At 38.1% G+C, this 72089-nt stretch overlaps 4 protein-coding genes, 1 non-coding gene and 1 pseudogene across 5 annotated transcripts; 2 read left to right on the top strand and 4 right to left on the bottom strand.

The window, feature by feature from the left end:
• Positions 1 to 5020: 5020 nt before the first annotated feature.
• LOC140858714 (uncharacterized) lies at positions 5021 to 6917 on the top strand. Its single transcript, XM_073260027.1, has 7 exons — positions 5021 to 5204; positions 5287 to 5531; positions 5611 to 5814; positions 5917 to 6009; positions 6170 to 6271; positions 6365 to 6724; positions 6825 to 6917. The coding sequence occupies exons 1-7, from the start codon at positions 5021 to 5023 to the stop codon at positions 6900 to 6902; spliced, it is 1266 nt and encodes a 421-aa protein (XP_073116128.1). The 3' UTR covers positions 6903 to 6917.
• An 11775-nt stretch (positions 6918 to 18692) lies between these two features.
• LOC105047322 (uncharacterized) lies at positions 18693 to 24958 on the bottom strand. The gene is made up of 3 exons (XR_012142010.1): positions 24199 to 24958; positions 22893 to 23067; positions 18693 to 19047 (listed from the first exon to the last, which is right to left on the bottom strand). It is a non-coding gene; the product is annotated as an uncharacterized protein (transcript).
• Positions 24959 to 33362: 8404 nt separating this feature from the next.
• Positions 33363 to 38583, top strand: LOC105047407 (pentatricopeptide repeat-containing protein At3g49240, mitochondrial; the record flags this gene model as incomplete). The annotated part of the gene is made up of 2 exons (XM_010926324.4): positions 33363 to 35387; positions 38153 to 38583. A coding segment is annotated over one exon (2025 nt), but the record flags the coding sequence as incomplete, so codon positions are not given.
• Positions 38584 to 40137: 1554 nt separating this feature from the next.
• Positions 40138 to 46320, bottom strand: LOC105047321 (E3 ubiquitin-protein ligase SINAT3). The gene is given in 4 exon segments (XM_010926202.4): positions 40138 to 40726; positions 41210 to 41596; positions 46028 to 46135; positions 46138 to 46320. Coding segments are annotated over 4 exon segments (951 nt in total). The 5' UTR covers positions 46231 to 46320; the 3' UTR covers positions 40138 to 40363.
• A 10783-nt stretch (positions 46321 to 57103) lies between these two features.
• On the bottom strand, positions 57104 to 63325 carry LOC140858713 (uncharacterized; annotated as a pseudogene).
• A 6053-nt stretch (positions 63326 to 69378) lies between these two features.
• LOC105047320 (aspartyl protease family protein 2) lies at positions 69379 to 71664 on the bottom strand. The gene has a single exon (XM_010926201.3). It carries the CDS (start codon positions 71113 to 71115, stop codon positions 69589 to 69591), a length of 1527 nt encoding a protein of 508 aa, XP_010924503.1. The 5' UTR covers positions 71116 to 71664; the 3' UTR covers positions 69379 to 69588.
• Positions 71665 to 72089: the final 425 nt, after the last annotated feature.

Raw genomic sequence — 72089 nt, 5'->3', positions numbered from 1 at the left:
CACTCATCACAGGCCTAAAAGTGTTTGGTTGACCAAGTCAAAGTGAGGCATTCTAAAACTTTTTCCATCGGACTTGTTAGAGATTGTTGGTCTGCAGTGATGGGCAGGCCACCATTAGAAGTAAGCTTTTGTTTAGAGCCACAAGCTTCATGTATAAATTTCAGCTGCCACAGGGCAAACACCTCTGTTATCTTTTTCCCCTGTTGCTGTGCCAGAGCCAGTCAACCAGCAAGAGAGGTACCACTCACCACCAAGGTGGTACTCCACTGTATCCAACCATTTTACCTCAGCGTCTTGCTTTTGAGTGCATGGAGAAGAGGGATGTCATTGGGATTAAACAAGTCCATCTCATCCGCAGCCATCTGATCAAAGATCATTTTGTTGTGATTGAAAAGTTAAATATCTTTTATGTTATATGGAGATTATGAGCACATGGTGCATAGTTTTCTATATCATTGTGAAATATTCAAGTTGGTTGATAATCTCTCATTAAATTATAGTATTAGTTGCAACTTTTTATCACAGAAATGGCTAGATTTTCAAATGCATGCTAAGTAGATTTTCATGGGTGTTTTTGTGATGGTTGTGAATTTAATGCCAGGCAATGTTAATTATGAATTAATTTTAAAAAAAAATTACATTGCATCGAAACATAGACCCGTCTTTTGATTAATGTACATATTCTATTATATCCGTACATTTATTTATTTTTGTACGGATAAAAGAATTATGTACATTGATCAATTGATTATCCAGTATGGACAGTTTGGAAAATGTGAGTAATTCTATAGGTCATTACCATAATCAAATGGTATGCTGAGAGGTTTGGAAAAAATTTTGGATGGTATTTTCCTTTTGTTCTTCCTATACGGAAGAACTAAGGGGAAATGCTGCCGAAATTTTTTTCGACTCTTGTTGCATATCATTTGATTTTTGTAATTGACCTATAGAATTAATACATTTTCTGAATGGGATAGGACCTTCTTTACCTATTAGTTGATGATAGCAAGCATTTACTATGTAAACTTTATCTAGCTGTTATTTTTTTAGATTTTATGAAATGACTGATATTTTTTACTCATTGCATTAATATAGATTGTATAATTTTTTTTTATTTTTAGATAAATTGCAAGTTCGGTCAGTTTTATCCTACAATGGACAAAAGTTGGATAAATAAACCAAGGAATAGTAAAGAATATTTAGATGGAGTTCATGACTTCATTAAATTTGGTATGGAGAAAAGTAGTTTGAATGGAAAGATTTTATGTCCATGTCGGAAATGTGTAAATAGTTCTTCTTTAGATCCACAAAATGTTGAAGAACATTTGGTATGGAATGGTTTTTTAAGAGGTTATACCGACTGAATTTTTTATGGAGAATCTATGTTGCCATCATCATGTAACCAACCCCTGACTCATTGCGGATCCACTAGCCTAGAAGACAATTCTGCAAGAGATGATGATATAAGGGGTTTGATCACAGATGCTTTTGGATTTGATGTTCAAAATTTAGGAGAATCCAGTAGTATACAAGAAACAGTTGGGATGTTTGATGGATGTACGCATACGGAACGTATGCATGTTGAGGAGCCCATACATACATCTAATGATGAGACAGCTCGTTATCACACCTTAATGAAAGATGCAGACGAAGAATTATATCCGGGTTGTACAAAATTTTCTAAGATTTCTTTTCTTGTACATTTATTTCATATAAAATATTTGAATGGATGGTCTGGAAAGAGTTTTACCATGCTGCTCAAGTTATTAAAGGATGCATTTCCAGAAAGCACTCGTTTACCACCATCGTATTATGAAGCCAAGAAAGTAGTAAAGAAATTGGATCTTGGATACGAAAAGATTCATAGTTGTCCGAAAGATTGTATGTTATATCGGGGTGAAAATGCTAATCAAGAGTCATGCAATGTATGTGGATCTTCAAGATGGATAACACAAAAAGAAGATCGAGATGATGTACTGAATGAATTGGATGCAACGCGGAGTAAAAAGAAACCGGCCAAGGTATTGCGTTACTTTCCTCTTATACCTAGATTGAAAAGGATTTATGCATCATCAAAAACAGCTTCATCAATGAGATGGCATCATGAAGGACGTACAAAGGATGGAATGTTGAGACATCCTGCAGATAGTCTTCAATGGAAAGCATTTGATGATAGGCATCCTGATTTTGCCTCTGATGTTCGCAGTGTTAGGTTTGGCTTAGCTTCTGATGGCTTCAATCCATTTCGGACCCTGAGTTCTACCTACAGCACTGGGCCAGTCGTTTTGATACCTTACAATTTGCCACCGTGGATGTGCATGAAACAATCATCACTTATCTTGTCAATGGTTATTCCAGGAGATAAGGGTCCAGGCAATGATATTGATATTTTTCTACAGCCTTTGATAGAGGAATTGAAACAGTTGTGGGAGGGTGTTGATGCATTTGATGCTTCCAACGGCCAAACATTTAAACTACGGGCAGCTTTGTTATGGACTATTAATGATTTTCCAGCATATGCCAATTTATCTGGCTGGAGTACAAAGGGACGGGTCGCATGTCCTTGTTGTGGAGATTCAACACATTCAATTTGGTTAAAACATGGAGGTAAATTTTGTTACATGGGACATCGTCGATGGTTGGAAGCAAATCATCCGTTTCGATTTCAGAAAGATTTGTTTGATGGTACTATAGAATTGGGATGTGCCCCTATTCCACCTTCTGGAACTGATGTTCATAGACAAATGGATGGCATGAATTACAGCTATGGTAAGCACTCAAAGTCCTCTAAAAAAAGAGGAAGGGATGATGTTGAAAGCTCAGTGCACGAAGGGTTACCAGAGGAAGTCAGTATCAGTACTATAGATGCAGAGTTGTTTCAAGATCCAGACAATTATTTCGAGGATGAAAATGATGAAGACACACAGATAGCATCTACACAACAGCCAAGTAAACATTTATGGAAAAAACGAAGTATCTTTTTTGACTTACCTTATTGGAAACATAATCTTATTCGGCACAATCTTGATGTCATGCATATAGAGAAGAATGTTTGCGATAATTTACTTGGAACATTTTTAAACCTTGATGGAAAGAGCAAAGATAACATGAAGGCACGTCTTGATTTAAAAGAAATGGATATCCGACAGGAACTTCATCCTAAAATGCTTGCTAATGATAGAATTTATGTGCCTCCTGCATGTTACACAATGTCTGCTCGAGAAAAGGATAATTTTTTGGGAGTTTTGAAAAGTATCAAAGTACCCGATGGATATGCATCGAATATTTCACGATGTGTGCATCTAAAGGATCGAAAACTTTCAAATCTTAAAAGTCATGATGGTCACATATTGATGCAAGATATTTTTCCAATAGCTTTAAGATCGTCATTGCCGAAACAAGTTGTTACAATTGTACTTCGATTATCGTCATTCTTCAAGGCATTATGTTCCAAAGTTATTGATCCTCGGGAACTTGATCAGTTAGAATCGGATATTGCAATTACACTTTGCCAGATGGAAAAGATTTTTCCTCCTGAATTTTTCACTATTATGGTACATCTGCTCGTTCACCTAGCTTCAGAAGTTAAAGTTGGTGGACTGGTACATTATAGATGGATGTATCCTATTGAGAGGTATTATTACAAACCTTAAATCTTTTGATAATTTTATTAGAAACAACAGCATACTGATATTTTAATAAATATTTAATTCTTGAAGGTATCTTGTGCGTCTTAAAGATTATGTGCGAAATAGAGCCTATCCTGAAGGCTCGATTGCTGAAGCATATATTGCGGATGAATGTTTGACATTTTGTTCAAGATATCTTCAAGGTGTAGAGACTATTTTTAGTCGACCTCAACGGCATAATGACTTTGTGGAGAATGCAGAACTGTATAAGTTCTTAACTGCTGGAAAATTCTTGGGAAGAGGTGAAGGTATTGTACTTGATCAAAAATCCTTAGCACAAGCACATCGTTATGTGTTACTTCATAGTGACATAATATCTGACCATCGCAGGTTAGTATATTTAAGGAATGACATCAAAATTTAAATTTTATATTAGATATAATGTTCTAAATGATATATTTATATTTTATGCAGTGAATTTTTAATTTATCAGAGACGAGCCAATCATAACATTCGTCCTAATGCAAGGATTGAACAGCGATGGTTGGTCGAGTTATTCCCTATGTGGCTTTCGAATCAGGTATGATTTATATTTAATTATTGGATATATTAATTTTTGATACATATTTAATATCAGATAACTCAACTGCACTTCGTCATATCATTTTTTGTTAGGTATCAAAGATGATGGAGACAAATAAGTCAGATGAACTAATAGCTCTTGCTCGAGGACCTAACAAGATTGTGAATAGATATAATGGTTTCATAATTAATGGCTTTAAATTTCATACTAGAGAACGGGAGAAATTTAGAAAAACACAGAATAGCGGTGTTATGGTGGAAGCGGATGGAAAATCCTATTATGGTGCACTTAAAGATATCTATGAGTTGGATTATTATGGAAAATTTAAAGTAGTACTGTTTAGATGTGATTGGATAGACATAAACTCACCAAGGGGTTTGAAACAAGATGCAAATGGATTTACACTTATAAATTTTTCAAGGTTGATACACACTGGTGTGTTATTGAAGGATGACCCATTCATTTTTTCATCTCAAGCTCGTCAAGTATTTTATGTACAAGACGCAAAAGATAAAGATTGGTTTACTGTCATCAAAACAAAACCTAGAGACTTATATGATATGGGAAACCAAGTGGAGGATGATGACGTGACACTTATACACAATGTATGCCCTACAATTTTGTGCCAGCTGATGATTTAAATGCTACGACGACGTTGGTTAGAACAGAATTCGAAGAAAACACTACTGCTTGATTGTTACTGGTAATAATTATTTATGATGTATATATTTTGCATTAATTATTGTGTTATTTTACTCCATATATTAACTGATTCTACCTTTTATTTATATAAATGCTAGGTGACATCATGCGTCGCAGGGGACGATATGCTGGTGTGCAGTTCCAGTTTTCACAGACAGAGGCCGGTACGTCTTCTTCAGCACAGCAGCCTGAGGCCAGTTCAACTGCACAGCATTCTGAGCCCTGTCCTTCATCATCAGCACAGCACGATCCTCCTGTTCATCAGCCAGATGATGAGATACACGTGCAGGGTATATATTGTCTTTCATGTAATTTTTTTTTATTTATTTTATGTATATTTATGATATAGTTACTTTTATGTATTTTTTGCAGACGGATCCGGGAGAGTACGCCCCAGACGCGGACCCACAGTAGTACGAGATGTGTGGCAGATGCGTGAGGGCGAGAGGATTGTTGTGGAGTGCAATCAGCTAGGTCAGCCAATTAAGAAAGCTGCCTGCTTATTGACTTCATTTTTGGGGACTGTTGCTCGGAGGCCTCAGCTATGTCCGTTGGGCTATGCAAAATGGAATGACATGCTTCCAACGTACAAAGTTGAGCTCCTCCGAGTTATAGAGGTAATGAATTGATGTTCATACTGTATATTAATTGTTAATCATTTATATAATTTATTTCATTTAACTTTTTTTTTTATAGAGCAAGTTTGTTCTCCCTCCATCCACTCATGATTTTGTAATGAAGTCTCTCAACCGCAAATGGAAAGAATATAAAGCACAATTGAAGAAGGACTATATGAGACAGGGTATGACAGAGGAGGAGGTTGCTAGGAATTGTCCTCCTGATGTACCCCCTCATCAGTGGATGGAGTTGGTTCATTACTGGTTCTCCGAGAGGGCACAGGTATATTATCTGTTTATTATCTTTTTTTCTTAAATATTTTATAAAAATATTGATTTTTATTATATATTGTATATATAACAAGTTCTTTACTTTATTTTACAGACTTATTCTGCTATTGGTAGAGCTGCACGAGCAGCTCAGTCTGTTCCTCATACATCGGGGTCGAAGAGTTATGCACGACTCCGACAGGAGTTTGTATGTTCCTTAAACTTTCATAATTAACTTTTAATTTTTATGTTCAAATATTTATATAACTAATATCATTATGTATCGTGGACCATGTCTGTATCATGATACTCATATATTTTTTTAAATTATCATAACTGTTTGCTTAAAATTGAAATTATTTGTGTAGGAGGATGAGCATGGGAGGGAACCCGGACAAGTGGAGTTTTACCGGATGACTCATACTCATCAGGATGATACTTTTGTTCGAGATGAGTTGAGAGATTTATATGTACGGCATTGTTAATATTATATTTTTTGCAATGATTTAAATTTAATTTTGTTAGCTATTAATGTATAACTCTTGTTTTCAAAAAAAATACAGGAGAGGGCTACATCTCTCATTGCGGAGCGTGACGACGAGTCCGCAGCATCTACGCAGCAGAGCCGTATCGAGGCCGAGGTATTCACAGAGTTGATGGGACCAGAGCGCTACGGCCGAGTGAGGGGTTATGGAGTAGGAGTCACCCCCACTCAGTTATCTGAGGTTAGTAGATATACGCAGCATGCTGCAACAGATGCTCAGGATTCACGCGTTCGCAGACTCGAGGCGGAGATACAGGAGATTAGACAGAGTCGTGCCGCTGAGATGGAGGAGATGCGACAGAGCCGTGCCGAGATGCAGGCCATGAGGGGACAGATTGATCGCCTTACATCTTTATTAGAGATGTATGGTTCATCTCAGGTAAACACATAATATTAAATATATATTTTTGTATTAATTTAATAATTTATATATTTTATTTATAGATATGCAAATCATGCTTTTGATATATTTTTTGTAGGCTCCTGGCATATCAGGCACCCATCGAGATAGCGGCACGTCACGTGGAGACAATGACGACCATCCGCCTGCAGATTGATGTTATTTTATTTTTGTTGTATTTTTATATTTATTTATATTACTCTTGATTGTAATGGACGATTAGTACTTTATTTTTATTTATATAAAATATTGTCTTTTGGTTTGATTAAATTTTCTATTTCAGCTTGCTTTTGATGTGAATGATGGTGATTGTACAGGTGTGAATGTGAATGTGGTGATTGTACATGTTTATTGTATTGTACAGGTGATGTGAATGATGGTGATTGTACAGGTGTGAATGTGAATGTGGTGATTGTACATGTTTATTGTATTGTACAGGTGTGATATGATTTCGTACAGGAATGTATTGTATTATTTTTTTTTTAAATAATATTTATATTTTTTTTTCCTCTTAAAACCTTTAACGACGCTTATAAGCGTCGTTAAATTTGTCTTTTGCGACGCTTTAAAGCGTCGTAAATTTTTACATTAACGACGCTTATAAGCGTCGTTAAATTTGTCTTTTGCGACGCTTTAAAGCGTCGTAAAGATTTACATTAACGACGCTTTAAAGCGTCGTTAAGACAAATTTAATGACGCTTTAAAGCGTCGTTAATGTAAATATTTACGACGCTTTAAAGCGTCGTTAAAAAATAACGACGCTTTTACAAAGCGTCGGCGATATTCGTCCCCACTCTTGCATAGTCGACGCTTTGCCGACGCTTTTCGAAGCATCGTAAAGCCGAATAGCGACGCTTTAAAGCATCGTTAATGACCATTAATAGCGTCGTTAATGGACAGTTTTCCTGTAGTGGGTCTTGCAACCACGACTCCACCTCCACATGGCCATAGTTCGGTAGACCTTGCCATAATGCATGAGATGGTGCGTCTCATGTACTACACATGGCCATACAGTCCTCGTATGGTGTAATATATGGATGGCTATGATTGTTGTAGTGGACCTCTCCGGTCCAAGCCCAAGTTGGAGACCATGGTTTCAATTATAATACTTCTATTGATTGCATGAGAAAAGAAAACCTAAGCATCTAGCTAAAATAATTATTTCTATAGATAACTGTTGCGGCTAATCTCCTATTGCATCTAGCTCCGACGAAAAGCAATCTGTAAAAAAAGTCCACATATCGAAATTGTATTCGATAGGGACCTTCCGATGTTTAAATCAGTAGAGAGTGATAAACAGCAGATAGAATATTCAAAATGATAGAGTGTTAGTGCAGAAGTGTCTTACTCTTTACCTGTTCCCTTACCTCCCCTTTATAGGTGACTTAGGTGTAACCATCGAGCACGTGGTTTCACTTTTTATGGCACTAAGGAATAGTTACCCTAATTATTGGGCCATAATCATGGAGTTAGTGGGCAATTTATGCCCACTAACGATCGTGGCATGTAGTTATTACTCATGATTGTAATATTGTAATTATATATTTGACAGTCAGCCATTATGATGCTGGTTTGGTCATAAAGATGGTCAATTGACTATGAAGATAGTCAGTCGATCATGACATGAAGATGGTCAGTCGACCATGGCATGAAGATGGTCAGTCGGTCATGATATGAAATTGGTCAGTTGGCCATGAAGATATTGCTTCAGTCATGATGACTCAAGTTTAACCATGATGACTCTGCTTAGGCCATAATGACTCTGGTTTGGTCATAATGACTCTGCTTCGGCCAGATGACTCTCATGAAAGCTAAATTTTGGAAGTTTCTTTCCTTCCAGAGCCTCTCCTCTTGAGATCTCTTGGTTTTTCTTATATAGATATAGAACAAAGGATCAATCTCGAATATAGGAGCTGACGTAGAATCAGGGAGAGCAAATCCGATTGTCCCAATGGTTGCCCCTACTCCCAAGTTCAATGGCTTGACGTGTTGGATGATGGAAGTCAGCATATCTTTTACCATGACTTCGAGTTTCGATTTTGTAGTTATTTTAGTTGATAATGAAAGAAAAATTTTCTTTTATTATCGGACTTTAGTCCGATTTTGTAGCCTTCAGTTTGCAGTGAAAGAAATTTTTTTTTATGTTGTTTTTTTGAATTTGATTGTCATTCGTCATAAATAATTGTTGAATATTTTCTAACTAATCGGAGTCAAGTTGGTATACTTTTTCAATCGATCGTAATCGAGTTGGCATATTATTCCATCCGATCGTAGTCGAGTCGGTATATTGTTTCCTCCGACTGCAGTCAAATCGATTGACATATTGTTCCGTCCGACCGCAGTTGAGTCGGCATATTGTTCCATCCGATCGTAGTCGAGTTGGTATGTTGTTCAACTTGACCATAGCCGAATTGGCATGTTGTTCCATCGATCGTAGCCGAATCGACATATTTTCCATCCTATCGGAGCTGAGTCAGCATGTTATTCCATTCAATTGTAGTTGAGTCGACATGTTGTTCCGTCTGAGTGGAGTTGAGTCAGTATGTTATTTCGTCTGATCGTAGTCGAGTCGGCATGTTGGTCCTCTTGGGACTCATTTCGATTCGGAGATCGATATTTTTCTGCTTTGACCCTTCGAGGCTTGAGTTTCGATTCGGAGATTGGTATTTTTCTGCTTTGACCCTTCGAGGCTTGAGCCAGAGCTGGTATTTATCATCGAATCATCTTTGAGCTGGAGCTCATATTTGTCGTCGAATCATCTTGAGTCGAAGCTCATTATATCATATTTTAGTTGAAAGTATGTTGAAAATCAAACATGTCGTTCGAATATATTATATCGAAAAGACAACTTTATTGAAAATACAATCATAGATTGTTGGCATTCTATGTCTGAAGGGCAATCGTTCCGCTATAGAGAAATATTATTGTAGATTGCTCCGTTGATCGGAACATGATCGTAAGTTGTTCCATTGTAGAGGAGCATAGTCATTATTTGGAAGAACTTTTTGAATTGTCGATCAGGATCGATTCATCATTTGGAGAAAATTTTTTGTATCGTCGATCACAATCGATTCGTCGTTTGGAGAAGCTTTCCGAATCATCGATCATGATATATTCATCATTTGGAGAAGCTTTCAGAATCATCGATCACAATCGATTTGTCATTTGAAGAAGCTTTCAGAATCATTGATCACGATCGATTTATTGTTTGGAGAAGCTTTCTAAATATACATCATCATTTCCTCTTATCGCTTTATGGAGGGCAATAGGTGACGGTCGACGCGTTGAAAGTGATGGACTGAGTGGTGTGGCCAATCCCATCAATGAGACTGTCTTCAAGATTATGCTACTATCGATTGTTGGCGGTGTTGAAATGAGGGAGCCAATGATTGGCGGCATCAATTTGAAGGAGTAATCAAGGATGGTGGGATTTCCTTGATTGTTGCTGTGGAGTATGGGGCTTTACGTTCTGGCTCAGACAGCCTCTTCCCATGGAAAGATCGGTTGACGGATGTCTTTTGGGCTTTTTCTCTTGCCATTGCTCTTTCAGGATTTGTTTGCCCCCTATCCGGTGTGTCAATCTGTTGCGGCCAATCTCTTGTTGTGCCAAGCTCTGACGAAGAGCAACCTGCAAAGGAAGTCCATAGTTCGAAATTGTATCCGGCAGAGATCCTCCGATGCTTAAGTCAGTAGAGAGTGGTGAACAACAGATAGAATATTCAAAGTGGTAGAGTGTTAGCTCAGAAATATCTTATCTCTTGTCTGTTCTCTTATCTTCTCTTTATAGATAACTCAGGTGCAACCATCGGACATGTGGTCCCTCCTTTTATGGCACTAAGAGGCAGTTACCCATATTATCGAGCCATAATCATTGAGTTAGTGGGCAATTTATGTCCACTAACAATCGTGGCATGTAGTTATTACCTATGATTGTAATATCGTAATTATATATTTGACAGTCGGCCGTTATGATGCTAGTTTGGTCATGAAGATGGTCAGTCGGCTATGACATGAAGATGGTCAGTCGGCTATGACATAAAGATGGTCAGTCGATCATGAAGATGGTCGGTCGGCCATAAAGATATTGTTTCAGCCATGATGACTCAAGTTCAGCCATGATGACTCTGGTTCGATCATAATGATTCTACTTCGGCCATAATGACTCTACTTCGATCAGATGTCTCTCACGAAAGCTGAATTCTGAAAGTTTCTTCCCTTCCAGAGCCTTCTCCTCTTGGGATCTCCTGGCTCTTCTTATATAGATATGGAACAAAGGCTGATCTCGAATATAAGAGTCAATGTAGAATCGGAGGGAGCAAATTCGATTGTCCCAACAATAACCATGATTGGAGCTTGAGGGTACACATCGATCGAGTTCGTAATATCTATTTTATTTGTACATGAAACTAAACCCTGATCTTGATTCTTGCCCTTATACAATAACAAAAGATTGGTTTCTATTCTCTTACTCTCCCATCAAAATAATTATAATAATATAATTTATCCTATACATTAAAGCACGTCCCTCCACTCTCCTTACGTGTCATATGGCATATAACATGTCAGAATTGACTGTGCACACAAGTCAGATGCGACTAAATACTTTTTCCTTTTTTTTTCCTTGGCACACTTTGGATCTCTCCCGTAGGTGCTTTTCTTCTCACAAATCCCTCGTCGTGGCCTGCTATCGATCTCCACTATCATCTTCCTCCCCGTCGTCACCGATGTTGGCCATCTCTTCTGATCTCCCTCACGATCTCCTTAAGGTGGTGGTTTCCTTTCCACATATTTCCAAAAAAGAGAAGCCGACGTCCTCCCTGCTCTCCCGTCGGTCTCTACTGTCACTCTCCTCCCGATCCTCACCGACATCGAGCTCCCTCCTCCAATCTCTCGTAGGTGCTCTCCTTCCCACAGATTTCTATTTTTTTTCCTTGGAACCCTTCTAGATCCCATGCGTAGCAGGTGAGGATTTTTTTATTTCTTGCAACCCTTCCAGATCCCTCGCGCAGTAAATGAGGTAGGAGTGGGGGTAAGGCGCAAGCCGTGGGGGTTCTTTTTTTTTTTTTTCATGGATCACGTGGGAGGCGGGGGGGAGCACGGCCGATAGAGACTGTGTAGTCCACAGGGAAAAAAAACCCCGCCCCCTCCCTCTGTGGCTTCGTCGGTGGTGGCTCCCCCTACCCCCCATCTCCCTCCCTCCCCTATGGCTCTGTCGGTAACCGCCCCTGCCCCTGCAGCTCCACCAACCGTACCTTCCCTCCTTCGTAGCTTTGTCGACCGCCGCACCTCATCCCTGTCTCTGCGGCTCTGTCAGCCATGCCTCATCCACTGCAAAGCACAGGTGATATCGTAGTTAAACAAGAAAGCTAGCAGATATATTTTTTTTCTTTTTTTTTTTTGATCAAAAATATTATAAGACATAAGCCAGTAAACACCCCCCCCCCCCCGCCCCCCTACCCCCCCCCCCCCCCCCCTCCCCCAAAAAAAAGAAAAGGATATGTTGGCCCTTGGAATCACTCTTCGAGATGAGATCGTACTTGCATGCTTTTATTTTCTCAAATTTGTTACTTAGTAGCCGAAAACGTTGAAAAATTTTGTTTGATGGAAAAATTTCTTGAGGTACAAGTTTGATTGGACAATTCCTTGCTAGATACAAGTTTGATTGGACAATTCCTTGCTAGATACAATCACCAATTAGCCATATGAAAAATAATGTGATCATATAAATATATTGAAGTCAATGCAAGACATGAAATGAGCCCGTGCGATTCAAGGGATACGGTGATTCTTTGTTAATCCCATACAAAATGTAATTGAGCTCATAATATATACAGATATTTAATTATTGATCCCCGATTGATGCTACTCTAACGAAAACTCCATATTGATCAAAATTATAACTTCCTATCCCTATTTAGCGTAACACATCAGTTTTGATGTGAGATGATTTAAAAAAATACCAAAAGTGCCGTTTCAGTTCTATTTTACAAAACGGTCCCCATTCTATACTTTGCAACACGTTTTCTCTGTTGTTTTGGAAGAAACAGCAGAAGGCCATTCTTTGAAAGATTTTTTTGTTCGTCCTCATCCTTTCAAATTCGGCAAAACTCAAGTTTGAATATTCTAATGTGGACAATCACTTTTTGAGGGATTTTCTACCTATTATGGTCTTCTCAAATTGCTTCGAATGCAGGTCAGATTTTGAGAATTTTTTTGCACCCAAATTTCATTATTCTTAGGTCAGAATATTCTGATATAAATATTATGTTTTAAGAAATTTCATTCAAAATTTTCAAAGATTTTGTTCTTCATTATTGTCAAAGAGATTTAAAGGAACTCATCTAACATTTTAAATGATCTCATCTAGCTTTCTAATAGTCATGGATTCTAAGAATATCAAAAATTTAGTTTTCATGACTGTATACTTTTGTGGCAGTGAGGGACACATTATTTTAATTTTACAAGATTCAACCCTCGATTACATTATTAATGAAATAGCAGAGAGATAGAAGTATTTATCCCTTGCAATGATAAAGAAATCAAATTCTATATTTCTAACAATTTAAGAATGCTTGTTAAGCTCGTGATAGATAAAGATGTTAGGAATATGTATGAAGTATATTTGAAGTTAAAAGCTGTGATAATTGAGATGGTTGTATCTAATTATATATCCTTGACTGAATCTCTTAAAGTGGTAATCAATATGAGATAATGCAAAATTTAATTGCAAATTATATGTCCATTTTTATTTTTAATTAGTTGTTTTGTGTATTTATATGTAGTTGCAGCATGAATATAATACTTATGATATATGTAATAGTTAAAAATTGATTGGTAATATAATGAAAGATAATCCTTTTATATTGTAGGGATAGTGGTTTAATCCATAATGCAGAACATACAAATTGTTGCAAAAATGGTCAAATAGTTAATTCATCTCACTTTTCGTCATTTGCTAGCTTGAGTAATTTCATTAGATTTGTCAAAGAAATAGAAGCTGCAATTAAAGATGAACCAAGTCAAAGAAATAAGTTAGATATTTGGAAGAGCTATATAGAGGGTATAGATCAAGAATTTAAGGATGTTGAAACCCTTTGTGCTACAATTCGCAAGTTCTGCATTGCAAATTACAGGAATTTTATGTTTGTCAAGAATGATTGTGTGCGTGTGATCGTGGAGTGTGCATATAATAGATGTGGATGGCGTATTCATACTTCTCATCTTAGGAATCAAGATGGCACATTGCACACACAGTTAAATGAACATTGCATACGGTTAAATTAATACTGCACATAATTAAATTAATATAGTACATAATTAATTTAACATGATATATAGTTAACTAAATATGATACACAGTTAAATTAATTCTGTATATAGTTAAATTAACATCGTACACAGTTAATTTAATACTGCACACAGTTAAATAAACTCTGCATATAGTTAAATTAATATAGTATATAGTTAATTTAACATATTATCTAGTTAGTTAAATATCGTATACAGTTAAATTAATATCGTACATAGTTAATTTAATACTACATATAGTTAAATAAACTCTGCATACAGTTAAATTAATACTACATACAGTTAAATTAATATAATATACAGTTAATTTAATACGATACGTAGTTAACTAAACATAATATACAGTTAAATTAATCCTATATATAGTTAAATTAATATCATATACAGTTAATTTAATACTACACATCGTTAAAAAATTTTGCACATAGTTAAATTGATACTGCATACAGTTAAATTAACATTGTACACGGTTAATTGAATACTGCGTACAGTTAAATAAACTCTGCACACAGTTAAATTAATACTGCATATTGTTAGGATTTGACGCCTCGAGATTCAGCCCACAGCGAGGTTCGCGGTGAAAAACGGAGTCCAACGAGACCAAGAACACCTGAAACGGAGCTCGGATGGAGGAGATACGAGCTTTCGAAGTTGGCACGAAAATCGAGGCGGCGGAGGATCGCCGGCGACCGGTGGCGGCGCGGCCGCAGGCGGCGGCGTGCGCGACGCGCGACCCAGGCCCGCGCGCGGGGGGGCCTGCGGCCCAGGCGGGCGTGCGGCCCAGCGGGGCGCGCGGCCCAGGCGCGCGCAGGCCCGCGCGCAGGCGCGGCCCAGGCGCCCGCGCGCGCGGGCCGGCCCAGGCCAGCGGGCCTACTGGCCCTTGCCCCGGTCCACCATGGATCGGGTGGTCCACGGGCCGGTCTGTGGACCGCGTGGGCGTTTCCCACGCGTTTCTCGCGGTCCACGGCCCTATTTCGTGGACCGGAGCGCGATCTAAGGGACGAGGACGCTCCCGGTCTTGATCCGACGGTCCGGAGGGGTTTTTGGCTTTGTTTAGGATTCCTAATCCTTCTCTAATCGTGTTTTAACCTTTGTTTAAGCCTTTAAAAGGCCCTGAGACGAACAGAGAAGAGAGGGGCTCGGGTTTTCATCGTACGGAGCCGTACGAACCAGCGTGAAGAGAGAGAGAGGCGCGGGTGTGCTGTGAGAGAAGGAGCAGGAGGCTCCTGGACAGCGGTCGCCAGGCTCTTCAGGGGTTCAGGGGGGTCTCCAAGAGAGAGAGAGCTTTTGTGAGGGGAACTTCATGTGAGAGAGAATTGGGTGTACAAGGGTTGAGGGTGAGGTCTCCTCTTGTAAAATTTTCTTTTCATAGTGAAGTTTGCATGCCCCGTGGAGGCGAGCCCTTTTGTGGCTGATCCACGTATTTTGATTGTTTTTCCTTTTGTTTTGTTTCTTCTTTCTTCCTGCTGCATCGCGTGGTACTGAAAGGGTCTTGGGAGGTGGTGTCCTGGCCAGACATCCACCCAACACATATAATTAAATTAACATGATATATAGTTAATTTAATATGCTATGCAATTAACTAAATATGATATATAGTTAAACTAACCCCACACACAGTTAAATTAATATCATACACAGTTAATTTAATATTGCATACAGTTAAATTAATACTACATACAGTTAAATTAACATGGTATATAGTTAAATTAATATAGTACACAATTAAATAAACTATGCATACAGTTAAATTAATACTGTAAATAGTTAAATTAATATGGTATACAGTTAATTTAACATGATATGTAGTTAATTAAACATGATATACAGTTAAATTAACTATATACACAGTTAAATTAACATCGTATATAGTTAATTTAACATTATACATAGTTAAATGAATACTGCACATAGTTAAATTGATATGGTGCACAGTTAATTTAATATGATATATAGTTAAATAAATTCTACACACAATTAAATTAATATTGTACATAGTTAAATTAATATGGTACACAATTAATTTAACATGGTACGCAATTAACTAAACATAGTACACAGTTAAATTAACCCTGCACACAGTTAAATTAACATTGTATACAATTAATTTAATACTGCACACAGTTAAATGAACTCTACATACAGTTAAATTAATACTATACACAGTTAAATTAATATAGTATATAGTTAAATTAATATGATATATAGTTAATTTAACATGATATACAGTTAAATTAATCTTACATACAGTTAAATTAACATCATACACAATTAATTTAACATTGCACACAGTTAAATGAACTTTACACATAGTTAAATTAATACTACACACGGTTAAATTAATATGATAGTGGAGACGGTAGATTTAGAGATTTTGAAAAAGATAAAAATATCAAAAAGAAAAATCTAGAGTTAAACATTTGAAGCTGTGGACCAAAAAATTAAAAAAAAATCAACAGGATTTAGTCGTTAAATGGAGGCCAATATGCGGACCGGAAATCAAAAACCCTTAACACATAATCTCCAGGGAGGAAAAAAATTAGTCTAGCTACAGGTGGGTGTCAGATGATGACCTGCAAAACGTGACATGTGAATCACTCCCTAGCAAGGACACATTCTTATATTGAGCTACAGGTTGGTGAAAACATAGACTTGATCTAATTAATCTATCAAGTGACGTCCTTGTGCTATGTCGAGCAAGCTATGTCAACGAAAATAAAATTAAAAAATACATGAAAAAAATGAAAAATTTCTACGGTTGCTTTCATGCTATGACAACATAGAAGCACCTCCTATCTGCAGTTCTGGCCTGCTAATCATTTTCTAGGTCACCAAAACAAGGCTAAGGCTGTCCAAGACACTGTTATAAAAAGTATAAATTTATAATGATACTATTAAGCAATAGTGGTGTTTGAGAGACAACCATTATAAACTTATAATGATACTATTAAGCAATAGAATGACATTCTATTTTGGGGATCAGTACGGTAGAATCTTATGGACAGACCATGCTACTGCACGTTACTTTGTCCGACATTGTTTGTTTTCTGATATGAGTGGCTGTACTTAAATTAAATGGATCTAAATCATATGTATTAGCAAATATATATATATAGATTTGAGAAAGGGTGAGTTGTTCATTAGTTCAATGGCAACAAAGGCATTATGTGGCCAACTGGTGAAGGCTTCAGTCTTATTTGAGGAGCTGGCACTTTTGAATTCCAGCGTGCGTCCATTTTGTTCATCAGCCCGGTTGGGCCCGGGCGTGTCGGTGAGTCGCTAATTGACGGTGCTGAAGCCGAAGTTGCCAAGGAATTTTCCACGTAGCTCAATATTAAAAAAAAAAAAAAAAAACTATTTCAAGAATGAATTCCACCAAAAACAAAAAAAAAAACAAAAAAACTTGAAGAAAGCAACAGAAACATGAACAACATTGGTAAGAAGGAACAAATAGGAAGCCCTGGTAGCCAATTTTCCACAAGCTTTAATACATTTTCTTTTCTCAGCAGCGACGTGGTACTTACATTGTGGATAATTTTTACGGCCGGTCAAAACAATTTGCCTCCGTCAAGGCAGGAACATGGATCCCCAACCCCGTGGCCAAGCCGGATTCCAGCTTCACAATTAAATAAAGAACTAATATGGAATAAAATTGAATACCAATTTTTTTTTTTTTTTTGCCAAGACGGATGATTCTCATCATTTCAGTATGAATATATCAAAAAAGATCAGAAATAAAATATTCCAAAATATTTCTCAGAACTGAGGTGAAGATGATACAGAGCTTCTCGCTAGAATGCTCAACAATGAAGAAGGTTATTCAGTCTGCAGCCCCATTAGTCTTATGATATATACGTCTCGCACAAAAAGATATATCTTTTCACACTCTATAGAGGGTGCATATCTGTCTCTAGATCCATCCGATCACCGAGACAACCCCAACGGATGAAATCGCCTTTCAAGATACGCTGTGCGAAGCTCACACACGCCCAGGCCAACCTCAGTTCACTCAAAGCGTGTTAAGGAGTACAACCACAACTGAAACAATCAATAGCCTGTGAAGATAACCCAGTTGTACAATACGGATGGGACGGATGAATCAATAGACGGGGACTCGGATCAGTTAAATGACAGACAAAAAATAGAGGATTCTCATACGACGTTAGACCACACTCACTCAAATAGGAAGGCGTAAATGGTTGCCTACTTGTCGTTTAAACGCACGCCATCCGCTAATGGCTACGGACTCATCCCGCTACCATACTTCCTTCGGTGCGCTTCCATACAGCAGCACAGGGGAAAAGGATGATGAATAATAACTTTAATACTAATATTATTTAGAGTTATCCTACACAACAGGGACCAGCAGGGAGATCTCGTGCGGTCATTAGATGTGCAATCATCAATAGAAACGATCATTATGCCTAATCGGTCATTTGTTGGAACACAAGCTCAGCAACTATTTGCAATTCAAATTCTTCATGGTATCTCTTTTTTCTTCATGAGATCTTCAAAGTTCTCTTTGTTCAACTCTCCTGTTGTTATTTTTTCCGCCCTTATCAACTACACTTTTTTGGTTTCTAGGAGAGGGTCTCGAAAAAGGATCGTCTCGATCATGATAAATCTAGCATCCCCCAAGTGAAAACCTCATCCGTAATAGCATTCTTGGTTATAACATGATCAAAATCCCAACATGATGTGCACTACTCGACAGCCAACAATCTATATCAGTGGTACATCCAATTTGGTGCAGGGAAGCTGAGATTGCATTACTACATGGAAAGATCCAACTAAGATCTAGTGATCAATGAGTCATGATATAAAAATTGATAGGCAGAGACTAGATATGATACCAAAGAGTAATCATTTTGGCGCCACAGTTGAACTCCAAGGAAGAAGCCACACTCTGAAACGAATTGTTGGTAACTAAACTCCAAGTTATCTGTACAGGTATATGTTCTGCATCCTCATTCTGCTTAAGTATAAAATTCACCCTGGTTGTTCAGCAAAAAGAAATTTACTACATGAAATAAAAGTAAGAAAGAGAAGCAAAACACTGACCTAAACTACCGGCCACTAAAAAATGTATGCTGAAGGAAAGAAAATCTGAACATTCCGTGGAAGCGAGAAGATGTAAAAACTAGCAGCCTGATACAATTAATCAAGTGCATTATGAGTAATGGTTATGTATTCTCGAGCAAATCATGGAAATGGCTCACTTCTAGTGTTTGGAAGTGTGCAAGTCTCATGTAACACCACACATATTTGCCTCCTACTTATGCAGCTGATTTCAAACAAACAAGTTCCAAAATGCAAGATCTCTTCCCATAGTCAAAAGGTGGCCATATTTAGACCTGTTGTCACTATCTTGACCATAATGATGCGCTTGATCATAATCATACACAGTTAACCATGGTAAACCATGTAACTTGTCACTTAAGACTGTTCAGTTCAATCAGGTCAGATACATGGATTTCACTTCCACACCTTAACTTTTATCTTGCCAAACATTCAGAATTGAAACTCACCTCTTAGTTGCAGTCCTTTAAATACGTTGCCTAAGATTCTCACCTCAGTCTTTATTTCTCCCTCACCCTCTCTCTTATATTTGTTCTTTTCTATTTTCACTCTTTACTCCTCTCCTAAATCCTATTTCTTTCAACTCTGAAAATATCCATATCAAGTCTGGTTTCTCAGTAATGTTATTACTGATCTATACTACTGATCTATAGAAAACTAATTATAGATCCTACCAGCAACTCAGCCACAAAGAACAATGTATCCCCTCACCTTTCATTCATTTTTTTTGGTTAAACCAGACATCAGGACCGAACTGATTGTCTACAATGAAACAACAATTTAGATCATTTGGATCTTTTTCACCCCATCAATAAAGTACACGGTTCTGTTTCACACACTGGTTTTCATTTCTGATGAAAATCCAATTTCTGGAGACCAAACTTACCTCATGCAAGTTAAGGGTATTGCTTCTTGCTCCATTCTTGTAAACCATAAACAAGGTTTACACATTATTGTTGAAGCAAAGACAACTCAACTCTATTCATGTAAAAATTAAAGTATCATGTGTCACACATGTACTGGTCATGGGCTTTGTCAAACACATGCTTGGCCACATGCCTAATAAAAGAATGAAAATATGCCAATTCATATTGATTTGTCAATAGATGTGTCTTAGTCCAAAAATCGGCACGATGAGCAGTAGCACTAGGACGATGAGCAGTAGCACTAGGACATAGGGCCCTGACACGGAGTGAAGCTGCACCAATTTAACACATGCTGGTGCATGCATGGTTGGTGAGCCACATCTCACACCCTGCATAGCCTATTGCGCATCCTCAGATTAAGTGAACCACATCATTTCAACCTCCAACATGAACAGACCAGCAACTACATGTGACCATTCATGCTTGCCCCTGTAACGTGGCAAGGCACGTAAAATCTAATGCAGTGTGATCTCTTATCAATTTAATGCACAACCAGTGCATGTGTGATGAGTGAATGGCACGTCAGCAATGTCCTGTGAGGAATAATGGGCATGCTTGGTGAAGTGATTCGCATTTCTTCATCTTCTAACATAGGCTAATAGAAAAGCTACACACGGCTATCATGTGATGATAGATGAGACCGCTACTAGGCTAAGCAACTAAGAAATGACCCAAGCATTATAATGGTGGAAATTGTAAATTTGATGAAGATCTTTAAAAGGGCATATAAAAGGCAAGAGTTGGAGGAAAGAAGAGGCTCTGAATACTTTGACAACTACAGTATCTTCATCGGACATTCTTTTCTTCTAACAGACTCAGTCCAAAAACTGGGGAATGGAGATATGACTTGCTCTCCAGTACCCTGCACTATCGCACCATCAACCAAGCATCCCTTCAAAGTGGAGATTCAACTTGCTGTCATACACCATTGCCACACTCTGCATGCAACCCTCGAAGTGGAAGTTCAACCACATTGATTTTATTTTATTTTTTTTAATCTAGAAAGTGGATTGTGTTTCCTTTATCCTCCTTCATGTCCCTTGTCATGTACCTGCATTGTGAAAAGCTATTAAAGTTGTCTATCGATTTCTTCATGCTTCTCCTCTAAACACTTCAATGGAAATTTATGAGGTCCTCTTAGCGGAAGTACCAAGCCTGTAATCTTTGATTGATGAACCTCTACATCGGCTTGAATCCCCTTCAACCTCTATCTACCAAGCTGCACACACATGGACTATTGGTGTTTCCCCAGAGAAATGCTTTGTTAATGAGCATGAACTGCAGGGACCAGCATGCACAACTTAGGTGTGTGCATCCTTGACCATGCCCATACCTAGCAAGTATGGTTATCACATACAACATTGACCAGGAGGGCACACAACTTCTCATTTCTTCATCAATAAGCAGAGCATAATCTTTGAATTTGCTTATTTTTCTTGCAATCAACCAATTTTTCAGCAACTGGAATGTTGTATCCCTGTGAAGATCAACCCTAGTGCCAAAAGTAGAAAAGGAAAATCTATCACTCTTTTAAACTATGAAGGCAAAGCATCTACCACACCCATCAGCTTTTAGAAGCTGCCTATTTTTTATCCTGTATCTCTTGATGTCTGATTATTATTATTAGTCTACTTTGCGATCAAGCAACTAGTGCCAACCTTAGTTCAATGAGCTTGTAGACATACTAAGATTGATAGCCCTCCATTCACCATCACAGATAAGCTGCCACATTATTTTTGCCTCATCTTTCTCAGATTATTCACCTGATTATGCTATGTGGTCCAACACTCTTTCTCTACAATGTACAGGAGTCAAGCACTAAGGATAACTATCTCCCCCATGCATAGTCTATGATTAAAGCATAAGGCATTGTGCCCTTGGAGGTCGGGATCAATCTGCTAAATCTATCATAGTACACTGCGCTAATACTCCACTTACACCCTAAGAAAAGATATAAAGTTGGAATGTCAAGACATTCTAGTTCTTGTATCTGACCTACTTCTTTCTAGTGGGAGGTAGATATGTCATTTAAGTGATTTGGTGGAGAACAGACATGTGCAGAACACTCAAGCATGACCCACGATTCATCAAACCCAATCTTACATCCCAGGTGATAATAAAGACTCATAATGCTTTCTCAAAAAGCAACCCCTAAACATCTTAACTATGCATACAAGTCCAACACATAATACAACATCCAGGGAAACTGTATTAAATCAAGCAAACAATAAGAAGTTCAAGGCAAAATATATAAGAAATCTTATATCTAATTTAAGATATTTGCTTACAAACAGAGTAATCTACATGTGCAAATGTATGCCATGAAAATCATTGGAAACCAAGCCATGCAACAACAAACATTTGCCATCAAAATTGGAGCATGCAGAAGCACATACACCTATACATGCAATGTTGGTCGGTGACTTGAATTACGACTTGCACCCCGTGTGTAGAGTTCTTGAAAGCATCATACACAATATACAATATAACACAAACACAATTTTCTTAAACCTTGCAAACAATAAGATCCATCAATCAATAAGATCACTGACTGCAAAGTAAAGTGAGGATTACATGCCAATGTGATTATATCATAGTAGAGTTGATAGCATGGCAAACACAATTGTGCTAATTCAATGTATGTATGCAGCCTACTCAACTGTAAATTCTCCCAACTCTAACAACCATCAAACCACATAAAAAAATCAAATCAATGATTTAGAATGTAACCAAATACTTTGTCTTGGAAAAAATTAGACCAATTAAAGACTTTCCTAAACTGAAATTACATCAATACAAAATTTTGTTGGTGGTGAATATGCTTTTTCAAGTACCTGACAGAGCAACTTAAACAGCAATAGCATATCCTTGACAGCAAACACAGGCAACCAAGATGCCTAGAAGAGCCCCAGCAATGACTTGTGATGGAGTGTGACCTAGAAGCTCCTTAAGCTTTCTTTCACTGATAGGATGTCCTTGAAACAAGTCCTCAATGATCTTATTAAGCACCTGCATGATTCAGCAGTTCTGCAATAGTAAACCTTTGGAACAAGAAAATCATATAGTAGTTGTTGAGGCAATAATAGAAATTGAATGTTTCCTTACCTGAACATAATAATATAACTATGAAATGAGAGACACTTGTGAAAAATTTCCTGAACAAGACTTTCCCACCATTAAAGACATCATAGATAAAAAAATAGAGATACTACATGGAGATTTTCCTTCTGAAAAATAATATATTTATCCTGAAATATGAGCATTGTGACAGCCGGCGTTATCTAGACAGTTGGCACAGGTGCCGTGTCCTAAAGTGCCAGACAGCAACCTCCAAAAATCTAGGCATCGGGACATGGCTACATATGTATGTGTTTGTTTGATGCTTATTAAAATTATAAATGCTATTTAACAAATAATTTAATGAAACAGTCATGAGTTTCCAAATTGTTTAATTTATTTACTAGGTTCCCGTACGATGTTTTGAGATGCTCAGAGCGATAACTAACTATGATATATTTATATCTCAATCACCATACTTAAAGCATTCACATAATCGTGATAAAGTTTATTAATATAAAAGGAAACCATCCAGGACACCTTGCTTGAAATGCCCAAAGAAAACTTAATGACATTTCACTGGAAGTCTCCAACACTTAAAACTAAGAATCCGCTGCATGACACTCCAAAAAGTCACTTATAATGCACATAGTGTGACTAGCTTGTATACACATTTCTTGAAGATCTTTCCTTCAGCAATCACATTGTCAAACTGGGGAATTGTACCATAAGATTTCACCTTATTAATGTCATATATCTTAAGATTCAATTTGAAAATACTTCTCCCAGATTATAAATAGTGAATCCTGTAACGTAATCCAAAAATGAATTTGGTAAAAGATCAATATATTTTTCTGGCGGCCTTTCTTGACGGTTTCCCATTCCCATTTACTCATAAATAAGTACTGGACCAAGTTTATCTGCTCCATTTTCTTTCTTCAAAAAAGAAAGAAAGAAAGAAAGAACTACAAGCCTATGCTGTGCAGTCATAATCAATCTAGACATCCATTTTCTTCTATCCTATCTTGAGAAGTAATAAAATTGATTGATAAAACAAAAAAAAAGAAGTCAATATTTCCTCACCTCTGCCTGCATCCCAGCATGCCGCCGCACCCCAATGGCATCATACATAACAATGAGGCTGAAACCAAGGCACACAGGAAACAACGAGTCCGCCGCCCCATGGCACAGGCCCACTGACGCCGTCAGTGCCATGCACAGCGCCGAGTGCGATGACGGCATTCCCCCGGAACTAAACAGCATCCCGAAGTCCCACCTCCGCTCCACAAAGAAGTTCAAAAGCATTTTTATAGTCTGCGCCATCGCCCATGCCACGAGCCCCGCCACGAACGTCGGGTTCCCAGCCAGCGTCGACAAAAATGGGCTAACCCGGGCCTTCGACAACGCCGTCGTGGTGCTCATCAGCATCATCCCAATCCCACCGCAGCACAGCAAATCGTTCCCACATATCCCTTCATCCCCGACAAGACCGCCTTTGAGCCAAGATCGAAACTTTGGCATCCAAGCGAAGACGAAATCCCCGAAGGAGTGGAAGATTGGGAGGAGGAGGAGGCAGAAAGGGGCGATGGGATGGGCATTGGGGGGGTTTCTAGGGTTTTGAGGGGCGGGGGTCTTCTTGGAGGGTCAATGAAGGAGACTGAGGGCGGCGAGGGTTTGGAATGGGTGGTGGAGGAGGGATTAAAGTGGGAGGGAGTGGCCTTAGGGTTTCTGGGGACGTGGGAGGCCGAAACCCTAAAGAAGAGTTTGACGCTAAGGGCCTCCATGGCCGCCCAGCATCGCTCCGGGGAGAGTGGCGAAGAAGCAAGCCGGAAGGTGGCATCAGGATCAGGTTACCGTTATATGTAAAGAGCTTTCTTGGTCAAAAGAACCCTTGGCTTTCTTACAATTACGAATATACCCTTTAGCATTTTAAAATTAGAAATATATGAGAAGGCACAGACCGGCTCGTAGTCCGGTTTTAACGGAGGGCAGAATAGGAATTTCGTCCGAGAAACGGAGAGTCCCGCACTACCGTCGTTTCCCGCGAGTCGGGGTTCCTACGAGCCGTCGGGGATGAACCCGGGAGAGCATATCGGTTGCCTTTGCCGATATTTCGATTCGGTGGATCACCTGTTGCTCTCCTAACAGAAAATTTTAGGTTCAGCAGATCAAGGCCGTCCATCTATTTGATCTTTAGACAAGTTACGGGTTGTTGTGGCTACGATTGGCTAACTGGTATCGTCGCTGTTAGCAGTTAGGTGGTATGATAGACTCCACCGATGGAGGACATAATGGTAATTTCGAGCTAAAGAGATTATTGGAAGTTAAATTTTATAAAAATTTGCGTGGGTCCCAAGGCAATCACAGAATGTTCCTCCTGCCAACGTGGCAAGAGGCCTATCGCTTCGTGATTCGATGAGCAGAAGTTCGAGATTTCGTGGCATCGGAAGTCAATTGCCACGTCAGTAGGGGAAGAAATGGGAAACCAGTGGAGGCCGGATCAGCGTTGGGCGGTCATGGGAACCGCGTTCCTATTAGCGAGAAATTCTTTGTGCATCGCGGATAGTACAAAATATACGTACTATCTGCGGTTATTAAGTCACGTATGAAATCAAAATACAATATATAAAAAAAAAATTTCGATCTTATATACGAGTCCATCACCGTAGATGGTGCATGCAATTCTACACATCTACCATGCACAAAAAATTTCTCTAACCTTAGAACACCGCAGTCCAAACAACTCCCAAAAAAAAAAAAAGATAAAAAAAAAAACCATTCCCGACCTAATTCATGATGATACCTCACCAAGATTTTACATAACCCAAAACAATCATAACAATTATAACCACCATTATTTGTCTTAGAAAATAATTCTTAAATTTTAATATTAAGTAATTATTAAAATGGTTGTTATAGATGTATTGTAAGGAAAATAATTGGAAATAATGAAAAATAATAATGGTGTTATCTTTTATTTGCCTTTATTAAATAAAATAATGTATGTTTCTGGACCTACAATATTTTTAAGTAATTTTTGAGAGGGAAATGAAATTTAAAATTTATTTTATTTAAAAATGTAAATTAAAATAATGGTTATTTTTATGTTTTAATAAAGTGAGAAGTAATAGAAAATAACAATTATTAATTTATTTATGTTATTTGCCTCAATAATATAATAGGAGGTTGCCAAAATGCAAAATTTCTATGTTTGGTACCATAAAATTTATATACCGGTGGGATCTAAGATCTATGAATCAAAAACTGGTAGGTGTTTCTTTGTAGTTAATGGGCAATGGAATAAGTTACCCCAAATTAATGAAGTTGATTGTGATATGGTAATCATACCTTTATATTGAAAAAATGTGGCTTGGCATTTTTGTACTTAAGATTGGATTGAAATATATGAAATTCTTATTTGTCAAAAAAAATATAAATTTTTTACTAAATCATCCATCTACCTTGATATATAAACACAAAAAGGAGTTGACGCTACTTAGTCCTGCCACCCAATTTATTGCGAATATATACAGAAAAGGTGTCTCATTTCTTCAAGTTAGATGATAAATCGGCATTTGAACACCAATGCTATATTAATTGTACATAATTTTTCCAAAATCCTAATTTTTTAATTTTTATTTATTTTAATCTTAAAAAATACTTAAATTTTTTTTTTCTAATTCATATAGGTTGAGGAATGGATTGGCCTTTTTGAACTACTCATTGCATTTAAACATATATATAAATATTATATAAAATTTATTTAATTATTGATTATATGGAGAAAAATAGTCTTGTTTTTGTTAAACGATATGCATTTATAGTTTTTGAAAAAAATTTCTTTAGTACCATTGTGTGTGATGGATTATACAAATTTACAAAACATCAAATATATATATTTCAAATATTCATATTTGCTAGATGCTTGCCGATATATTTTGATAAAGAAATAAAATTATTTAAAAATTTAATATATTATTTTTATAAATGATGATAATAATATAAAATTTTCTTACAAAATTGATAATTAATTAAATTTTTATGCAAAATCTAGTTGATACACAAATAAACAAATAAATGAAACTACACATGGTACCAGTGGACGAAAAGTCGAAAACTCGGAGGGTGCTTTATCTAAATAATTTTTTAAAAAAATTATTTATAAAAATAATCTATTTTTGACTTATTTATCAAAATAATTAAATTCTATAAAACTCATTCAAAATGGTGTTTTATAATGTCCACATCACCACCCCTTTTCCATCATTTTTCTACATGGACGACAAAAAAAAATTAAAATCGCTATTTCAAATGATATTTTTTAAAACCCATTTGAAATGATATTTTTGAAAATATCATTTGAAATTAATTTTTAAAAATACCATTCAAGTGGCGAGTTTAATTATTAATTCTTCAAAAAAAATAAAAAAATAAAAAATAAAATTAAATTTTTTAAAAAATAAAAATTATAATTTTGATTCAAATAAAAATCATCATTTCAAATTACTATCTCCATTTCAAATTATCTTTTTAAAAAATATCCAAAAAAATTAGTGTAAAAAAAATAAAAAATACCATAAAAAATTAAAAAAATAAAACTTATAATTTTAATTTAAAAAAATAAAAATTTAATTTTAATTCAAATAAAAATCATCATTTCAAATTACAATCCCCTTTTCAAATTAATTTTTTTAAAAAAATACCATAAAAGAAGAAAAAAATAAGAAAAAAATGAGAAAAAAATAAAAATTATAATTTTAAAATTAAAAAAATAAAAATTAATTTTAATTCAAATAAAAAATATCATTTCAAATTACTTTTCCCATTTCAAATTACTTTTTCCATTTCAAATTAATTTTTAAAAAAAATATCTCAAAAAAATATCTTAAAAAATTAAAAATATAAAAAATACCATAAAAAAGGAAAAAATGAAAAAAATTGGAAAAAAATAAAAATTATAATTTTTATTTTAAGAAATTAAAATTTTTAATTTTAATTCAAATAAAAAATATCATTTTAAATTACTAAATTAATTTAAAATTAATTTTTTAAAAAATATTTCAAACTAAGAAAAAAATACCTAAAAAAATGCCAAAAATGGTAAAAATGGGAGAAAATTAAAATTAAAATTTTAAATTATAAAAAAATTAAATTTAATTTAAATTCCAAAAAAATAAAAAAATAAAAAATACCATAAAAAATGAATAAAAGGGGAAAAATGGGAAAAATTTTAATTATAATTTTTTTAAAAAAATTTAACTTTAATTCAAATAAAAATTATCATTTCAAATTACTATCTTCATTTTAAATTAATTTTTTTATTAAAATAAAAATATTAAAAAAATTAAAAATACCATAAAAAAAAAAAAAAAAATAAAAAATTGAAATAAAAATGACAAAGGGAAAATGCCATTCTTTTTGGCATTTTTGTAGCTTAAGACCCAAAAAAAAAAAAACCCTCCCTCTTCTCCGACGTCTCCCTCTTCTCCGCGTCCTCCTCCTCTTCGGCGGCACGGCGGCGAGCTCCCAGCGGTGGTGAGCTCTCTCTTCTCTCTTTTCTCTTCTTCTTTCTCTCTCCCTCTTTCTCTCTCTCTCTTTTTTTTCCTTTTCGTCTGTCGCCGACGGGGCCCGCACGCCCCCCATGTGGTTGGTCCGTCGGTGGGCCGACGGCGGCGCCCCTCCCCTTCCCTGGCCGGCCGCCCTCTCTCTTTCCTCTTCCTCTCTCTCTCTCCCTTTCCTTCCCTTTTCCTCTCTCTCTCTCCCTCTTTTTCCTTGGCCCACCGGCGACAGCCAGCCGGCGGCGGTCCTGCTGCCCCCCCATTTCGTTGGTCTGCTGGTGGGCTGGCGGCGGCCGCCCCGCCCCACCCCTCCCCTTCCCTTGGCCGGTCGGCCGCCCCTTCCCTTCCTTTGGCCCATCACCCGCCCCATCCCCACCCACGGCAGCCCCTCCCCAGCGACGGCCCGGACGGCGGGCCCCCGCGGCGGCTGCACGTGGCCCCGATGGCAGCCCTCATGCGGCCGGTGGCCCCCGGTGGGGCCCCACGGCGAGCCCCGCGGCAGCCCCAACGGTGGCCCCACGACAGCCCCCCGGCGGCCTGTGCGGTCCTGCGGCGTCCTTCTATTTCGATCTTTTTATTTTTTATTTTTATCTCATTATTTTTTTATTTTTTATTTTTATCTCATTAGATTCAGATTTGTTTTAAAATTCGATTCGATCCTAATTTAAAAATTTAAAATATATTGTATTTCATGAAAATGTAGACCTATCAGTTGACCAATATAGGATATTCTACGATATCCGTATAAAATATATATTTGATTATATATTTTTGTACGAGTACCGTAAAATATATACATTGGTCAGTTGATTGTCCAGTTTGGACAGTTTGAGAATTATATTTAATTCTATAGGTAATTACATTATTCGAACGATATGTAGAGGGTTCGAGAAAAATTTTGGACAGTATTTTTTTTAGTTCTCCTCGCACATTTTCAGTCGTATAGGGAAACTAAGGAAAAATACTGTCGAAATTTCTTTCGGTCTTTGTTGCATATCGTTTGATTAATGTAATTAACCTATAGAATTAATGTAATTTTCGAATGGGATAGGATCTATCTGTACCTAGTTGTTGATGATATGATACATTTATCATGTAAATCTTTTGAAATAATAAAATAATTAGTAATACTAAATTTTTTTATTTTGATTTTGTCATAGATTTCTCTGAGAAAATGGTCAGTACTCGAGTTCGTGTACTATTGTATTATGATGGCATGATACAGAATGACGAAACTGGTGTGCAGTACAGTCACCCTGCAAACCGGATGATTAGAGTATCTTCATCATTATCACATCAAGAATTATTGGATCATTTATACAGCAGTATTCCTGTAGACAAAGAAAAATATGAAATAAAATTGAAATGAAAATCTCCTAATCTGTCAGGATAATTAATGCAGAGCAAGTATATCTTTGTTCCAATTGATGATGATGAAGATGTCGAAGAAATGCTGACCTTTTCTTTGAAATATTCAGAATGATGATTTTTAAAATTATATATTGAAAAGAAAGATGTACCGAGTTTTGGATACTATAGTCAGATTTTAACTCAAGCGGACAATATTGTTGGGCCTTCCTTACCTTTCGTAACTCCTATGGTGCAAACTGATAGTGTTGAGGCCATATTTGCAGAACAATACTCTACTAATGTCGGCCTAGTTGTCTAATTATTCAAAGTCCTATGGTGACTTCTCCTGTGTTTTCTGCTATGGTGACTTCTCCTTTACTGAAGTAGTGGTAAGTACGGGAGACAACATTCATATAGGAACGATGACTGGGTAGTCGGTGTAATAAATTTTGATAATCTGGGTTTTGAGTCAGATGAAAGCGGAGATGAAGACTATTGGATGGATGAGGACAGTAGCAGTAATGATGATGACAGTGAAGATGAGAATGATGATGAAGATGTTCAGCCTAATATTAATGTGGGAGAACCTCAACGTTCATCATGCTCTATCTACAGTTGATGATGACGAGCGGATTCGCATACTGTGTGAGATAGAAAGAACAAGTTCGGGAACATTAGTGGCGATTGCGTTGATTCAGATAGCTATGCGCCTTGATATGGAGCAGTCGATGCGCCACATATGAGATATACACCGTCACCATATGTTTCACATATGTCATCACCGTATATACCGCAGATGTCATCACTTGATCCACAGATGGCAGGACCTTCTTTCTTCCCTACTTTCTTTTCAGGACCATCTGTATATTCAGATGAGGGGATTGAGGGCGTCACTTAGTCCGCAGATGCTCCGACAACACAGCAGACCATTCCTAGGGGATTAAGGAGGTTATTCCTGAGCAGCATAACCAGCAGACTTCTACTGCTGTGGGGGAGGAGCCATCACAGCAGATACAGGAGCAGGAGCGGCCTTGAGGACTTTTCTGAGAAGGTCAAGCGACCACGGGCACCACGACGTCTTTGTGGGAGTTAGTATTTTTTATATTTGTATTTAGTATTTTTGAGACTTTTATTGTACTATTCTTTTTACACTTGACATTTTTTATTCTATTTTATATCATTAATTATTGTTTTTATCAAAGATTATTTAATTTCAAGTGAACGGATATTATGCTTTATGAACATGAATACACATTGTCTCATGTATCTCAAAGATTAGAAGAGAAAAAATTATGCTAAAAGGGTTATAGAAATTAATTATATTTTTTGAAATATCTAAAAATAAGTTAAATCAGACAAATCAGTAGGGCACGAATCATTACATACAGTGTGGTATGGGCCGGTATAAGTCGGTAAGGCATCGGTATGATAGGGTGCTTTTATCAACCGCTCGGTGCGATAAGGTTATAGTATTATACAAATATTATGATATAATTATATTGTTATATATTATTATAATAATATAATATAATATATTATATTAATATCTTATATTTTATAATAAAATATATATTATAATATTATTATATTTTAATATCTTATAATAATTTTTATAATATTATAATATAATATAATATTTTATTTTATAATATATTATATTAAAATATAGTATAGTAATTATATTATATTTTAATATAGTATATTAACTAATATAAATATTATTATATATTATATTATTATTATGATATATTATATTATATATTACATATTATTTTTATTTTTTGAGTTATTTTTATGTAATTTTTAATAAAAAAATTAATTTAAAATGGGGATATAATTTGAAATAATAATTTTTATTTGAATTAAAATTAAAATTTTTATTTTTTTAAATTTAAAATTATAAATTTTATTTTTTTCCCTATTTTTTCCATTTTTCACTTTTTATGGTATTTTTTATTTTTTTAATTTTTTTGAATTTAAATTTAAATTTTTTTAATTTAAAATTATAATTTCAATTTTTCCTATTTTTTTTTAATTTTTAATTTTTTTATTATATTTTTTTTTTTTAATTTTTTAAGATAATTTTTTGGGATATTTTTTAAAAATTTAATTTGAAATATGGAAAGTAATTTGAAATGATATTTTTTATTTAAATTAAAATTAAAATTTTTATTTTTTAAATTTAAAATTATAATTTTTATTTTTTTTCTTATTTTTTTATTTTTTATGATATTTTTTTTTTTTAATTTTTTAAGATATTTTTTGGAATATTTTTTTAAAAAAATTAATTTAAAATGGAGAAAGTAATTTGAAATGATGTTTTTTATTTGAATTAAAATTAAAATTTTTATTTTTTTAAATTCAAAATTATAATTTTTATTTTTTTCTTATTTTTTTTTATTGTTTCTTTTTTTATATTTTTTATTTTTTAAGATTTATTTGGGATATTTTTTAAAAAAAATTAATTTGAAAGGGAGAAAATAATTTGAAATGATGTTTTTTATTTAATTAAATTAAAATTAAAATTTTTATTTTTTTAATTTAAAATTATAATTTTTATTTTTTCTTCTTTTATGATTTTTTTAAAAAAATTAATTTGAAAAGGGGATTGTAATTTGAAATAATAATTTTTATTTGAATTAAAATTAAAATTTTTATTTTTTTAAAATTTAAAATTATAATTTTTATTTTTTTAATTTTTTTATGATATTTTTATTTTTTTATATTAAATTTTTTTAGATATTTTTTAAAAAGATAATTTGAAATGAAATATTAATTTGAAATGATGATTTTTATTTGAATCAAAATTATAAATTTTATTTTTTTAAAATTTAAAATTATAATTTTTATTTTTTTTATTTTTTTAAAAAATTAATAATTAAATTTATCATTTGAAATGGTGTTTTTGAAAATTATTTCAAATGATGTTTTAAAAAATATTCTTTGAAATGATATTTTATTTTATTTTTTTTCGTCGTTCATATAGAAAGAGTGGTGACGTAGAAATATAAAGCGTTCAAAGGAGCAGTGGCTTTTTATAAGGTTTACATTATTTTAATAAATAAATTAAAAATTAAATTATTTTTATAAATAATTATTTTTATAAATTATTTACGTAAAGCACTCAAAACCCGGGTGTGTTTGGGCTAAGCATCCCGAGGTATTCCCATCTTCTAACGTTGCCCTCCGCATCACGATGAAACTACCAAAGTAGCCGCAGATCACCCAACCCAAACCCCTCAAAAACCCCAGATCTCTTCTTCTCTCTGTCGCCTCCCCAACCCCGAAGCCTAAACAATGGTGCTCTCCAAGCCCCTCTTCTCCCACCTCAATCCCTAAAACCCTACCCCAAACCCGGTCCTCCCCGCCGCCGCCGCCGCTATCCCTTTCCGCTTCCTCTCCTTCGCCACCCCTGAGGAGGCCGCCGCCGAGCGCCGCCGCCGCAAACGCCGCCTCCGCATCGAGCCCCCTCTCTCCTCCCTCCGTAATCAACCCCCCTCCTCCGCCCCCCGCCGCCCCCCGCCGGGCCCCAAAACCGCGTCCAATCCCAATGCCCCCAAGCTTCCGGAGTCCATCTCCGTCCTCGCCGGCAACCGCCTCAACCTCCACAACCGCATCCTGACCCTCATCCGCGAGAACGACCTCGACGAGGCCTCCCTCCTCGTCCGCCACTCCATCTACTCCAACTGCCGCCCCACCATCTTCACCTGCAACGCCGTCCTCGCCGCCCTCCTCCGCCAGTCCCGCTACGCCGACCTCCTCTCCCTCCACCGCTTCATCACCCAGGCCTCCGTCGCCCCCACCATCATCACCCACAACCTCTTCCTCCAGGCCTATTGCGACTGCCGCAAGACCGACACCGCCCTCGAGCACTACCGCCTTATCCTCAAAGACGCCCCCTTTAACCCCTCCCCCACCACCTACCGCATCCTCGTGAAGGGCCTCATCGACAACGCCAAACTCGACCAGGCCCTCGAGCTCAAGGACGACATGATCGCCAAGGGCTTCTGCGCTCCCGACCCCATCGTCTACAACTTCCTCATGGCTGGATTCGTCAAGAACGACGACCCCGACCGCGTCCTCTCTCTCTTCGAGGAGCTCAGGGAGAAACTCGGTGGCGGTACAATCTACGATGGGGCCGTCTACGGGAATCTCATGAAGGGTTACTTCAAGAAAGGCATGGAGAAGGAGGCCATGGATATCTACAGTGAAGTGGTTGGCGATGAATCCAAAGTCAGGTTTGGGGCGGCGAGCTACAATTCGGTGCTGGACGCGCTGGGAAGGAATGGGAAGTTGGAGGAGGCAATCGGTTTATTCGATAGGATGATGAACGACCACAACCCACCGCGAAGGATCGCCGTGAATTTGGGGACCTTCAATGTGATGGTGGACGCTTATTGCCTTGCCGGAAAGTTCGATGAGGCGATTGCTGTTTTCAAGATGATGGATGAGAAGAAATGCAGCCCCGATACGCTGTCTTATAACAATCTCATTGATCAATTGGGGAAGAATAAATTGGTCGCCGAGGCTGAGGAGCTGTACAGGGAGATGGGTGAGCGTGGGATTAACCCAGATGAGTACACCTATGTTCTGTTGGTGGATGCGTGTTTTGGAGTGGACAGGGTGGATGATGCCACAGGATACTTCAACAAGATGGTTGAATTGGGGCTGAGGCCGAATACAAATGCATACAATGAGGTTATCGGAGGGTTGGTGAATGTGGGAAGACTTGATGAGGCGAGGGGGTTCTTTGACCAGATGAAGGAGAAGGAGGTGAAGCCGGACGTCGTGAGTTATGAGATGCTGCTGAAGGCATTTATTGAGGTACAGAGGTTGGATGACGGACTTAAGATGGTTAGGGAAATACTTTTGGATGAAGGAGTGACTTTCGGTGAAGAAATGAAAGAGTTTGTGGAGGGGGTGTTGAGGGAAGAAGGGAGAGAGGACGACTTGGGAAAACTGTATGAGGATGTAGAAAGGGAGAAAGCTGAGGCATTGGCTCGAGCGGCAGAAGAGAAAGCGAGAGCTGAGGCTCTTGCCAAGGAAGAAGAGGAGAGGAAGAAGGCTGAGGCTGCTGCAAAGGAGGCAGCTGCAGCCAGAGCTAGTGCTGCAGCTATCGAGGCTGTTTTGGGACGGAGAAAGCAAGAGGCAAAAGAGGAGTCCACGGCTGATGGTGCCAGTGGTTCTGATGGGGGATTGCTGAAAGAAGAGAGGAATGATAGTGGATCAGTTGAAGAATTGAAAGCTGGAGATGGAGAAGCTACCGGTGCGAGCATACCTGATGGAGAACTGCTGAAAGAAGTGAGTAATTGTAGTAGCTTGACCAAAGAAGCAAAGGATGGAGCTGGAGATGCTGCTCAATAGGTATCAGCTTCATGATTCTGAGCTTGTTTCGCAGTATCCATTATAAAATATTACGGGGAGAGTTTTTCTCATTTTGGTTATTTCATCTGTTGTGGTCATTCTGAAATGTTAAGGGAAACTGTAGGGTTGTCATTTGAAATGTGATTGAGGTTTCTATAAGCATGGCTATTAATCATCATTTGGAAATGAAACTTTGGATCGGTATGTGTTCCATTTCATTGTAATCCGGAAATCCAGAAATCTGATATTGATTGACATTTTTGGATTATTTCAAAGTAATCATTATTAGAATTATGCTACATGGTGCACCACTAACTGTGTTGCTTTATGTGCTTGGTTCCAGAGTCTCTTGATCGTATTTTGTGTACAATTATACCTGTTCATATGTACAATTGCATTTTAAGTGTGCTCTGGTTCTCAGTAATTAGACTTCAGGCAATGAGAATAGGTGTTCTGAGCTGATGCAGTGTCCCCTACTCCTTTTCCTGGTACAAATTGTTGATTTTCTGTGATTTGCATGAATATTGAAATGCTTTTTCAGAGTCTAAGCTGACCAAAAAGAAGAAAAGAACTCATTCTGTGAACAAATTATGATTCAAAATTCGCAGAGTTTGAGCTTTGTAAGAAATTTGGTTTTTTAATTTATATAAAATGCTTCATTCACATCCAGTCAAGTATCATGATAACTTAAGGCAATTTAACTGTTCTCTTTCTGACAAAACCGCAATAAGAGGCGATTATAGAATCGGCTCATTTATCATATTAGGAATATAATCTATGATATTACGTGACTGTATGTGATGTTTCAACCATCAGAGTTTGTATGCCAAATAGTTGTTCAACATTAGAGAATTTTTGGCATTTTCAAGGTGGCATCCGAGTAGACTACATGAAGTATTTATTGGAGATGTCATGTTGGAGATGTTCTCTGTAGTAAACGTTTCAATACTGATTCAAGTTCCTCTATGGTGCATCTTCTGCACCACAGAGAGTCGTGCATGCTCGGATCACTGCCATGTCGCCCCCATTTCTGTTATTATTTTTATCTGCATATAATAGTTTATAACCATCTCTGATATTTTTGGATTTACTATGTTTCTATTTAGTTTCTTGTAAAGAAGCAATATTGACTTTCCTACATGTCATTGTATCAACTTATTCTCTACATTTTTCAGTTTAAGTTCCAATATTCCAAGTAATAAATCTAATTCTCTTTTTCTATGTTGTTAACTTCTTTACATGATGCAATTTTTCTTGCCGCCTAATTACCCTGATTGGCTGCCATCATACTAGATTATTACTAGAAGACTCTTCAATCCTAAATAACTTTTGCATGCTTGTCGTTATAATTGTGTTGTAAAGGATGGAATGACTTAAACAACTTCTTACTCATTTGTCACACCAAATGAGCCATGTTGGTATATGAATAAAGATAACAATATTAACTTTTTTGTCACTATAAAAGGGTGCTAAGATGTTTGGATTAGTAAGCTGCATGTCAAAGGTATGGGGGAGGAACATACTTGTTGCAAACACAAAATAAAAGGAGGGAAAATGGAATTAAGGCAAGGTGACAGGAATGGATAAACTTATTTTGGCTGCCAACAGTAGATTGGTTGGAAAGAATGAGGATGCTCGTGTATGAATATAGGCAGAACTTGGTAGGAGCTGTCGCAGATGAATGGGCGCAGGCCATAGAAAAATTTAGGTGATGGACTTGGAAGAAAAATAAAGGACTATCAATGTGAAAATCTAGATAGAAGGCTAAAATCTATACCTAGAAGCCCCAGCTTCCAACTAGCCTCCTTTAGAAAGAATGCCCTGCATCTGACTCTTAGAGCATTCCCCTCAAACAAGCTGTTTAGAGGTGTTGATCATGCTCCAATTTTCCTCTTGAATAAGTGTGTTTCCCCTTTTCTTCCTCTTATGTCATTCCTCTTATAGACAACAGGCTCACGGTTTGATGCTTTTGTTCCAAATTTGTCACCGAATAAGCTGGAGTTACCATCCTGGTTCTTGCTTCAGAAGAGAACCATTTTTTGCTGACCCTATTGAAACCAGCATTTGTTACCCTTCTTCAGCGATGGGATAACAGCGACCATCAAGTGCTCCCTATTTCTGGTCTATAGGATCAGAGCATCTATCTAGCACTCCCGTTTCGAACCGGTAGTGCATCTTCATGTAGTGTTAGTTTTCAGTCTAACAAGGGAATGAGCTCTTGTCAGCTCTACAATCTCTGTGATCTAAACAATCTACGCTACTGTCGAAACGTGAGCAACATTCTCCACTAATTTCAGCACACATATTATGTCTTGGCTGCCTCGAGCACTCAAAGTTAATTTTGATGCTGCCATAACATCTGATAAATCAGCTGCTGCCTATGTAATTCGCAATCATAGGGCTATCTGATTCGGGCTGGCAGCAAATCACTGCCACCCTCATCGGTGCTCTATGCTGAGTTGGTGGGTGCTTGGTTAGGTCTTCAGCTTGCTGTGAGTGAATTACAACCACAGGAATGTTGGTTGGAAAGTAATTCTCTAACAGTGGTCGAGTGGATTACTTGCCCTTCTCTGAACAGGTGCCAGCATTTGCCCTTTTTGAATGATATTAACTCATGGATAGCAGCCGGCCAGCTGTTTTATGTATCTCATACCCATCGAGAAGGCAATCAAGCTGCTGATTTTATGGCTTCTATGGCCTCGGCAGGTGATGTCAATTTCCAGCACACTGATTTATTGCCTGCTGATCTTGCTGTTATTCTACAGGCTGATGCTCGGGCTGTTGGTCATATTAGGAGTTCATAATGGCTGCTAGTGCTTTGCTGTTGTGTATTACTTCTATGCCTCCAATGCTCAACCTGTGTATGGCCCAGCCTGGTCACATCTACGGAGCTAAGAAAACTGCAGAGTTGCTGGTGCTCACAGGGAAACAGATTCTTACTGCCATGTATTCTATGGTGATCTATCTCATGGCATCATGATACAACCTGCAGCTGCAAATCACCCACAACATCTAAGCTCCTGTTCTGCCTTGCTTGTACGAAGATTGCTGGAAGGCTGGTATTTTTGCGCTGCTTTTGTTACATGGCATATTGGTGCTTTTTGTAGTAATAGGGTGCTCATCTTTGTCAATTGTCATCGATTGAGCTGTTCAATAATTTATGTAATACCACTCATGCCCTAGATATTGAGAACCATGGAATTAGATTTCTGGGATGTCCTTTTCCGGAATTAAAATGGCTGTTATGATAAGTCGGACAACTGTCCCATAAGAGCAAGATGTTTATGGCACCATGTCATTGGGGTAAGGTGGACGGGTCAACGGTGTATAAACTATAAAAAGAGAGTTGGGGCGAGAAGTCATTTTCAAAAAAAAAAAAAGAGAAAATAAGAGGTTGATAGGGCTCCATCTCAACTATGGGTGAATTAGATTGGATATAGATCGGATTGATATGATCAAATTAAAAAATTATTAATTTAAATTTAATTTATTTATTAAATAGATCAAAAATTAAGTTATGAATCCAATCTGTTTATTAAATAAGTAATCTGATATGATCTACTTAATTCATTTATTAAACAGATTAAGTTAGATTAAATGAGTTAAGTTGGATAACTGGCTTATGAGAGCAAGATGTTTAAGGCATCATGTCATTGGAGTAAGGTGGACAGGTCAATGATGTGTAAATCATAAAAAAAAGTGAGGATAAAAAATCATTTTTTTAAAAAAAAGATTGATCTAGATCCATCTCAATGGTGTATAAACTATAAAATATATCACTTCCTCGAATAAGGTTAGTTGATTTATGTTATTTTAAGAATATTTAAGAGTTTATTGTAATAAAAAGAGTTGAAAATAGTTGAGAATCTTTTAGGATTCATTTGGTTCGTAAGAAAAATTTTCTTTCTGAAAAGTTATTTTTCAAAAAATTATTTCTTGATAATATGATGCATTACTTGGGAATATAATTTTAGTATATTTAGTTAATTATGGAAGAATAGTTTATCATAAAGTAGTTTTTTGTTTGGTGGAATATTTACTTTTGTAAAAAATATATAAAATATCTATTATATTCTTAATAGATATAAGATCATATCTTTTTTTTTTTGCTCCTAAACTTCGCATAAATATTAATATAATATTTATATAAATATAAATATTATATTAATATAAATATTATATTGATATTAATAAGAATATCACATTAGTATAAATATTAAAATAATATTAATATATTATAAATATTATAATATTTATATTAATATAAATATTAGCATAGTATTGATATAATACAATATTAATATTTTAAAGATAATATTAAAATAATATTTTTGGAAAGAAAAAAAGATCACCAATTTTCATCTCATGAAAAATGCCAAAACTACATTCTCGATGGATTTATATTTTTTTTGAAATATAAAAAATATTTTTTTATAGAAAAATTTTTTATATTCTCCCTTTAAACCTGTAATCAAGTAAGAAAACTCTCTTTCACTTCTCAAAAATTGTCACTTCTTCTCTCCACTTCAAGCGAACCAAATGAGCGCCTAATCTCTCCTTATTGTTCCATCTATCCTACAACACAAGCTACTCAAGTTTGTGGAGAGGAAAAAGTATCTTGCTGCCCCGTGTAACTGTTCCTATAGGTGGTGGACATTTTCTGGAGGGGAAAAAAAAAAAAAGATTGTTGAAGGATGAAAAATGCATAAGTGCACATTGCACCGCACTAGACTTGAGAAGACTGACAGAGTGATGTATATGAGATAATTCACAGCTTGAATCCCGTTATTAGAGAATTCACATAATTTTCCCTCTATCCTCGATTTAAACATAAAATAGCAAACAGTGCTGTAAACAAACAACAACGATAATGGAGACACAAGGTGGATTTGAGAGATGCAAATTTCACAGATTCACATCGATGACAGTCACACAAGGTGGATTCGAGAGATGCAAATTTTACAGATTCACTTCTTTCAGTTACAGAGATTGGGTATGCACGCCCCAGACTCAGGGTTTTGTTGCTCCTTCCATATTCGACCCGTAACCCGCAGCTTCAGTTCTTTCCTATCTCCACCGGAGAAGAAGAGTGCCATATTTCTCTGGATTATGAGGCCATCGTGACTGTCCCGCACTTTGCGGTGGCTGTCGCGGATGCTCCGGGGGGTGCCTTCCCATATCAGCTTTCTGCCATTGGCCCCAACCTCAAGGCTGTAGCTGAAATTTCTCGCCTCATTCTCATCACCCATGAAGCGCAGAAATGCCATGTAAACGGGGGCCATCCCCAGCTGGAATGCCTCAAAGTGCAAGCAGAAGTACTGCCCGAAACAGTTGAAGACCTGGACAGAATCAGAAGCAAAGTTCAGTACTGAATTGGAGCAAACAGTGTTGCAGCTGACAGTGATTGCAGCCATCTGACTTTCAAATGTTATATCAGCAGACACATTCACTACTTTCTCACAAATAAAAGAAAAATCACTGCTTCAAAATTCAAGTGAATTTCACTAATAGATATTTTTAGAAGGGAAGAAAGAAAGAAAAGACCACCAATATGGTTGATCTTGAAATTTCAAATGTTTCCACAGGCTCATAGATTTTTTAGCTTTAACTATTTTGTGGAGGGGGATATATAACTTGCTACTCAAATGTGTGTGGATGCACATTTTATTGAGGGAAAAATGACTGTTGAGGGATGCGAAATGCATGGATGCAGATGGCACTGCACAATTAAATGATTGCTGTGAATTCATGATTAATGAGAAGCCAATGTATGAAGAGCCATATTCAGTGGGCAATAATACCATGAACCTAAGCATACTTACAGTCAGCATCCAGGTAGCATTTTCAACCTCCCGTGGATTGGACTTCACATACCGATGGTTGAACGTGCATCCACTGTGCATGTCTACTTTATGGTCATCCCTTAAATGTGTGACCAAGGAAGGAATGTCCCCAGCCACAGAGCATTCAGACCCTGCATATGGGCAGTTGTATGGTCTGAAGTTACACTGAGCTTCATGCTTGAGCTTGCTGTAGTAGGGAAAGATTTCTGGACACCCTAGTGAGCTATACTTGCAGGGAAGCTCAAGCGATTCAGCCACCTTCTCCAATGCTAGACACCTAATATCTCCAAGCTCCTGTCTACAAGTAGGGCAGCGGTTGTGTACCCTTGTTTTACATGCTGAACACAGGGTATGCCCGTTCCGGCACTGCAAAAGTCAGCTATTCATGAGAAGCAGTCACTGCAGCAAGCAATGAAATGCTAAAAGATGCAGAAATTACAGGGCTAATAATTAGTTTCGCATTCCTAATGACGGATAACTGAGATGTTTCAGTATTCAAAATAAATTCACCTATGACAATATGCATTACAAGGTGCCTTGCTTTCTTCAAGTTATATGTGATGGTCGTATACATATCAAATATTTAATCTATAACCCCAGGAATGAAAACTCTTTGCCCATCATAACAGATAATAATAAAGCATACGTTTAAAGCTACATGATATCAAACATGATAGGAGATCAAAATTGCACCAAATAGATCAGACAACAAGAGATTAGAACAAACGGACTCGAGAAAATTCAATGTCAACTGAAATTTAAAACTACACTTGCTCGTTTTATACATGAGACAATAGACATTTTATTCACCATCCACCCCAAGACATCTGCAAGAACAAGACAGTATCCACTAAGAATCATCTTTGTAAGAAGTTAACAGATACATCCTACTAGCGTATAATCTCAAATGAATTTAAGTATGATTTTTATGATCAAGATGATGTTTGTAAATACAGCATATTATTAGCAGCTGAAAACCAATTACAGAAAACAAAATGACTGCACATAAAAACCATGTGATAGGAAATCACAAACCAAATAAACCTACAACATCTAAAAAATATAAGACCATAGTTTCCCCCACCCCCAACACCCCCCCCCCCCCCCAACACAACAAAAAAAAAAAAAAAGAAGTGACTATGCACTATTAAACTTCCTATGATTTTGGCAATGCAAATATGAAGTTTCAATCTGTACACCTATTACTGTACTCAAAAGTAAAGAAATGACATATTCCTTTTTTTTCCCTCTTGGTCCAGTAAACACCAGCAATTTCTATTGTAAAAAGTCAAAAACCTAGTAGTTTGGACAGTGGACTGATAGATCTATTTCATATAAGAAACTAGATATCCACTGAGAATGCCACAAAGCAGTTTATGTCCGTAAGCTGTGAATGGATTTGTTAACAGATCCAGATGAAAACTCATGAATGTAGCAAATTAACAACAAAATTGATCATAGCCAACCATGTGATCGGCTAATCAAAACAATCAGTGACTACAGCAAACTCTGCCCAGTAATAGGATTTTCTGTTTTCTTGCTCAAGTTTCAATTTGCTCCCAATAATTAAAGCTTGAATGGAAAACAAAGAAAATCACAATGGGTGGAAAATCAACTTGTTGGATGGGCAAACACCATCTCTTTCAACTGCAATAACTTCAATGTTTCAAGAGTTTGCCTATCTATATTCCTAGAGCTATGCTGGCACAATCTTTTCTTGCATAGGAAAGGTAGGCTAAATGAGAAGAGACTCAAAGATTAGTTCAGAAGTTTGTTCACTTGAGGAATGGCTTCAAAAGTTTGCAGACTGAATGTGAGGATGACAAGTCACTCCACAAAGGTGGGGAGAACTTTTGGGGAGGGTTGAATTAGTAAGGTGCCCAACCAGCAAGGTTCAAAACCCACTTTGGTGAATATTTTTCAAGAAGTAGATACCTTTATAGAACAGATTAATATGGTAAGGGAAAATAAGCTAGAGGGATGTTGGAAGCGGACCTCCTCCATTGGAAGTCGTTCTTTAAACTTGCAATTTCACATGCTTTGAGAGAGTCAGAAGAGGAGATTGGTTCAATATTATTATGAGATGCAAGGTGATGAGACATACCTTGGCCATCTAATTACAAGGAAACAGGGGAGTTATAATCTTAAGAAATTAATCACCGTGTTGAATGTCAGACTTGGGCTTGATGATCTTGAGAAGAATGACATGAGTTTGGGATTGATCCGCTAAAAGAGTTTTCCTTTTACATGGATTTTGCCATTCCTCATCATATTTATGAAAATTTGCTTCAAAATTCAGGACTGGCTGAAAATATTCCACCATTTAAAAGATTCAAGTGTTTCCCTAAATGGCAATGTTAAGGAATATGACCTTTGACAACTCCTTAAGAGAGGGAAGTGGATAAAATATGACATGGACATAATATAGTTGATGAGAATTGTCTCCACCTTTCCCATTCTCGTAGCTCAAGAAATCTAGGATATCACCAGACCCCCACCAACTTTACATGCAGCCTAACAACTTGGTTATCTTGTAAGAAATTAGAAGTATGGAGTTAACCAAAGCTAACAGGGTGTTAAAGACCAAGTGGATTTGATCTTATCATGCCTAATATGACTCATCTGGAAGATATATGCAGGCATATTTTGAGGGAAAGCATAAAAATAGGTTAAAAATGATCAAAGCTAGTAGAGGACTTTGTTGGGTGATTATTCCACTTGACCACTAGAATTCCTTTTGTTGCTTGTTGGTCCTAATGTGTCATCTTTAGAGCAAGTATCAAGTGTCTTTTTCTCCTTATAGGTGTTTTTTCATTTTACTTCAAGGACTTTGAACTCTTAGAATCTCCTGATTTTGAAGGTTTCTTATGTGTCCCCTCCCTCTAGAAAACAAAACAAAGCTTTTAGATGGGTCTTCTTTATTTCTTCATTAGCATATGTACCTCTCATGTTAGAAAAAAGGGCTCCAAATTAAAATGCAACAAGGACCTACAAGATCGATTATGTAAAAAAAAATAACTAAATGCCAATCTTTGTTTATTGCCTTCTAAATACATCTCTGAAGAGAAAAACAAATTACATCATGCTAATTTGGAAGTATCCAGGAAAAAAAATCTTCAACAAAATGATTATGTGATGAAGCAAACTTCTCTTCGGATCAAATGTCCTATGAATAATTTCACATATATTTTTCAACTAAATTGGAAATGCCCCTTAGGCATGTTTTGAAACTGCCCTCTTGTTTCTGATTCCATAAGTATGCAAAACTATCTGGAAATTGCAAGACAGGCAAATGAAACTGGATACCATGCAACTGATGATGACCAAGAAGAAGAATTCAGACTTTCAGACCATATATTGTGCTGTATCAAATGTTTGTATGAAATGTTGCTTTACCAGATAGGTAGATTCATACTGTTGCTGAATAAGACCCAACCCCGCAGGAAAGACAGCTATGTGTTAGACATACTTTTGAACCACCAGTGACTATGCATATCTTTTATTTCTCTAAACAAAAGAATCACGTGGGACTAACTGTTCTAAAACATGGTTTGATGTTTTTTATATGACTCCACATCTGAAAAGGAACAAAAATTCTTAAGATAAGGAAATTATCTAATAATAATTGGCAGCCAAATGACAAAGAATGGAAAAATAGGCATATGGCCGGAGACTGTCAACTATAGTTAACCATGAAAAAGAGCTCAACAAGCTCCTGGATTCATATACACAGCCTAAATAACAAACTGATAAAAAATCCCAAGACAGGGAAAATTTCATTCCATATTCTGGTACTCGTATAGCATTGACTTCTGACTAATACACTGTATTAAAAGAGAAGATGTTCAACCAGAATTAAACTGCATTTATCCAAAAGTCCAAATTAACCATCAATAATAACATGTCAAATGGGCGTAGTAAAAGCATTTTAGAAAGTGAAATGATAGGCATCTTGCTCTACAATAGAAAAACACTTGACAAATCAATTCATTCAAGTTAATGAGTTCTTTGCAGCACATTTACTTGGACAAACATTTAGCCAGACCCATCATGACCTAAAGTTTCCATGGTATAAGAGCCAAACAAGCAAACTAAGGGAACCAGATATCAGATCGATGATTACTTAGAACCACAACGATTGCATTATGCCCCAAGTTTTAAATGGAACCTCACACGGCAGATATAAAGAAACCTATATCCCTCAATGACCAATCAAAAATCAGAATTCAATGTTCATAGACTCATATTACCGAACCAAAAAGGAAAACCATGAAGGGGATCAACCAGAGCCTCTAATAGACGATCATACTCGGTGCCAATTTCATCCCCACATTTGAAACGAGATAATCAGGAATCAAGTTTTCAAACGCGCACAACCAAATAGATAAAAAAAGGACAAAATCCCCTCAAAAGAATCAAACAATCGAAAAGAAAAAAGAAACAAGCCACAGATCATCGAAATCTTCCAAAATTCGCATGTTCCCCAATCATTCCACCATCTTGATTCTCGAATACGTACAGAACATCAAATTGAATCGTTTGTATCACTGAATTTAATCCAATTGACCCAACGAAACCGGAATCCATAAATCCGTAAGCCCTAAAACAGCCCAAAGATCCCTCCTTTGCCCCCAATTTCGCCATGCCAATGAGAATAACCCACCCCCTCAAAAAAAAAAAAAAAAAAAAAATCGCAACCTTAGATCATCAAATTCTGCATTCAACCCAGAAATCAAGAGGAACCCAGCAATTAGAATTCGGAAGCACTCAACAATCCAAAAGATGAAACCAACCAACCTGGTGGATCGGGGGGTACATGGAATTGGTGCAGACCGGGCACTCGAGCAGCTCGTGGACGCTGGTAGCGGCGGGAGACATCCCCGGCGGAACGGCGGCCTCCCCCCGTGGGGCTTCGAGGACGGGTGGTGGTGAAGCACGATGGTCGCCTCCTCGTCCATCGCATCCGACGATGACACGCAATCGATGCTATCCAACTCCATTCCTCTAAACGAGAGAACGAGAGAGAGAGAAGGATCGAGACCTCGCCCCCGCGCCCCTTCTCCTCCCCTCTTCCCTTCTCTCCTCTTCCCCCCCCCCCCTCTCCCTCTCTCGGAATCGAAGCCGAAGGCCGAAGGCGGTGCCTTTCCAGGCTTTACGTTGTTCCTTCGTTAGCTCCGCGTTCCCTGCGATAAACGGATCGCCGTCGAATCCGTTAAAGAAATAGCAAGGGGGATGGAGAGGAGGAGATGCTTTGCGACTGGGGCCACATTGCTATTCTTTCCTATGGCAGCGCACTCGTATTTGCTCGTTTTGGGGTGGGTGGGTAACAAGCATGGATGGGATTGGGTGCGTTACAAAGGTCTGGTGGTAGGGATGGGAGCAACTCCTCATGTCTAAAATATTGAAGTGGGCTACCAAGAGTTCTACAGAGTAACAGAAGTTTTTCCTTGAGAGTAACTTCTCTTGTCTAATAATATCGGAGTGGGCCAACAAAAAGTTTGCTACTTAATAAAGTTTGTTCATGATGTTGGCTGATGCAGGGGTAAGGGAATCTATCCGTTGCTTGGCAGTGGGCATGGAGTGATGGAGGTTGGTAGCATCCAGAACGGGCATGGAAAGGGGGTTTGGGTAACTGGCTGTGATATAATTGAATGCCTGATGGAGATGGGCATGCGTGGATATAGGTCTGTGGGCCCCTACAGTCACATAGATAATTTTCTGGTCTAATGTTAAAAAAAAAAAAAAAAAAAAAAGCATGGACTGGCCACAGTAGTGCACATTTTGCACCGTATGAGACAGTATATGTCTGGATAACTGCTACATCATTCATTTTGAAGATAAATAATTTTTTTTATCTCAAAAAATTTAATAAGTTTCAATTTCATCCAATACAGGATATGGATAAAATGAAGGAGAGTTGTTCATCCTCAAGACGCGTGACGACTTTTCAATCACTATTAGTTCTTCCTTAGTCATCCCTTCTGGTTAGGATCTTAGCAATATATGCGACTAAGTCAGCCTTGATTGGCAACATTTCCTATGCCGCGTTCGTGGAAGGAGAAGTACCGAGGTTCAAGTCAACACTTTCGTAAATTTGCTCTATCAATAAGATACTCTAGATTGTAGAGTCATACATTAGGTTTCTCTAATAATTGGAATCATTAGTTGTTTGTCTTTTCTGGTGCTTGTTAATCGATTCTCAAGGTACGGTTAAGTCTTTGGAAAGGAGGACCGTTTCCATGTAATGATGAAAACACATGGATAAATGACTTAGCTTTTAATATGAAGCACTGCAGGTTGCTGATTTTGAAGAATAATTTCTGATTTTTTAGACATCAGTCTGCTATCAACTGAACTTAAGGCGAGTAAGATTCCTGCCATATGAACACCTCATATCGTGCAGTTAACAGCTTTGGTCCAGCATCTGAACTCAAGCCATCCTGTTTCACATAATTCTGTTTCTCAAACTCCAATCCCAACTTTGATGACGATTAACCTGCTCTCTCATTTGTTTACCACCCACAATATAGTAGTCATCTAGCCAGGTTGAATATAATTCCAGACCCCATACCAAGCAATAAGTCCAAAAAAAAAGAAAAGAAAGAAAAAAAAAAACAATTGAAGTGTTTCTCAAATTAAAAAAAAAAAAGGCAAAAATCCCATAAGATTTATCATAAATAATTAAATAATAAAATCCTAAGTGTTGCTGCTCGATTCGATCGAGGCCGGAGAGAAGGCGGCTAAGTCTCGCGCAAAGATGCTGGTGCTGGAGTGACCTGCAAAACAAGTTAAACTGAAAATTTTCACTCCGACGAGAATCCTCCGACACTCAAGTCAGATTCAAAGAATAATAGGAGCAGCAACGAGTTCTCTGAGAGGGATTGATTGGCTTACCTTGATCCTGGGAGCTTTGGTTGCTTATATAGAAGACTGTTGAACAGCTGGTCACATAGCTTTATGAAGGTTGTGAGATCCTGAGATTGCAGAGCCGTGAGCTTGTCATTGTAGGTGAGATAATCCAGTCCTTAATCGCTCCAGTGGAGTGAGGAGGTTGTTACTGGCAATATATTGAGTGGAGGATTTGAATATCCTCGAAGACTGTGCCTGACCTTTTGATTTTTTTGAGTTGGATGAGTGGTGTCACCTCATGGTATATGAGAGTCCCACCTATTAATTGCATAGACTGTCAATTACGAGCTGAGAGTGTGGAGAGATTTTAGCTTCCATATGCTCCCATATGAGGGCATTTATTATTTTTGACCTTTTCTGCATGGTGTGGATGGCTGTCATGATATGAAGATGGCTAAGTATAGAAGGATAACTCAGCTCAGTACATAATTCCAGATAACTCAGTTCAGCACATAGCTCAGCTCATATCAGGATAGTTTAGATCAGCATAGTATAACTCTTCTCAGCATAGTATAGCTCAGCCACCCCCAAATATACGTTCCGGATATAAATCTGAGCCATCTATGATACCACCGTAACACTACCTCTCTACTCCTGAGTCTGAGAATCAAATAAAAAAATATGTTGAAATGATGCCTCGATCTTAGGGATATCCATCCATGCATCCTATTAAGGATCTGTTTTTTATTTAATATGGACGGCAGAAGCAGCTAAAGAAAAGTTTGAATTTTGAGCCGGTCTAAGATCTTTTGAGCTTAAATCGATCTAAGACCTTACAAGCGGCATGCTCTGCTCTTCATAGGAGCGACGTCTTGTGCTTTGCTCTTGACATGAGCATCTTGTACTCTGCTCTTCATATGAGCATCTTGTGCTCTGCTCATTTTCAGCCGATCAAAGATTGATCCGAATGAAGATCGATGGGCTGGAGGATCTGGAGATAACTCGACGGGCTGTGAAGGTTTCGTAGGTTATCCTCCGCGGGAGTATAGCTCGAAAAAAAATTTGATGAGCTGGTCCGAATAGAGATCGATGGGCTCGAAGACTAGGAGATAACTCGATGAACTGTGGAGGTCCCGTAGGTTGTCCTCCACAGAAGTACGGCTCGAAGAAAAATTCGATGAGCTAGCACGGATAGAGATCGATGGGCTGAAGGACCCGAAGATAACTTGACAGGATGCGAAGGTCTCGTAGGTTGTCCTCCGTAGAAGTACGGCTTGAAGAAAACTCGACGAATTTATCCGAATAGAGATCGACAGACAGAAGGATCCAGAGGTAACTCGATGGGCTGTTGAGGTCCCGTAGGTTGTCCTCCATAGGAGTACAGCTCAAAAAAAAACTCGATGAGCTAGTTTGGATAGAGACGACGGACTGGAGAATCTAGAGATAACTTGGCGGACTGCGGAGGTCCCGTAGATTATCCTTTGCAGGAGTACGGCTCGAAGGAAACTCGACGAGCTGGCTCGGATAAAGATCAATGAGCTGGAGGATCTGGAGATAACTCGATGGGCTGCGAAGGTCCTGTAGGTTGTTCTCCGTAGGAGCACGGCTTGGAGAAAAACTTGACAAGCTGGTTCGGATAGAGATCGACGGACTAGAAATCCGAAGATAACTTGTCGGACTGCGGAGGTCCCATATGTTGTCCACGCAGGAGTACGACTTGGAGGAAAACTCAATGAGCTAGTTCGGATAAAGATCAACGGACTATAGAGGTTCCATAGATTGTCCTCCGTAGGAATACGGCTTGGAGGAAAACTCGACGAGCTGGCTTGAATAGAGATCGTATTAGGATGCGTAGGCGATTTCATACATGTATTTCAAAATTCTTTTAAAAAAATTACAGTGGAAGACAACTAGATTAATCAAATTAATCTAACATGCATATGATTAATCATCAAATCAACCTACTCTAGGATCTATGACATGTTATGTTGCATATAAAATCTGAAAAATACTGAAGATAAAATCAGCATGCATGCATGTGAGCAGTAGATCACATCTACTTCTAATCTGAGTTCATAACTCGATACCTGAGCATGGGTCGATCATCACCACTAGTGAGAAGATGATAGAGAAGGTTCTTGCTGATTTCTCGTAGTTGCACACGTGTCCGATCTGTACAAAAAATTCATTCGAAGCCTCGATCTGATCAGTCTTCTCGAGAGTGCTAGCTTGCACGAAGATCTTCTTCTTGACTGATCTAGATCTTTTCTTTAAATCTCTGAAATATTTTAGAGATTGAAGACAAACTTTTGGAGGAGATGAAGAGGTGAAAGAAAGATGAAGAAGAAAATAATTTTTTTCTATTTTATTCTCTCTTCTCAAATCTTTAGAATCAAAAACTTGAAATTCAGATTTTTGTACACACCCCAAAAGAGAGGACCCTCCTCTCTATTTTTCACATAATGAACCATACTCAAAGTTTTTTTATGAAGATCTCTCTTCTGATATCTTATACACACAAAAGAAACCACAAAGGCCCTTTTTATAGGCGTGTAAGGAGGTGGGGAGAAGAATCCTAGTGATCCTGGACTCTTACAGAATTTCATCTCCTTTCACAATTCCATATCTCAAAACATGCCAAAAAAATATGAGATGTCTCTTCTCATATTTTTTTATAGTAAATCAATTCTCCAGCTAATCTCTCACAAAAAATTTTCTCAAAATTTTGCACATATAAGGAGAAAAAAATTTATTAGTGTGGAGAGGTTGATTTGGATGAGAACAAATTCTTCTGATAAGGAACATTTTGAAATCCAATTTAAGAACCTTTCTTTTATCAAAACCAAATCAGATTTGGACGTCCAATAGAGAAGGGAAAAAACTCTTTGATGTGAAAAAATTTCATACAAAATAATTTTGTACATAGAGATATATAGTATACAAACTGGATTGGCGCAAGGGAGAAGAGTCCTATTCCAATAAGAACTCTTAATTTTCTTATTTGAATCCAAACCAAATCACATCTGATTTAGTCCAAATAAAATATATAAAATCTAATCTAATTAGATTCATAAATTTTTAATCAAATTTTAATTAAATTAAAAATTAATTAAATCAAAATTCTGATCAAATCAGAGACAATTCTCTCTTAGCGATTAGACATCTCATAACCTAATCAGATCAAACCTAATTGAATCTAATTCAATTAGATTTTATTTAATCTTCTTTGCTCAATTAAATTAAGCTTATCAACAATCTAATTGCTAATTAATTCTTCATTAATTTATTAATACTTGATAAATTAATTTATTATAACTTTTGTATAAGGTTAACCATCAATCGAATTGACGATTAAGCCCTTGAACAATTCTCAATCGTTGATCAGTCAGAAACTTTTTTTGAGTGGATCCTATAGGTTCGAACCTAAGTCAGTAGCACAGAAATATTTTTCTGAACCAATCGATGTAACCATCTAGCAATGATGACCTGACGTCCGGATAGATCGAATGATGGAGAAGCAACATTCAAGAACCTATGGGCGTATGGTTACTGTATAATTCATCCTTTTGACCCTAATACTCAAGGACAACCTAGAATTTAATTATCAATCCTTGATAAGTCATCCACATTATATTTTAATTTTTTTTAAATCCATCACATGGATTATCCGGATCCAGATTTTGCTAAATTGAAATACATTGATACATATCTCTTACTAATTCAGAGGGATCAATCCATCTTGACTCACGCACCAACTTGACAAGTACTTGACTGTATCCAAAAATTTTTATCACTAAATTAAAAACTCAGTTAGTCCGATACCAAAGTACAGTGAGTTGCTTGTAAGTCACCATGGTGATCTCAGATTGGAGGGACACTTATATCCATACCCTTCGCGAGTTACCCTTGACAACAGAGTGCTCTGCAGTTGGTCACGTTCAATGACAATGTACACCTACATCTCAGCTGCATGCCATACCAGTGTCTCCACACTATTTGGTTACAAGGACAACCAATGCATATGGCATACAACGATCTATACTTGATATCACTATCATCCTAGTAATAGCGTATCGTTTAGTCATGAATTAGTTTAAGGACTGTGTGATAAATCCTCCTTTATCGATCAAAGTAGTCCTAAGAACTTCATCACAATATAGGAGTTTGTTCAAAGATGTAATCTTGTGATGAAAAATATCAATTAACTTTTATTATTGATCAATTCATATACATTTATAATTAGCGCAATCATCCAACGATTGGCTTTAGGACACAATTCCCAACGACTGGCTCAGAGAGAAACTCAACGAGCTGGTCCGGATAGAGATCGACGGACTATAGAGGTCTCATAGATTGTTCTCCATAGAAATACGGCTTGGAGGAAAACTCGACGAGCTGGCCTAGATAGAGATCGATGGGTTGGAAGATCTAGAGATAACTCGACGAGCTGTGGAGGTCCCGTAGGTTATCCTTCACAAGAGTACAGCTCGGAGGAAAACTCGATGAGCTGATCTGGATAGAGATCGATGGGCTAGAGAACTTAGAGATAATTCGATAGGCTACGGAGGTCCCATAGATTGTCCTTCGTAGGAGTATGGCTCGGGGAAAACTCGACGAACTGGCCCGGATAGAGATCGACGGGCTGGAGGACTCGAAGATAATTCGACGGACTGTGGAGATCTCATAGGTTGTCCTCCATAGAAGTACAGCTCGAAGAAAAATTCGATAAGCTAGTCTGGATAGAGATCGATGGACTGGAGGATTCGAAAATAATTCGAGGGACTGCGGAGGTCTTGTAGGTTGTTCTCTGCAGAAGTACGACTCAAAAAAAAATTCGACAAGCTGGTTCGGATAGAAATCGATGGACTGAAAGACCCAGAGATACCTCGACGGACTGTAGAGGTCCTGTAGGTTATTTTTCGAAGGAGTACAGCTCGAAAAAAAACTCGACAAGCTGGTCCAGATAGAGATCGACGGGCCAGAGAATCTGGAGATAATTCGACAGGCTGTGGAGGTCCTGTAGGTTGTCTTTCAGAGAACTACGGTTTGAAAAAAAAATCCGATGAGCTAGTCTGGATAGAGATCGACGGACTGGAGGAACCGAAAATAATTCGACGGGCTGTGAAGATCCCATAGGTTGTCATCCATAGAAGTATGGCTTGGAGAAAAACTCGATGAGCTAGTTTGGATAGAGATCGACGGACTGGAAGATCTGGAAATAACTCGTCGGGCTATGGAGGTCTCATAGGTTGTCCTCCGTAGGAGTATGGCTCGGAGAAAAATTCGACGAGCTGGTCTGGATAAATCGGCTTTAGCTGAATTTTTTAAATTTTTAATTAAAATAACAGATAATTAGATTGATATTGCTCTATTTTGCTTAGGTTGATCTTTTGGTGATATTGACCATTTGAGTTTAGTTTTTTGAAAGTTGTCTCTCTGATGACGTGGATCTTACATCATCGTTGTGGCCTTGGACTGACCTCCACTCTAACTTAAATGTTTGAAGATCTGTTATTTAAAAAGAACAATGCATGATAATAAATAAGGTCTAAAAGCTTTTTATCACGAGAGTTGTAAGCTCTGTTTGGAAGCTTTTAGGTTTTATTTGACTCCTATTATTTGCTACATTTTGAGATTATTTTTTTTGTTTTGAATTAGCTTGATTTTTACTTTCGATCTCTATGCTTTCGCTTTTGATTTGAATGATTTATTTCGGATCTGCATGCTTTAACATTGGATTTGCATGATTTACCTCGGATCTGCATGCTTGGATTTTGGATTTGCATGGCCATGGCGATACGGCCATCGGGCATCTTGAGATTCATCAGGCTGCAAGGCTTGACATGGTGATGATTTTAAAAAACGGTGACAACGATAACACCGGAGGAGAGAACCGCCAACCGCCACAACCATGGGCGTCTCGGAAGCTCATTCACACCCTGAAGCAGAAAGAGCCAACCGACATGTCCATGAGTGTCTTGGGTGCTCACCGGCGCACCGAGGGCGGAAGAGCAACGAAGATGGCGATGACGGTGGAGGGATAGCAGGGCACCCATTCTTTGGCAAGAGAGTCTGGGATCCACCAGCATCTTGAAGCCAAAAGAGCTCCATGACGGCAACGATAAGGGCCGTCGAACGTAGAGGGCTACCCAGTCGCAGGCAACGAGCAAGAGGAGATGAACCCGTAGGAAGAGCGGAGCAGGGAGCTCGGGCCTACCTCGAAGCTCGCCAGGGCCCGCAGGAGGAGTGGCCAGAGAGTTCGGATAGAGGCCGGGAGCTCGGACGGAGGTCGGGAGCTCGGATGGAAGGAGCTAGAGCTCGAACGGAGGGAGCCGGAGCTCAGATCCGTGCACAGGAGGTGTCGTCGGCCAAGAAGAACTCGGCGTCGCCGGGGAAGCTTGGAGGAGGAGCGGTCGGAGCAAGGAGCATGGTGTGCATGCGGGGGAACTTGCTCGCAAAGATGGATACGCTCACATCGGTGCTGCGGGCCAGGAGGCCACGAGTCTTCGGCCGGTCGCAGCCGGCGGTAGCCGAGCTGACTTGGCGGCCGATGTTCTTGGCAATGTAGCACTTGTCAGTGATGATGTCGATGCCTGGGAGCGAGCGGAGTGGCGAAGGCATGGAGATCACCGATCCGACGATCCGGGCTCATGGGAGATGGTGATCCGGGCCTGTGGGATCAGGGGTGGCTCAACACATTGGGAGGTCTAAAGTTAAATATTAAAATATAATTTTTTATTAAATTTTATATAAATTTTTTACTGAAATTTTATTTTTTTAATTTTTTGAGATGCAAAATTTTTTATTAAATTTTTATAATAAAATTCTTCTAATATTTTTTTCAATTTATAATATGATTAATCTATTTAATCTTTTTTGAGATATTATTAATCTTAAGTAAGATTTTATTAATTTTAATTTTAAAAATTTTTTTTCTACGCAACACTTATTAAAATTATTAATATTATTCTAAAAATAATATATGCATTTGAAAAAGAGTCGAGTCATTTTATATGATTGAATATGTCTATTGAACTGTTATTTTTTACTTGTATATTTTTTTTTAAATTGTTAGCTCTGAAAATAAATCTAAATCATCAATATCAAAGTAGTTATTATATTTTAAAAAAATATTCAAGATTAAAATAATATTCTTTCAAACTATCATTGTCTAATGACTTCGATTTTTTATCGCTAAATATAAAACTAAATATATTTTTAATATATCTGAAACTATTCTAATTTTTTTTGGAGTGAAAAAATTGCTTGATTTACTATATATAAGAAATAATTAATTCTAAATATTTCTTCAAGAGATTTTATTATTTCATTGTAAATATTCTCATCAAATTATTTCTTTCTATAAATGATACATTTATCATAAAATTTAGGCTCTATTTTTATTTGAAATATAATTTTTTTTAAAAAAATCATAGTAGATGCAAATCTATATTCTCTATATTTTTCAAAAATAGAAAGAAGATCTTTTAGTTGTTCTATAACAACATCAATATGCATATTTTTTGATTGTAAATTTTTACTAACTAAGTTAATAGCAAATAATATATTATACCAAATAGTCATATCCAATAAAAACTCAAAATTTTCAAACTCATATGTTGCGAAGCAATTAGCTTCACTTTTAGTTTTAGAATTTTCACTAATTTCTGCTAATTTCAATAAAACATCTCTTATTTATGGAGCTTGAAATCTTATTGCTTTAACACTTTCAATACGATTTTTTTCATGTGTTTATGACAATGATTTAAGAGTTAGATCAGATATATTATTGTGTAAAATTTTTTATCATTTAGTAGAAGAAGAAAATAATGAATATATATATTGTACCACTTTAAAAAATGATATAACTTTAGTACAGGAATTAGCCTTCATATATTTCTGTTTGCCCTTCATATTATATCCAATATGAAGCCTTTATTGTACACGGCTATAGGAGTTTATTTAGAAATATATACTATGTATAAAACATCTGAATAAAGCCCCAATACAAACATTTGCATTAGTAAACGGAGAGGACTAAGTTCAAAAAGTAAAAAGAAAATAAAAGAAACAACAACTATGAATAATACAGTAGATCCAAAAGGTATAAAAATCGTTAGAAAAGGAACATTAATCTGAGTAACCCAGCCAAACTTTGAACCTGAACAAAAGGTGTGTAGTATGCTGAAGCAGGGATAAGTGGCCTCCATCTATAATAGTAAAGATTTAGCATGATTGTTACAAAAGGTGCTGTTAAAAATGAAGGGAATCCATAGCACGATTCAAGTTGAACCTTCTTTTTATAAAAAAAAATAACAATGCAGCATTATTTCTTTGACTATGCTATTACCAGTCTCAGTTGCCACATGTGTCGCAACTCAGGAAAGAAAAAAAATAAAAGAAACAAACCGATGCATGGAGACTCTGACCTTCCGTCTTCCTTACCGTCGCTCAGATGTCGGAAGCCCAAAAACCCCCTGCCGTGGTGCCGCCGGAAGCCTGAAACTCTGTCCTGCTGGAGATATCCCTCAAGCATGGAATGTCCGCCGTCGGAGACCAGGAGACGTCCCTCAAGTCAGATCGTTACCGTCAGATGGTGGGATGGGTCTGCATCCTCTCTATCGATGGTGGTACCATCGGTGTCTTTGATGGCCTTCTCATTGGTGTCGCCCTCACTTGCTTCAAGGCCTCCCTCTGCAAGCTCTCCGGCGACCCCACTGTTCGAATTGCCAACTTCTTCGCCCACGGCCCCGACGGACAACCGCTCTTCTCCGTCTCGAGACCTCCTCATCCACTCCTGTCTCGTCGCTCCCGCTCATCGTCTCCTGTCTCGCCATCTCCATCTTTGTCTCCAGTGCCATTCATCTTCTCATGCCCATAGGTGGATGGCTGGATGTGGTGCAAATGGATGGCAGAGGGAGGGGGCCTGGGGGCCTAAAACAAATTGGGGCCTAAAGCCCTTGCTTTGGTGGCCTTACCCTTAAGCCGGCACTGTGTGGGATGCAGCGATCCGACGATCCGACGTCACGGGAGGTGGTGATCCGGTGATCCATGGTCGGCCTCTCTCCCTTTCTCCCCACTTCTTCTTTCTTTTGCTTTTTCTGCCTCTTTTTTTTTTAGTGGCTGACCTGGTTTCGACGTCGAGCTGGGGGGAACCATGACCCCATTTCTTTCTGTTCTATGAAGATCGGATGCTTGCGGTCCTGTAGCCCGGCAGGCCTCAGTGCTGACAGGGACGCACGTAGAGGGAGACTTTGGCTCGAGGCCTCTTTTCAGCGGAGCAAGGAGTAAAGGGGGACTTCGGCTTGGATGCACGACGGGCGCAAGCGTATGGGGCCGCTGATTCGACGACTTTGATGCGTGGAAGATTGATGAGACGGGCGCCGCATCATGTTCTCCTTTCCTGTTTGAGCCTGCAAAAGAATTTTAAAAACATAGATAAAAAAAAATTTAAAATAATTCGAGAATCAAAAAATTTCTGCACCTTCTTTTCGATTTGGATTGCAAGTCCCGACTTCGAGATCGACTTTGAGCCAGTGCAATAAAACTCCTCTCTAGGCTCTATGAAAGTGTCTGCAGCTGCTCAGATTGTGGTGATGGCTGGAAAGTCAGATTCAACAGGGGCGCCACCATTTGAGGTGCTAGTGGCGCCGCCAAAAGAAGTACTGGTTGCATCATTAAAGAGGATGCGGAATCAATTTGGACTGTCTGAACGACGGCTGTCGAAGTCTGGACCTACTGGAAGAGCAGATTGAGCTGATCCACCATGATCAGTATTTACTAGTTGGCGGAGGAGTCTCTATCACCGGTGGCTGCACATGGGTATTGGTCTGGCTCTCTAGCTAGCGGGAGACGGTGGCATTGGTGAGATGGGACGAGACTTGCTTGAGTGGCATGATGAAGATATACCCTTCTTTTATCTGTTGTTGCTGTTGCTGCTCGATTCGATCGAGGTCAGAGAGGAGACGGTTGAGCCTCGCATAGAGATGCTGGCATTGGAGGGATCTACAAAATAAATCCAAACCGAAGATTTTTGCTCCAGCGAGAATCCTCCGATGCTCAAATCAAATTCAAAGAACAATAGGAGCAACAACGAGTTCTCTCTAAGAGAGATTGATTAACTTACCTTGATCCTCGAAGCTTTGGTTGTTTATATAAAAGGCTGTCGAACAGCTAATCGAACAGCTGTATGACGATTATGAGATCCCGAGATTGCAGGACCGTTGAGCTTGCCATTATGGATGAGATAATCCAGCCCTTAATCCTTCCGTAGAGTGAGGAGGTCGTTACTGACAATATATTGAGTAGAAGATTTGAATATCTTAAAAGATCGTGCCTGACCTTTTGACATTCTTAAGTGAGTGAGTGGTGTCACCTCATGATACATGAGGATCCCATCTATTAATTGCATAGGCTGTCAATCAGGAGCTCAGAGTGTGGAGAGATTTTAGCCTCCATATGCTTCCATATGGAATATTTATTATTTTTTATCTTTTCTGTATGGTGTGGATGACTGTCATGACATGAAGATGGCTAAATATATAAAGATAGCTCAGCTCAACACATAGCTCAAGATAGCTCAGCTCAGCATATAACTCAAGATAGCTCAGCTTATATCAGCATAATATAACTCTTTTCAGTATAGTATAGTTCAGCCACCTCCAAATCTATATTTCGGATATGAATCTGAGACATTCATGATATCACTGTAATACTAAGTATGATGCAGTGCCATGGGTTTGCGAGGCTTCTTTTTTTTTGTGGCAGCTCCTACTGTTCATATTGAATGCAAGTTATTATACAGCCCAGAGCGTAGATCTATAGCTACCAATTTTCAGTTCAAGCATCAGAGAAGAAAGGTCATATTATTCAGTAAAAGTAAAATGCCCACCTTACACATTTATAAGGCACTGATGATAATGTCTGGAGTCCATGATATCATGGGCCAATAAAATCGATAATAAGTTTCCAGAACTGCCATTAAGTTCATGCAGAGCTCATATGCCATAATATTGGTAACAGTAAATCACTGAGAGCGTAAATGTGCTTTTATATGCACCAGTATGTTCTGCAGTCCCCCTTTTTAACTGACTACAGGAACAAAAATAAAATAAAATGTGGCTGCTTCACGCTGAAACTAGGTAACGGAAGACAGAGATTGCACCTCATGTATTGCTCCTTCTAAAACGTTCTCCCAAATTTATCCAAATCCTCGAACCCAGCATTCTTTTTTTTTTTTTTTTTTCCGAAAAAGTCGAACCCAGTATTCTTAGCTGTTGCTTTCTTTGCAATCAACCTCAAAGCCTTTTCAGTAAAATGAATCTTGACATGATACAAAATCAGAATAATCCGGCATTTAAGCCAACAAACCTGAGAAGAAGGAAACATGTCCAATTGAGATGTCCGTCATATCATATTTTTCTGCACTGATACTAACTAATATGTATGGCAAATCTTTTTAGCTTTCGAGACATCTTCTTTTTTTTTTTTATGATAAAAATAGAGTTGGTAATCGGATCGAATCAGATCATAAGCAGATTGAATCAAATATGGGTCGGATCAGAAAACATCAAACTTGAACCTGATCTGTTTATTAAACAGATCAGATTTTCAAACCTGAACCTAACTCATTTAATAAATAGATCATCCGACCCGATCCATTTAATCTGTTTATTAAACAGTTAATCCGTTTAACCGATCCAACCCAATCCATTTAATCCGTTTATCATTTAACCTGTTTATTAAACAGTTAACCCGTTTAACCGATCCGACCCAACCCGTTTAATCTGTTTATCATTTATCCTATTTAATAGATGAACAAACTATTTAACCGATCCGACCCAATCTATTTAATCTGTTTTTAAATAAGACAAACATCACAAGTCACAAACAGCCAGCATATTTAATTTAAGATAAAATATACCATTTCAAACTGAAACATATTATCCTTAAAGGAGAACAAATGCTGTCACTGTTTAACAAATGATCACTTTAAATAACATAAAGCATGAAGAGAAAACTTGCTCAAGAATTAAAAAAAAAAAAAACTTGCCAACCAAACAAGTAATCACAGTGTTTTTAAGTCTAATCTCATATCATGCATGAAAGTATAAAACCTGCAATATCCTATGGTAGAACATAAAATACATATATCAAAATATTAAGTTAATATGTTACTGTAAATAACATCATAATTCAAAACATATTCTCAAATTGCATCCCAGTGATGACAAAGAAGATAGCAACGCTGCAATAGTAATTAATCAGAGATGCTCAGGGCTCATGTTGCCCATCATCATAGTTCATAGAAGTCTGGAGCTGATTTCTTAGAAGGAACTCATCCTGGTTCCTACATGAAAAATTTGTATTTTAGCAATATTCAATTGAGTACAAAATATTGATAGAGAAAAAGTGAAGGATACAAATATGTGGTACAACTTCAAACACATGGATCTGCTAATCCAGATTCTCATCCATCTCAAAAATGATAATAAGGTTGCTGCATCTGAAAAATATCAGAATAGCAAAGAATGGAAAAGAAAAATCCATGCATATCTAGAAAAAGAAGATGAGGCTCAGATCTAATAAAGTGATAATTAATCCGCAGCTAAATCAAAATGACTATAATCAGTTGTCTATAGAAGAAGGCCATCCAAGATTGTTGCCGCTAGAAATAGTTGAGTCATCAAATATATATCCAAAAATCATCATAGCCTCCATAATACATATACATGCCTAAAAACATGAACAATGCAATCCAAAAAAGAATGCATAACCATGAAACAACTTGTTTAACCGATCCAACCCAACCCGTTTAACCTATTTTTAAATAAGACAAACATTATAATTCACAAACAGCCAGCATGTTCAATTCAAGACAAAATATACCATTTCAAACTAGAAGTCTAGAAATACATTATCCTTAAAAGAGAACAAATGCTGCCACTGTTTAACATGTGATCACTTTAAATAACATAAAGTATGAGGAGAAAACCTACTCAATAAAAAAAAAAACTTGCCAGCCAGGCAAGTAATCACAATATTTTTAAGTCCAATCTCATAGCATGCATGAAAGTATAAAATCTGCAATATCATATTGTAGAACATAAAATATATATATCAAAATATTAAGTTAACATGTTACTGTAAATAACATCAGAATTCAGAACATATTCCCAAATCACAACCCAGTAATGATAAGGAAGATAGGAACGCTGCAACAGTAACACATATAGACGATTCAAATATGATACAATGTTAATTCTAAGCCAAATCCCATCACCAACAATATATTCAAATTAAATAGATAGTAGCGGCCTAAAAGTCAAGATTTTATGAGTTTCAGCAATTAACTAGAGAGGTTCAGATCTGATAATTAATCCATAGCTAAATCAAAATGACTACAATCAATTACTTATATAAGAAGGCCATCCAAGATTATTGTCGCTAGAATTAGTTAAGTCATCAAATATATACCCAAAAATCATCATAGTCTCCACATACAAACTTTAAAACAATCTCAAAATTGCTTAAAATATAAACAAGTATCTAAAATTCCAAACAAAGACAGCATAACAACATCCATTGTTCTTAGTCAAACAAAAATCAAAAAGAGGTTTCAAACAAAACACAACATAACAAAATAATATGTCTGAAAAATATGAACAACACAATCCAAAAAAGAATGTATAACCATGATTCATCTCATTATGGGTTGGGATCTATTGTGGTCATAGGTTAAGGGATCGAATGACTCAGATGGTTGGCTTATGCCTCCGCCTCCACATATGTGAGGTATTGTCCGCTGTGACTCATGATCATTTTTAAGCTTCAGTTGGTCTTTAGGCTTCAATGGACCTTGATCATTTAGAGCCTCACAATTTTATCCTTTAAAAGACACCTCACGTTGGGAGAGAATGTTCCAATCCATATAAGTCATATTTTCTCTTGACTCATAACCGATGTCAGACTAAAGAAGTCCTCTCTACACCATAACACAGCCCTCCAGTCAAGGGAGAGTATGTGTAGATAGGAGGCTTTCCCATAGATGGTGCCAATGTTGTGGTCATGGGTCAAGAGGTCGAATGGCTCAGATGGTTGGCTTATGCCTCCACCCCCACATATGTGAGGTATTGTCCACTTTGACTCATGACCATCTTTAGGCTTCAGTGGGCCTTTAGGCTTCAATGGGCCTTTTGGCTTCAATGGACCTTGATCATTTAGAGCCTCATGGTTTTATCCTTTAAAAGGCGCCTCACGTTGGGAGAGAAGGTTTCAATTCATATAAGCCATATTTTTTCTTGACTCATAACCGATGTGAGATTAAAGAAGCCCTCTCTACACCACTACAGGATCAATATTGGCCGATCCTTGAGTTAATTGGGCTTCATTGATGGAACTGGAATTCATGACATCTTCTATAATCTCATCTAACTTGGGCTTCAAAACATCAATATTGAAATATTACAATAGTTAATAATAAATTTATTTAAAAAATATAATAGTAATATAATGATTAAATATTTAAATTATATATCTTTCTTTTCAAATATCCAATCTCGAGTGCAAATCACGATTTCAGTGGCATCTGGTTTAAGTGAACTACGATACTTATCAAGTATCTGCCCACCAATACTAAAAGCAGATTCAGAAGTAATTATAGATATTGGAATAGTTAAAATATCACATGCTATGAGAGAAAAATGAGGATATCAAAAATAATTGACTTTTCAAAATTCAAAGATATCTAAATTGGACTTCCTATCAACTCTTGGCTCATCTAAATATAATTTTAATTCAGACATCTGTATAGTAGTCACAAATTTAAAGCTTTCAAATGTATCAAAATCCTACAATATTATAAAATTAAAATGAGTTATTTATTAGAACTAGTATCATATACAAGATAATAAATTTATTTTGATAAATAAAAATTTATATTACCTTAAAAATATCTACTTTTCTACATGGCTCAAAAGTCTCAAAAAAAGTACCACTATTAATGTCTGCATCAGTTGATGTACCAACAGCTGAAGTTTTAGAGGAAGAAACTATATACTGATTGAAGAGAGAAAATATGCAATCACAGATGCGGACGGTTTTGATGCAGCCATATCCATACAACTTTCTGTAACAATACTCTACAAACTGAAATTTATATCGAGGATCCAAAATAACTACCATTGTCAAGATGAAACAATGATCTGACCAATATTTTTCAAATTTTCTATATATTTATCCTGTCATTCATTATATGAAAGCATCTACACTCTCCATCTCTTGTCTTAAAGTGAGCTCAATCAAAAAAATATGAGAAAAGTATAAATTTACTGTAGTATACTTAACTCCAGAAAATACAAAAATAGCATCATAGAATATACTCAACAACTTGTTAATCTTCACAATTTTGTCCCACTCTTCTTCAGATGGACAATGCTTGTATTGGAGTCACTTAATTTCAAATAAAAAAAAGTACGTCGATAAGCAAGAGCACTATCTACTATCAAATAAGTTGAATTTCATCTTGTGAGAACATCTTGCCTTAAATCTTTTCTACTTTTCAAAGATATTTGTCTAACACATTTCAAAAATTTTTATTTTTAAATTTGTGAACCTCTCACATATTTAACACTTTCACGAATCTTGTAAATAGATTCATCTATCTTCTTTAATCTCTCTTGTACAATTAAATTAAGAATATGAACACAACATTAAACATGAAAGAACTCACCATTTGAGTAAAGTATATTTTTCAAATTAAGTTGGATTTTTAACATATCAATAAAAACATCATTTACTTCCCGATCTACAGGTGCCGATTCATTGGCACCATCATCATTACTTCTCGATCTAAATTGACGACAGGCTCTTTATCCATCTATATCATATAATGAAAGCTTATATTAACTATAAAAAATTTAAAAATAGTTAAAATATTAAAGAAAGGAAGAGAAAGAGAAGGCTCAGATTTAGTATTTCATCTACAACTAAATCAAAACAACAACACTCGGTTGCCTGTAGAAAAAAGTCATCCAAGATTATTGCTGTTAGAAATAGTTGAATCAACAAAAAGATATTTCAAAATCATCATAGCCTCCCTGCACAAATCTTAAAACAAACCTCTGTACATAGGCCATACTGCACACTTTAACATTCAGCATAAAAAATAAAAATTAAAAAAACTCAAAAATATCAAAAAATCAGCACCTTATATCCTAAATTATAGCATCAGAAAATAAAGTAGCAAAGATTTAAATATGTACTAAGATAAATTTTAGAATATACCAGCAAATCGATATATAAATAAGACATGCAAGATAATATTTATTAAATAAATCGTAGGAGAACAATGATCGTCTGAGAGCCAGATCGAACAACCATATCCAAATGCCATTGGACCCATAAATTAGAGCAAAATCAAGAAGAAAAAAAAATGACTACTAAAAAGGACTAAAACCCCTAATTTAAATCAGCCGGATAAAGAGAATTCCAAATAACAAACCAGATCGCTATGAGATCCCAGAAATCCTAATATAAATCTAAGAAAAAACTAGCAAATCGATATATAAATGAGACAATATATGAATGAGACATGCAAGATAATATTTATTAAATAAATCGCAGGAGAACAATGATCGTCTGAGAGCAGATTGAACAGCCATATCCAAATACCATTAAACCCATAAATTGAAGCAAAATCAAGAAGAAAAAAAAAAGAAATGACCATTAAAAAGGACTAAAACTCCTAATTTAAACTAGTCGAACAAAAAGAATACCAAATAATAGATCAGATCGCTATGAGATCCCAAAAATCCTAACATAAATCTAAGAAAAAAAAATCCAACCTAAGAACAATCGTCGGATCTAAATTGAACACTAACACCAGATATCGGAGGGGAACACCTAAGCTTCGAACCAGCAGAATCTCGCGATTCCTTCGAATTTGTCATTGTCGTGATGTCGCACGTCACGACCGCTAAAGATGAAGGCCAGGTCTCGACTAGCGCTCCCATGAGGGGAGATCGGGGAGGAGCAGCATCTAAGGGAGGAGGTTGAGGAGGAGGAGGGGAATACCTAAGCTCCGAACCAGTGGAATCTCACGATTCCTCCGAATTTCCTTCAGTACGGCCGCGAATGGAGAGGAACTGATAGTAGACAGCCACCTATTGCCAGCAGTAGAGAAGATGGTGGGGGATTCTCGATCGAGAGGAGGGATGGGATGCAAAATCCTAGAGGAGGAAAGGCGAACAACTGCGAAAGTGGAATCGACCGAACGGTGAACGAGTGGATGACCGAAGAGGTGAAGAGTAAAAACTAAAACATTGATTTAGTTTACCCTAAGGCCTAAGAAGTAAAGGGTAAAGAAAAAAAAATATAACGGGTTAAATGGGTTATAACCCGATCCGACTCGATCTATTTATTAAATGGGTTAAACGGATCAGTTATCTAAAATCTGAATCCGATTCGATTATTAAATAGATTAAATAGGTCGATCCATTTACGATCCGAACTCATTTAATCCAAATCTAAATCTTTTTAAGATAGATCGAATGTGGATCGGATTGACGGATCGGATCGATTTTTGCCATCCCTAGATAGAAAAGAGAAAGGTGGATCAACACACGATTTAATTGCTTAAACATATAAACGTCGAACCTGAACTCACATCATTCATTTGAGACAGCTTTTTGCATTGTTTCCCAGGACATTTTTGGGTTTGCAAGAACCTGAAAAAGATAAAATAACCAAAAAAAAGGTTAGCTATCCAAACCTATGACGAAGATCACAAAACCAATCATTTTACCATATAGAAACATAAATAACGGCATTGTGGAAAGAAAAACAAACAAATATACAGGGAGAAACGTGTGCCGCTTAGACCTTCAAGGATAATGACTTGTTTAGTGATGCAAGTGCTGGTTTGCTTTGAGACATTCTCAAGATCTAGGCATGTTAACAATTACCTTTGTGTTTTGATCAAGGACTTAGAAGTGTTCCGACTGCTTGATTTACATAACTCCAAGAAGAACCCATGATCTCACTCACCCCTATTGCCTCTATGATCTTCATGGTTTGGCCTAGATTTGTTTAGAGTGCACCATATTTATGAATGATATTATTGCCGCGGATCTCCGACGAGATGGTCGGCTTAAAGCCAAGCCGTTGCATCAGGTTGTTAGATGGCAAGAAACCTACAAAATCAAATCTGTTTGTCGAAAATTAGCTGGCGGGGATTCTCCAGTACTTAAGTCAGTCGAAAAATGAGAACAGTTGAAAAAACCAAAGTATGAGAGCAAAAACTTCAGTAGTCAGAAAAAAAAACTTATTCAGTCCACCTGCTCGCCATTTTATATAGGATGGAGAGTACCGTTACTATATAACTTCCACTCCTCAAGATTCGGGATGTGGGCATTATTGTCCTTAGTGGATGGTTATCCCCTTAACTATATTAAGACCAAATAATGGACGATCGGGAGAAGGTTATTATGCCCATAATTCCCTGAACGTGGGCGATTAACACCCACATTGAGTAACCGTCGCTTAATCCCTATTTTCTTGAGATCAATATAGTCTGGAGAGATCCGAATGAGTGCTCAATTGGCTATTATCAACGTGTCAAACTTAGTCGGCCCAAAACCGACTTAGTCTTACGTTGTCGATTGAATTCTGAGTCAGATCGTCGATTGAAAACTAAGTCGGTATAATCCACTTAGCCAGTTATATATTCAATCGGTAGGGGGACGAGGATCAATCTTAGTCGGTTGGGCGACGATGATTTACCCTAACAAATATTAATTTTATTTTTTTCATTCAAATGAGAAAGAATGAGCTAGTTGAAATTTTCCATGGCTAGATGAGAGATTGCATTTATCTTGAACAAAAGCTGATAATGGCATATGCAATGCTTCACAATTTTTCACTCTTCTTTTTCTTCTTCTTCTTTAAGCTTTTTGTTCAGGGTACCATAAGATATGAATTTTAGATAATGTCAATCCAAGGTAGCAGCGCTGCTTCTGAAGATTATTCACCTTGAAACATTGCCAAATGGGAGAGTCACTTCTATTCTTTCAAATATGCAAGCGCACCGTTGTGTTTTCTGGTAGTGTTTAGTCCATAATGAATCGTGAATATTAGGAAGATTTTAAAAAAAAAAAAAATATTTTTTTTTTTATAGAGAGAGAGAGGATGGCGAAGAAGATTATAGTTATTGTCACATAAGAGTAGACTGTTGCAACATATATAATTAGAGCTATCATTAGTTAAAATCATAATTTTTAGAATTATCCTAAATCGAATGGTTCAAGACATGCCGAATTGGACTAGTAGGGCATCGAGATGATTCTAACTTACAAAGTGGCACATGCCAGAGCCGAGAGAGAAAGAGAGGAGGGGAGAAAAATGTCGGACAACACCGTCGGAGGGCTACAGAGATATCCATACCTGGTGTCGTCTGATAGAAACTTTAATCCTGAAAGAGAGAGAGAGGGATGCTACCAAATGATGGGGACGGCAATAGAGAGGGATCTTTGGCACCGCTACACAACCGTTGTGGTCACCAGGTAGCTAAAAACTCGCGGACAGAGCCGCAACCGCAGAACAAGGACGACAGCTCCTCTTCCTTGTGTCGTGTTTTTTAAAATGATGATGAATAGTAAAGCTGGTGGTGGGTTTGCCAGCTGCACTATTTTAAATTTTTTTAAAAAAATCAAAAAATAGGGAAGTCAACAATGGATTTGCCGGCTTCACTATTTCAATATTTTTTTAAAAAAATTCAAAAATAGTGAAGCCTGCAAACCCATTGCCGACTTCACTATTGTTAGACTTTTTTTAAAAAAATCCGTGAAATAAGAGCGATCACCTTTGTTTCATGGCTTACACTGCCTGTCGGTCATGACGACTAGCCGGAGGCCCTCCGACAGTCTCTCTAGTGGACTCCTCTCTATCCTTTTCTTTCTTTGCCCCCTCTCTCTCCTTTCTTTTTTCTCATGGATGACATAGAGCCGCGGTGGCCACTGCGGCCCTCCGAAGGCCCTTGCAATCTTTCGGTGGCCACCGACGGTATCTCCGCTGCCTCAATCTATTTTCCTCTCCTCCTCTCTCTCTTTCTCTTTTTTTTTTTCTCTTTTTCTCCTTCTTAGTTCATCCCTTCCTTTCTTTATTGATTCGTGCTGGTTTGGTTCGGTATAGAACCATATCTATTCATACAGCCAACTAATCGGAATAGTGTTCGGTAAAGATTTTGAAAATCTTAATTAAGATGGATGGATGAGCACAGTGAACAAGGGTTACACCCTTTCTCATGCAAGGGTTTTTTGCATTATTGCTATGCAATCCGAAATAAATGATATGGGTAATTCGACCATCATCATCTGCAGGAAATGATTCATCATTGTTATCTTTTCCCGATGACCCACTTAGACTATGAGATGCTGCAAGCAAGGGAAGGTCTCAGCAGTCAAAATTCTTCTTTTCATTTGCTAGCTGTACATGAATCACTTCTTCTAGCTATCAGTTCGTAAAAGAGCAGTAGCATCAGACCTCATTTGCTCTTTACCTCAAGGATTCGGTTTTTTTTGTAGATAAATATTATGTATAAAAAATATAAATAAATTATTTTTTATCTAAATATTATCTGAGATAAATAAATTTGGATGGAAACTTTTCTTGCTCTAGGAGGACCCACCAACTACAACTGCTTTGTGTGTGCGCGTGTTTGTTGGTTGTAACATCATTCTACAGATAGATACAGTCGCAGCTTCCATGAAATCAGCCATTGCCGGACCCATTCCAGTGGGCTCAGTACCAGATGAGAACATGCGTCCATGAAGACTTGCCTCAAAACTGGCAGCTTGATACCTATCTCAATAATTTCAGCAAATTATTAACTCAATTAGAATAATGATGCACGTTACATAGAAACTAATCATCGCAAGAGAGCCGACAGCCCACCCGGTTCGGGAATCGCACCCGCATGGCTTGGGTCCTTGTAACATGCTGCCACCCGCATCCCACCACCGCCCAGTCAAGGGTTATCTTTTTTTTTACTTTTCCCTTCTCCTTCTAAAGATAAGGGCGCCCGAGATACCACCTTCCGTATCGCCGGGTCCCATGCGCACAGGACCCGAAGCGGAAGAAAGACGACAAACTGTGGCAGACCCCCCTGCTCCATGTGCGTCCTTTCCTCCCTTCCCGCCACCATCTCCGACCGGTCTACTCTAATCCCGATTTTATAGAGGAAGAAACTACAGGTTGGAGTTGGACTCAGAAGCAACAAAAACACACTAATACAAAAACTTAAGTAAAACAACGTTAGAAGCTTGCCCACAACGTGGTCATTTAATAGCCAAAAACATAAACCAGGTACTTTACTCTCGCTTCTTTTCAGCCTCTTAACAGAATATGATACTAGAGATAGAACGTAACGGCTCGCGCGGAAACGACACCGGGCGGGACACGGAAGCCTTTTGAGCTCTCCACCCGACGCCGACGGCCGCCCCCACCGAGATTAGTTAGCACCCGCGGGGCAGAAACCCCACCCTCGACCTGGCGCCATCGAAGACCACCCGGAAACCCTGCTGCTGGATGTTACCGATGATGGACACCCCGCTCTCGGTCCCGGCAAAGGCGAAGCAGAAGGTCCCCTTGGTGTCCACCGGGATCAGGTAGTTCTCCGCCGGTAGCGGCACCGACGCCCCGCCGCCGAGATGCATCACCACCGTCGGCACCTTCACCTCCGTCTTCCCGGCAAGGTTGTAGCACGTGTCGAACAGCGAGAACCCGCCCGGCGCCTCCCTCAGCTCCGCCGCGCCGGCCTTGAACGCGTCCCGCAGCGCCGCGTACGCCGGCCGCACCAGCCGCGTCACCGATGTCCCCGAGTCCACGATCACCCCTCCCTTCCCTGTCGCCGGGTTCAGCCGAAGGTCCGCCGCCGAGACTCCGGCCACCTGGGAACCCCCCACGCTGATTCCCGTCAGCTCCACGTAGTAGAACGTGTCCATTTTCGGGTTCCGCAACATCGGCGTGAACGCCACCGCCGCCCCCGGCCGGGGCACCGCCGAGTCGCCGAACACCACCAAGGAGGACTTCACCGGCGAGGCGGCGGAGCCGGAGGAGGTTCGGTCCACCAGACAATAGGAAAACCGGTGACCGAAGCGCCGGCCCGCCTGGGACGGGAACGAGAGGCTCCCCTGGCCGAGCCCCAGCAACCCTGCGGCCGCCACGAAGAGCCCCTCGTTGTCGTGGCCACACCCCAGCGCGATCCGCGCCACCCGGACGCCGCCGCGGAAGGTGAGGGTCTCCGTCGAGAACTCGCCGGTGGTAATCGACCCATCGCCGTAGGAGACCAGGTAGAGGCACGACCGGCGGCGGGTGTCGCATCCGGCGACGTCGAGCCGGCGGCAGAGCGGCGCCTCGCAGGGGACGGCGGCGTAAGAGCGGGACTGGCGGGGATCGAAGATGGGGTCCGTCTGGGAGTAGCAACGCCTGCAGGGTGCGCACTGGAGCCACACCACGTCGCTGCCGGTGTCGAGCACCATGTTCAGGTACCTCGCCGGCGTGCCGATCCCGATTCGGGTGAAGTACTCCCCACTGCCCTGGGAAAGCCCGGACACCACCGAGGCGCTGAACCCCCTCGGCCGAGCCCCGACGGCGTGGGTGGCATTCCCGGCCGCCGTTGCCGCCGCGAGGATCTTATGGAGGTTGGCCACCCGGGCAGCATCCCGGCCGAGGCGGAGGCGGAGGAGGTGCTCCGGGGTGGTGTTGGCGGCGAGGAGGGAGTCCCTATGGGCGAGGCTGACGTGGAAGGAGGAGGAAAAGGCTCCGCCGCCGGCAGGGGAGAGGTCCGTCTCGTCGGCAGGGGTTTGAGAGTCGGAAGTCCAGGTGAGGAAGTCGTCGTCGGGGAGGAGAGCGGGAGTGGGCCGGAGAGGGGTGACGACAAGGGTTTGGTACTCGAGGCGCTTCGAAGCGCCATTGGCGATGAGCAGGAAAGCAAGGAGAGAGACGAAGAAGGCGTAAGGTATGGTCACCGCCATTGCCATGGCAGGGGAGCACGGATTCCGGAGTGATAAAGAAGGGTAATGAGTGAGTGGGGTATTTAAAGGCGAGATGGGGTGCGGCCCTGGAATTAAGGGGTGGTAGCTGGGATCTGGGGCTGTGGAGGACCTCGAGTAAATGTTTTTATGACGCGAAATGCCCCTGCCTAATTTTTATGCACGTCGAACCTTAATTTTGTGCAATTGGGAACTGATCTACAGTTCTGCCGGGCGAGACGAAGAAGGTGATGATGGACTCTGCCTTATATTGTTTCTTCCGGTAAAGGGCCCGTAGAGATGGTGATTGACCTAATAATGGCTTCTTGAGTCTTTTAATTTGGTGATTTTGATGATTTCCAGGACCAAGCTAGATGCGTTATTTATAAATCTTATGTCTCCCTACATTGTCAATCATTTAAGGAAGAGATCTCAGGAAGAGTGGATTTGGCATTGAGTGTAGTTTCATAGTCTTTGCACTGCGTTGGAAGCTAGGAAATATGCAAGTGCTTTCATAGGCTAGAGATGTAGGCCCTTGGTATTAGGATATGCCACGGTTCCCCAATAAAGGATTTAGTGCAAATTAACAGTTCATTTATCTCTTCTTAGTTTCATATGGCAGAGGACATGGATTTTTTTCTAATTAATGTTGAGATGCTTCCCCAAAAATCTCCCTATAAAAGAGGTGTCAAGTTGGTGATGCGGGAAATCTTTTGGTTGAACTCATTATAATCCGAGGTGGACAAGGTTGGCATGACCAACCTGGGCACCTCAAACATAAATGATCTGAAAGTATAATCACGCTAATCCAAAAATGTTGATAGCAGTTGCGTCCACAATCATTATCGCCCAATCAAGACACTCATAACTATTAAGGACTTGGCTAGTTGTTGCGGCCCACTCAAGCCAGGAACTGGCCATTGCATGCAACTGCTAAGTCTCTCAACTCACATTCCACTACTCTCACTCTTCTCATTCTCTCT

The sequence above is a fragment of the Elaeis guineensis genome, chromosome 6, assembly GCF_000442705.2.
Source record: "Elaeis guineensis isolate ETL-2024a chromosome 6, EG11, whole genome shotgun sequence".
Classification (NCBI taxonomy): Eukaryota; Viridiplantae; Streptophyta; class Magnoliopsida; order Arecales; family Arecaceae; genus Elaeis; species Elaeis guineensis.
The sequence above is the reverse complement of the archived record's forward strand: the minus strand, read 5'-3'. Positions and strand labels throughout refer to the sequence as shown.

Excerpts from the sequence above, each read along its gene's own strand:
- LOC140858714 (XM_073260027.1), top strand. The coding sequence starts at position 5,021 with ATGCGTCGCAGGGGACGATATGCTGGTGTGCAGTTCCAGTTTTCACAG. Across the intron at positions 5,205-5,286 it reads TGATGAGATACACGTGCAGG|ACGGATCCGGGAGAGTACGC; the intron begins GTATATATTGTC and ends TATTTTTTGCAG. Across the intron at positions 6,725-6,824 it reads AGATGTATGGTTCATCTCAG|GCTCCTGGCATATCAGGCAC; the intron begins GTAAACACATAA and ends TATTTTTTGTAG.
- LOC105047320 (XM_010926201.3), bottom strand. The coding sequence starts at position 71,115 with ATGGCAATGGCGGTGACCATACCTTACGCCTTCTTCGTCTCTCTCCTT.